This window comes from Triticum urartu, chromosome 2, assembly GCF_003073215.2.
Source record: "Triticum urartu cultivar G1812 chromosome 2, Tu2.1, whole genome shotgun sequence".
Taxonomy (NCBI): Eukaryota; Viridiplantae; Streptophyta; class Magnoliopsida; order Poales; family Poaceae; genus Triticum; species Triticum urartu.
The window spans coordinates 34,402,352-34,474,440 of NC_053023.1; the positions used below are offsets into that span (position 1 = coordinate 34,402,352).

General features: G+C 46.5%; 3 protein-coding genes across 3 annotated transcripts; 2 read left to right on the forward strand and 1 right to left on the reverse strand.

Moving 5' to 3' along the window:
• Positions 1–19,272: 19,272 nt before the first annotated feature.
• On the reverse strand, positions 19,273–21,624 carry LOC125540875 (repetitive proline-rich cell wall protein 2-like). Its single transcript, XM_048704410.1, has 2 exons — positions 21,358–21,624; positions 19,273–21,246 (listed from the first exon to the last, which is right to left on the reverse strand). Exons 1-2 carry the CDS (start codon positions 21,467–21,469, stop codon positions 19,472–19,474), a joined length of 1,887 nt encoding a protein of 628 aa, XP_048560367.1. The 5' UTR covers positions 21,470–21,624; the 3' UTR covers positions 19,273–19,471.
• A 10,596-nt stretch (positions 21,625–32,220) lies between these two features.
• On the forward strand, positions 32,221–35,050 carry LOC125540876 (putative F-box/FBD/LRR-repeat protein At3g49030). The gene is made up of 2 exons (XM_048704412.1): positions 32,221–33,817; positions 34,591–35,050. Exon 1 carries the CDS (start codon positions 32,394–32,396, stop codon positions 33,222–33,224), a length of 831 nt encoding a protein of 276 aa, XP_048560369.1. The 5' UTR covers positions 32,221–32,393; the 3' UTR covers positions 33,225–33,817; positions 34,591–35,050.
• A 7,383-nt stretch (positions 35,051–42,433) lies between these two features.
• On the forward strand, positions 42,434–43,848 carry LOC125540877 (dof zinc finger protein DOF5.7-like). The gene has a single exon (XM_048704413.1). The coding sequence runs from the start codon at positions 42,682–42,684 to the stop codon at positions 43,660–43,662; it is 981 nt and encodes a 326-aa protein (XP_048560370.1). The 5' UTR covers positions 42,434–42,681; the 3' UTR covers positions 43,663–43,848.
• Positions 43,849–72,089: the final 28,241 nt, after the last annotated feature.

Below are 72,089 nucleotides of genomic sequence, written 5' to 3' on the forward strand. Positions count from 1 at the left end.
TGGGGGGCTTGCCCCCCAAGCAAGGGGGCGCCCCCTTTAGGGTTTCCCCTCAACCCTAGCCGCATGGGCCCTAGGGAAGTGGCGCCCCAGCCCACTTTGGGCTGGGTTCCCTCCCACTTCAGCCCATGGGGCCCCCCGGGATAGGTGCCCCACCCGGTGGACCCCCGGGACCCTTTCGGTGGTCCTGGTACAATACCGGTGACCCCGAAACTTGTCCCGATGGCCGAAACAACACTTCCTATATATAATTCTTTACCTCCGGACCATTCCGGAACTCCTCGTGACGTCCGGGATCTCATCCGGGACTCCGAACAACATTCGGGTTACTGCATATACATATCTTCACAACCCTAGCGTCACCGAACCTTAAGTGTGTAGACCCTACGGGTTCGGGAGACAAGCAGACATGACCGAGATGACTCTCCGGTCAATAACCAACAGGGGGATCTGGATACCCATGTTGGATCCCACATGCTCCACGATGATCTCATCGGATGAACCACGATGTCGAGAATTCAATCAACCCCGTATGCAATTCCCTTTGTCAATCGATATGTTACTTGCCCGAGATTCGATCGTCGGTATCCCAATACCTCGTTCAATCTCGTTACCGGCAAGTCACTTTACTCGTACCGTAATGCATGATCCCGTGACCAGACACTTGGTTACTTTGAGCTCATTATGATGATGCATTACTGAGTGGGCCCAGTGATACCTCTCCGTCATACGGAGTGACAAATCCCAGTCTTGATCCATGTCAACCCAACAGATACTTTCGGAGATACCCGTAGTCTACCTTTATAGCCACCCAGTTACACGATCTCATGGTCTAAGGAAAAGATACTTGACATTGGAAAAACTCTAGCAAATGAACTATACGATCTTGTGCTATGTTTAGGATTGGGTCTTGTCCATCACATCATTATCCTAATGATGTGATCTCGTTATCAATGACATCCAATGTCCATAGTCAGGAAACCATGACTATCTGTTGATCAACGAGCTAGTCAACTAGAGGCTTACTAGGGACATGTTGGTGTCTGTTATTCACACATGTATTATGATTTCCGGATAACACAATTATAGCATGAATAAAGACAATTATCATGAATAAGGAAATATAATAATAATACTTTTATTATTGCCTCTAGGGCATATTTCCAACAGTCTCCCACTTGCACTAGAGCCAATAATCTAGTTACATTGTGATGAATCGAACACCGATGGAATTCTGGTGTTGATCATGTTTTGCTCTAGGGAGAGGTTTAGTCAACGGATCTGCTACATTCAGGTCGGTATGTACTTTACAAATATCTATGTCTCCATCTTGAACATTTTCACGAATGGAGTTGAAGCGACGCTTGATGTGCCTTGTCTTCTTGTGAAACCTGGGCTCCTTGGCAAGTGCAATAGCTCCAGTGTTGTCACAGAAAAGTTTGATTGGCCCCGACGCATTGGGTATGACTCCTAGGTCGGTGATGAACTCCTTCACCCATATTGCTTCATGTGCTGCCTCCGAGGCTGCCATGTACTCCGCTTCACATGTAGATCCCGCCACGACGCTTTGCTTGCAACTGCACCAGCTTACTGCCCCACCATTCAAAATATACACATATCCGGTTTGTGACTTAGAGTCATCCAGATCTATGTCGAAGCTAGTGTCGACGTAACCCTTTATGACGAGCTCTTCGTCACCTCCATAAACGAGAAACATTTCCTTAGTCCTTTTCAGGTACTTCAGGATATTCTTGACCGTTGTCCAGTGTTTCTTGCCGGGATTACTTTGGTACCTTCCTACCAAACTTACGGCAAGGTTTACATCAGGTCTGGTACACAGCATGGCATACATAATAGAACCTATGGCTGATGCATAGGGGATGACGCTCATCTCTTCTATATCTTCTGCCATGGTCGGACATTGAGCTGAGCTCAATTTCATACCTTGTAACACAGGCAAGAACCCCTTCTTAGATTGATCCATATTGAACTTCTTCAATATCTTATCAAGGTATGTGCTTTGTGAAAGACCTATGAGGCGTCTCGATCTATCTCTATAGATTTTGATGCCTAATATATAAGCAGCTTCTCCAAGGTCCTTCATTGAAAAACTCTTATTCAAGTAGGCCTTGATGCTGTCCAAGAGTTCTATATCATTTCCCATCAATAATATGTCATCTACATATAATATGAGAAATGCTATAGAGCTCCCACTCACTTTCTTGTAAACGCAGGCTTCTCCATAAGTCTGCGTAAACCCAAACGCTTTGATCATCTCATCAAAGCGAATGTTCCAACTCCGAAATGCTTGCACCAGCCCATAAATCGAGCGTTGGAGCTTGCACACCTTGTCAGCATTCTTAGGATCGACAAAACCTTCCGGCTGCATCATATACAATTCTTCCTTAAGGAAACCATTAAGGAATGCCGTTTTGACGTCCATTTGCCATATCTCATAATCGTAGAATGCAGCAATTGCTAACATGATTCGGACGGACTTTAGCTTCGCTACCGGTGAGAAAGTCTCATCGTAGTCAACCCCTTGAACTTGTCGATAACCCTTAGCGACAAGTCGAGCTTTATAGATGGTCACATTACCATCCGCGTCTGTCTTCTTCTTAAAGATCCATTTATTTTCTATGGCTCGCCGTTCAACGGGCAAGTCAGTCAAAGTCCATACTTCATTTTCATACATGGATCCTATCTCGGATTTCATGGCTTCTAGCCATTTGTCGGAATCCGGGCCCGCCATCGCTTCTTCATAGTTCGAAGGTTCACCGTTGTCTAACAACATGATTTCCAAGACAGGGTTGCCGTACCACTCTGGTGCGGAACGTGTCCTTGTGGACCTTCGAATTTCAGTAGGAGCTTGATCAGAAGTATCTTGATCATTATCATTAACTTCCTCTCTAGTCGGTGCAGGCACCTTAGGAACATTTTCTTGAGTTGCGCCTTTTTCCGGTTCAAGAGGTAATACTTCATCAAGTTCTACTTTCCTCCCACTTACTTCTTTCGAGAGAAACTCTTTCTCTAGAAAGGACCCATTCTTGGCAACAAATATCTTGCCTTCGGATCTGAGGTAGAAGGTGTACCCAATAGTTTCTTTTGGGTATCCTATGAAGACGCATTTTTCCGACTTGGGTTCGAGCTTTTCAGGTTGAGGTTTCTTGACATAAGCATCGCATCCCCAAACTTTTAGAAACGACAGCTTAGGTTTCTTCCCAAACCATAATTCATACGGTGTCGTCTCAACGGATTTCGACGGAGCCCTATTTAAAGTGAATGCGGCAGTCTCTAAAGCATAGCCCCAAAAAGGTAGCGGTAAATCGGTAAGAGACATCATAGATCGCACCATATCTAATAGAGTGCGATTACGACGTTCGGACACACCGTTACGCTGAGGTGTTCCAGGCGGCGTGAGTTGCGAAACTATTCCACATTTTCTTAAGTGTGTGCCAAATTCGTGACTCAAGTATTCTCCTCCACGATCTGATCGTAGAAACTTGATTTTCCTGTCACGTTGATTCTCAACCTCACTCTGAAATTCCTTGAAATTTTCAAAGGTTTCAGACTTGTGTTTCATTAAGTAGATATACCCATATCTACTTAAATCATCAGTGAGCGTGAGAACATAACGATAGCCACCGCGAGCCTCAACACTCATTGGACCGCACACATCAGTATGTATGATTTCCAATAAGTTGGTTGCTCGCTCCATTGTTCCTGAGAACGGAGTCTTGGTCATCTTACCCATGAGGCATGGTTCGCACGTGTCAAATGATTCATAATCAAGAGACTCTAAAAGTCCATCTGCATGGAGCTTCTTCATGCGTTTGACACCTATGTGACCAAGGCGGCAGTGCCACAAGTATGTGGGACTATCATTATCAACCTTACATCTTTTGGTACTCACATTATGAACATGTGTAGTATTACGTTCGAGATTCATAAAGAATAAACCATTCACCATAGGAGCATGACCATAAAACATATCTCTCATATAAATAGAACAACCATTATTCTCGAATTTAAATGAGTAGCCATCTCGAATTAAACGAGATCCCGATACAATGTTCATGCTCAAAGCTGGCACTAAATAACAATTATTAAGGTTTAAAACTAATCCCGAAGGTAGATATAGAGGTAGCGTGCCGACAGCGATCACATTGACCTTGGAACCATTCCCGACGTGCATCGTCACCTCGTCCTTTGCCAGTTTCCGCTTATTCCGCAGCCCCTGCTTTGAGTTACAAATGTGAGCAACTGCACCGGTATCAAATACCCAGGAGCTACTACGGACACTAGTAAGGTACACATCAATTACATGTATATCACATATACCTTTTGTTTTGCCGGCCTTCTTGTCTGCTAAGTATTTAGGGCAGTTCCGCTTCCAGTGACCGCTTCCCTTGCAATAAAAGCACTCAGTCTCGGGCTTGGGTCCATTCTTTGGCTTCTTCCCGGCAGCTTGCTTGCCGGGCGTGGCAACCTCCTTGCCGTCCTTCTTGAAGTTCTTTTTACCCTTGCCTTTCTTGAACTTAGTGGCTTTATTGACCATCAACACTTGATGTTCCTTCTTGACTTCTACCTCCGCTGATTTCAGCATTGAGAACAACTCAGGAATGGTCTTTTGCATCCCCTGCATGTTGAAGTTCATCACAAAGCTCTTGTAGCTTGGTGGAAGCGACTGGAGGATTCTGTCAATGACCGCATCATCCGGGAGATTAACTCCCAGCTGAGACAAGCGGTTATGTAACCCAGACATAGTGAGTATGTGCTCACTGACAGAACTATTTTCCTCCATCTTACAGCTGAAGAACTTATCGGAGACTTCATATCTCTCGATCCGGGCATGAGCTTGAAAAACCATTTTCAGCTCTTCGAACATCTCATATGCTCCATGTCTCTCAAAATGTTTTTGGAGCCCCGGCTCTAAGCTGTAAAGCATGCCGCACTAAACGAGGGAGTAGTCGTCAACACGTGTCTGCCAAGCGTTCATAACGTCTTGGTTCTGTGGGACGGGAGCTTCACCTAGCGGTGCTTGTAGGACATAATATTTCTTGGCAGCTATGAGGATGATCCTCAGGTTCCGGACCCAGTCCGTATAGTTGCTGCCATCGTCTTTCAGCTTGGTTTTCTCTAGGAACGCGTTGAAGTTGAGGACTACGTGGGCCATTTGATCTACAAGACATATTGTAAAATATTTTACACTAAGTTCATGATAATCAAGTTCATCTAATCAAATTATTAATGAACTCCCACTTAGATTGGACATCCCTCTAGTCATCTAAGTATTACATGATCCGAGTTAACTAGGCCGTGTCCGATCATCACGTGAGACGGACTAGTCAACATCGGTGAACATCTTCATATTGATCGTATCTTCTATACGACTCATGGTCGACCTTTCGGTCTTCTGTGTTTCGAGGCCATGTCTATACATGCTAGGCTCGTCAAGTCAACCTAAGTGTTTGCATGTGTAAATCTGTCTTACACCCGTTGTATGTGAACGTCTGAATAAAACACCCGATCATCACGTGGTGTTTTGAAACAGCGAACTGTCGCAACGGTGCACAGTTAGGGGGAACACTTCTTGAAATTATTATGAGGGATCATCTTATTTACTACCGTCATTCTAAGTAAACAATATGCAAAACATGATAAACATCACATGCAATCAAACAATAAACGTGACATGATATGGCCAATATCACATAGCTCCTTTGATCTCCATCTTGGGGCTCCATGATCATCTTGTCACCGGCTTGACACCATGATCTCCATCATCATGATCTCCATCATCGTGTCTCCATGAAGTTGCTCGCCAACTATTACTTCTACTACTATGGCTAACGCGTTTAGCAATAAAGTAAAGTAATTTACATGGCGTTTCTCAATGACACACAGGTCATATAAAAGAATAAAGACAACTCCTATGGCTCCTGCCGGTTGTCATACTCATCGACATGCAAGTCGTGATTTCTATTACAATAGCATGAACATCTCATACATCACATATAGATCATTCATCATTCATCACAACTTTGGCCATATCATATCACAAACCACTTGCTGCAAAAAACAAGTTAGACGTCCTCTAATTGATGTTGCAAGTTTTACGTGGCTGAATTTAGGGTTCTAGCAAGAACGACTTCTTACCTACGTTAAAGCCACAACGTGATTTGTCAACTTCTATTTACCCTTCATAAGGACCATGTTCATCGAATCCGCTCCAACTAAAGTGGGAGAGACAGACACCCGCCAGCCACCTTATGCAACTAGTGCATGTTAGTCGGTGGAACCGGTCTCACGTAAGCGTACGTGTAAGGTTGGTCCGGGCCGCTCCATCCCACAATGCCGCTGAAGCAAGAAAAGACTAGTAGCGGCAAGAAAGTTGACAAATCTACGCCCACAACAAATTGTGTTCTACTCGCGCAAGAAGAACTACGCATAGACCTAGCTCATGATGCCACTTTGGGGAACGTAGCAGAAAACAAAAATTTTCCTACTCGTTTCACCAAGATCCATCTAGGAGTTCATCTAGCAATGAGTCATCGGATGCATCTACATACCTTTATAGATCGCGTGCGGAAGCGTTCAAAGAACGGTGATGAAGTAGTCGAACACGACGTGATCCAAATCACCGATGACCAAGCGCCGAACGGACGGCACCTCCGCGTTCAACACACGTACGGGACGGGAGACGTCTCCTCCTTCTTGATCCAGCAAGGGGGAAGGAGAGGTTGATGAAGATCCAGTAGCACGACGGCGTGGTGGTGGATGCAGGGCGTCACAGTAGCAGGGCTTCGCCTATACTACGAGAGAGAGACGTAACGGGGAGAGAGGGAGGCGCCAGGGGCTGGTGTATGAAGTCCCTCATCTCCCCCACTATATATAGGGGTGCTAGGGGGGGGCGCCGGCCCTAGGAGATGGGCGGCGGCCAAGGGTGGGGGGCTTGCCCCCCAAGCAAGGGGGCGCCCCCTTTAGGGTTTCCCCTCAACCCTAGCCGCATGGGCCCTAGGGAAGTGGCGCCCCAGCCCACTTTGGGCTGGGTTCCCTCCCACTTCAGCCCATGGGGCCCCCCGGGATAGGTGGCCCCACCCGGTGGACCCCCGGGACCCTTCCGGTGGTCCCGGTACAATACCGGTGACCCCGAAACTTGTTCCGATGGCCGAAACAGCACTTCCTATATATAATTCTTTACCTCCGGACCATTTCGGAACTCCTCGTGACGTCCGGGATCTCATCCGGGACTCCGAACAACATTCGGGTTACTGCATATACATATCTTCACAACCCTAGCGTCACCGAACCTTAAGTGTGTAGACCCTACGGGTTCGGGAGACAAGCAGACATGACCGAGACGACTCTCCGGTCAATAACCAACAGCGGGATCTGGATACCCATGTTGGCTCCCACATGCTCCACGATGATCTCATCGGATGAACCACGATGTCGAGGATTCAATCAACCCCGTATGCAATTCCCTTTGTCAATCGATATGTTACTTGCCCGAGATTCGATCGTCGGTATCCCAATACCTCGTTCAATCTCGTTACCGGCAAGTCACTTTACTCGTACCGTAATGCATGATCCCGTGACCAGACACTTGGTTACTTTGAGCTCATTATGATGATGCATTACTGAGTGGGCCCAGTGATACCTCTCCGTCATACGGAGTGACAAATCCCAGTCTTGATCCGTGTCAACCCAACAGATACTTTCGGAGATACCCGTAGTCTACCTTTATAGCCACCCAGTTACGTTGTGACGTTTGGTATACCCAAAGCACTCCTACAGTATCCGGGAGTTACACGATCTCATGGTCTAAGGAAAAGATACTTGACATTGGAAAAACTCTAGCAAACGAACTATACGATCTTGTGCTATGTTTAGGATTGGGTCTTGTCCATCACATCATTCTCCTAATGATGTGATCTCGTTATCAATGACATCCAATGTCCATAGTCAGGAAACCATGACTATCTGTTGATCAACGAGCTAGTCAACTAGAGGCTTACTAGGGACATGTTGGTGTCTGTTATTCACACATGTATTACGATTTCCGGATAACACAATTATAGCATGAATAAAGACAATTATCATGAATAAGGAAATATAATAATAATGCTTTTATTATTGCCTCTAGGGCATATTCCAACACCATGGCGCCGAGGCCACCGCCACCCATGATGCCGATGCCACCGCCACCCATGGCGCCGAGGCCACCGCCACCCATTGCACGAACCATGGCTCTTTTTTGGATCAAGACTTCTTGTTGGGCAAGATTGACATACTCCTTTTGCACCGCATTGAGGTTAGTTGTGTCCAAGAAGAACAAGTGCTTCTCCCATTCCAACAACCTAGTTCGCTCCTCATTGCTCACCTTCCTCTCCTCCAAAGCCACCTTCGTCTCCTCAGCCGCCACCCTCCTCTCCTCGGCCGCCAACCTCCTCTCCTCGGCCGCGGCATCTTGGGTCCTTGCCATTTTCCTCACCTCATTGGCTTCTTTTCTTGCCTTCACAATAGCTTCCATAGCATGTTTGAGCTCATCATCTCCTTTCCTCTTCTTCTTTTGGGTTTGGTCTTTCTTGCACCCATCCGGTCGCTTTGGCTTCGAGTAAGAAACCGAGTTGGGTGTAGGGCTTCTCTTGCCGTCATCACTTGATGCATCATCCTCCTCCTCATCATCATCATCCAACTTAATTGTTCGCTTCCGTTTGTCGCTCAAATGCAAATCATCCAAATCTTCACGCTTCTTCCATTTCTCATCATCCTTCAACACATCATAGCAATGAGGCAAAGTAAAGACCCTTCCTTTCTTGATCTTCCCCTTCTTGGTTTTCCTCTCCTCTTCTTTGAACAAGTTTTGCGCAATGTTGAACTACATGAAAAGAAAGCAAGTTAGCACCAACAACAAGCAAAACAAAGCAAGTTTAGCACCAACATGTAAGATGAAATGGCACTTACTCTATCGTCCTCATTTGTGCCACTTGGGTTCAACTTGTCAACCGCCTTTTGACAAGCCGCCCACTTTTGACAATCCGAGTTGATTGTCGACCACCGGGACCTAAGTGGTCGGTTGGAGCGGTCAATTCCACTCACGTTGCGAGCATCAAAGTGTTCCTTTATCCGGTTCCAATAAGCATTCTACTTTGATCGCCTCCAACGGATGGATCCCTCGACACTTGCAACCAAGTATTGCATAGTAAGATGTCATCGGTGTTGGTGTAATTGCCCGCTCTTCCTTTCGGTGCGCCGACAATGCCCTCACTCTCCTCGTCCACCTCGAACTCATGGTCTTCAAAATGCATGTCATTGGTTTGAGACCAATGCGAATTGTTGGAGCCAACCCCCATCGTTGACATGTATGCATCATCATTGAGACTACAATTTTTTTTGCACAATGCAAATAAGCTATCTATATGTGACAAATGCATTCAAAAAAGAACAAAAAAATTGAAAAGTTAGAATTTTTTTACCTTGGAGGCATTTCGTCGAACATGTTGTGCGCGCCGGCCGCCGGCTCAACGAGTGAGCTTGCCGGCGCTTCGGCAGCCGCCGCGCCCGTCGCACGCCCCGCAAGCTTCTTCCTCTTCGCCTTGGAGGTGCCGGAGTCGTCCGCCGCCTTGTTTTTCTTCGCCGATGTCTTGCCCTTCTTTAGCCGCGCCGCATTGGGGAGCTTTGAGGAGGAGGGGGCGGCGGCTCGGGCCGGCGCCGGCGCGGCGCCACCCGTCGCCGAGGTCATCCGCGGCGGCATGAAGAGGCCGCGCGCGAGGCCGCTCGTCGGAGGAGCTCCGGCAGCGGCGAGGCCAATGCCACCCGGGCTAGGGTTTGTGACGGCGGCGGCGGTGGTGGGGGGGTCGCAGCTATAGGACGGGGTGAGCGGGGTGCCGGCGCGTGCGTCCATGGGTGCGGGTCGCCGGCGCCGGCGCGCGCGGGGCTTTGAAGGGGGGAAGAAGAGCGCGCAGCGCGAGCGTTGAGTGTGCCGCGCGCGGAAGCGGGCGCCGCAAATACACCGCGCGAGGTACCGCTTCCACGCGCGCGCCCAACTGCTTATACCGCGCGCGCGGCTATTGCGCGCCCGCTGGAGCCATCCGCCAGGTTGCACGCGCGCTAAAACGGGCGATTTTGCGGCGCGGCGCCTGTTTAGCGCGCCTGTTGGAGATGCTCTAAGGCTGAGATTGAGGAGATACACATGAACTCGTGAAGCATGCATTATTAAGTAGGAAAAAATAATCCCTCACTATGAGCTAGGAATAGCTAATTGAACGAAGCCGCTCAGCCTAACGGCTTCACTGGAAATACTTCTCTCACACCCTCTCCTCTTGCACAATCTATCATCTCTGAGTTGCGTACGTATCGGCGTAGACGTTTAGTCTCTCCCGCCGGCGCCGCGGTCAATGCTTGCCGTGTTTTCATCGCCGAAGTACCAGCAGACACCACGGCAAACTCCTTCGGGGGCGACGCACGGCTCGGAGGTACTACCGGCGGCCACATCGCACACCATCGGGATGCCCAGGCCGCTGATCCAGTACACGCAGCCGGGACGTACCCGTGGCATGGCGCCGACGCCGGCGGCTCGCACCACCACCGGGCTGCTGTTCTGGCCGACGAACACGGAGCGGCCTCCTAGATCCTTGACGGCCTCCCAGGCCGGCCATCGCTTCGGGTCGTATCTGAGGACGAAGATCTCGTCCGCGGGCATGGTTGTCAATCCAGAGCCTAACTTGACGACGCCGGCAGCTTTCTGCCATATCTGGTACAGGCTGCCATGGCAGAAGAAGAGATGCTTGATTACCGTCAGCCTGGACGCGGCGTCGTAGGGCGCGGGGAAGTCGGCGGACAGGCGTGTCAACGGGGGCACACTCGCTGCTACGGCCGGCGCCTCCTGGCCGTTCCGTGGGATGCGGAGCACGCGCACGGCCCCGCCTGAGTCGAGGCAATACAGCCTCTCGCCTCCGGCGTCCAAGGCCAGGTCGGCGAGAGCATCGCCGTCGATGTTGTCGACGGCCGTCCACGCGACGCCCCTTCCATACCCGCTGCCGATGCGGACGTAGAGCACCTTCCTGTGATCGCACGCGGCCACGACGGTGCTGCGACCAGCACCAGCGTCGGTCGTGAACACGACCTTGCGTACCCACTGGTAGGGATGGGGGAGGTCGGCGACCACGCTGCCTCCGCGGGGGTCGAGGAGAAGGATCCTAACCGGCTGCCAGCCGACGCAGGTGACGACGCCGCCCGGGCCGCGCCTGAGGTCGCCGTCGTGGACGGCGACGGCGAGGCGGCCGTTGGCTGAGCCGACGACGCTGACACGGCAGCGGGTGCAGCCGAGGCGGCTGAGGCTATGGTCGAGCGCTTGGCAGGACGTGTAGAGGCGGAGGGAGCGTCGCAACGGGAGGGAGAAGACGGAGGCGCTGCGGCCACCGCCGTCGGTGGGGGAGAGCAGGCAAGGGTACGGCGGCGCGAGGGCGGAACGCCACGCGGCGCAGACGCATCGGAGGCCCTCGTAGTCTCTAAGAGTGAGAGGCGAGCCGTCGGAGGCCACCACGGCGGCGATGGACACGACGAGCTCGCTGTGGAGATCGGCCCAGGACCTGGCGGGCGCCGCCATCGTCAATGGCGTCCCAGCGGTTTGCGTGCACAAGGAGGGAGGATCTTGGCGGTTGGCAACGTGTCTGCACGTTATATACTCAGCCCCTGCTAGAGAAAAATCGTACGTACCAGACGGGGTCTCAAACCATCAATCGTGGACACGTTGACGCTTGAGAAAAACGCCTTATTTGAAAGTCTTTTGTTTTTGGAATAATAATAGTCTTGGTGCTCGCATTATTCTTTATCTCAGGATTTTTCAACGATGCGGTTTTAATGAGATAAGACGTTTTCATCGACGACGAGACGCCTACAGTGATTTTGTAAATTTCAAGATGATATGTGGCTCAATCTCTCAAATGCGTTCATGGGGCTAAGTTTATGCGTTTATGTATGAGCTTTTGCGTCTGTACTATGTTCAAAACAAAATATTCAGCGACGAAATTTGGATAAGAAATAGGCCACGTACAGTCTACCTTATACACATTCCAAAATCAGACCAAGGTATGAGAATTGTTCGTCGGTGAACAGGCCTGTGAGAAACAGGCCATGCTGAGGATACAGTCAAGGCTTGACATAATCCTCTCCTTCAAGTTTGTGAGATCCTAGTATATTTATATTTTCCTTTCTTAAGAGAGAAAAAATGTTTGACATGATCCCAATTATCATCTGGTTTGATGATGTTTGGAGAGTACCTAGTCTGGTTTTCTTCATAGCTTTCATATATCAGGTTTGCTATTTCATAAATCTAGAACCCTTAGATCTTGTTTGTCTTTAAGATTCGCGCAGACTGTTCTTCTCGCTCGTGCGCTCGCTGGCATCGTGTTTGTCGCGCGTGGCAGCCTGTGTCCAGGTCCATGCGAGGCGGGCAGCTCGTGTCCAGCCCATGTCTTGTGTCGCTTGTTTTTTTTTTTTGAGCTGATGTCCTGTGTCGCTCTGTGGCCTCTTGTCGCTAGGTTGGTTTCGTTTACCGTCAAAAAAATACGTGCGCACACCCGCCTGCCCGTTGTGGGCTTTTTCGTTTTTTGTGGGTCCCCCGTTTTTGTGCTTTGTGGGCTTTCAGCCAGGAAAACGCGAATTGTTGGAGGAAAATGTGTCTAGTCGTTGTATGTGAGTGTGTCCTTGTGAGATTTTTTTGCTTTCTACCAGTTGTTTGGTTTTTTGTCTCCCCGGAGCGTATGTGTGTGAATGAGCTTGACCCATGAAGGACTCTTTCTACCGGTTTTGAGAGAAGCTTCCAACCGTTTTTTCTGTTGTTTTTTTTTTGTCTTTTTTGTTTGGTTTTTCTCTTTTTATTTTTTGTTCTATTTGTCTTTAAAAATTTCATGATTTTTGTTCGTGTCAGATGCATGTCCATTATCAAACATGCAATTACAGTGTCGTCTTCGTCCCGAAACTGCATACCTCCAATGCAGCTGCAATTCGAGGCAAAAATGTTTGTTGGGAGGGCAGCTGCATGTATTCTACTATACACACAATTGCAAGTATCATCCGTAACGGCAACTAATGTCTTTAACATGACTATAACTTTGTGATAGAAAATGAAAGTGTTTGTCGGGTGTCCATTGCATGTCCATCAATAAACACGCAACTACATGTCTCGCCCTCGTCACGCAACTGCATGTGTTCACTTTTTCATTTTTATTTTTATTTTTATTTTTCATTTTTCTTTACTTTTAATCCACAACACTTTTTGTGCGTGAAAACTTTATAAAGTGTCCGAAAACTATTTAGAATTTACTTTTTTTTGAATGGGTTTACTATTTTACATCTAGATATAAAATAGCTACCTCATATCTAAGTTGGAGTCGTTAGATCATCTGTCTTTAATATTTGTGTAAAACGCGATGGTCTGGATGGTGCGCTGGCTCGCGGCGCGTTGTCTCGTGCGCTGCCTGTCAGGTCGTTGCTAGTGCGAGGTTTCGTTGTTGGTTTTCACAAGCCTATGCGTTGCTAGTGCCACGTCGATTGCTTTTTTCTATTTCTTTTCACAAGTTTGTGCTACACCGTTCTAGTTCCTCTCGTTTTTCTACACTTCCATTTGACACCAAGTATTTGTTTTCTCCGTTTCCGTTTTGTTTTCCTTATTTTGTTTTTTCTATTTCATTATTTGTTTTAAATTATAAACTATTTAAAGTTCTTGCTTTTTTGTTTTTATTTTTTTCTATTTTCACCATTTTCTTTATTCTTTTTCCTTTTATTCTTTATTTCTTCATTTAAAAATCATGAACTTGTTTTCACTCTGTCATATGTTCGCTTTGAATGTGTGCAAATCTTGATTGCGGGTTATTTTGTCACACGCGCTCTGTGTCGTGTCATGTGTTTGGTGTCTATTTGTCGACTTGTTCACGCGTGTGTCTTTTGTTAGGCCATTTTTGCGGCGCGGTATGAGGTCTTGTTTCGGATTGGTTTGCTAATTATTATCTAAATGAGAGTTGACAATTTTTTTCATATAACTCATATACCGTTACATACACGTGCTTCTGATTCATGCTCGGTGTCCTTGCGTCATGTTTTCTGTTTGTCCTTCGCGGAGCGTGAGACCCGATATGACATTTTTAATGGGCCTTTATTATGTTTTGCATATTGATTTTTGTGTGAGCTTAGCCTTTTTGTGGAGGGGCACGTGTCTTTTTGTTCCCTGTTTTTCTTTTATTTTTGGTTTGACCGCGTAGCTAGGAGGGAGTGTAACTAGATGTTTTGATTTCAGATTTGCTAAATCTAATCTAGATAAGTTTTAGTTCATCTAAATCTACAATTGTTTGATTTGTTTGGTTTAATGTTCACACAAACTCGATCATGCACGTCTGTATCAGCTTGTTTTTTTGTCACCCGTCCTCTTGTTCCGTTTTGTTTTGTGTGTCATGTTCTTGCATTTTTTTTCACATGAGCCTATATATGTTGGTGTTTGGGGGGCATGACTATGAAGCTTATTCCCCATCTTCTCACTGACCAATCTTTAACCCCGGTTATTTTGCCTATGTTTTATTTTTCATCCCAGTTATAGGTCCACCCTTGACATATAACCCGCATGTAGTTTGTTTCATCCTAGTTACAAGTCGACCATTGACTTGCAACTGGGCATGTAGTTCGTAGTTGTCCCAGGTGCAAGTCTACCATCGACTTGCAACTGGAGCATGTGTTTTTGTTTTTCATCCCAGTTGTAGGTCTACCACTGACACGCAACTTGACATGTAGTTTGTGTCATCCTAGTTGCAAGTTGGCCCTTGACTCGCAACTGGACTCGTAATTGTCAGACTTGCAAGCCCACGACCCACAATTTGAGCATGTGTTTTTGTTTTTCATCCAAGTTGCTAGTCCACCCTTGACTCTCAACTGGGCCCATAGCTAGTTTCATCCTAGTTGCAAGTCAACCCTTGGCTCGCAACTGGCTCGTAGTTTTGTAGTTGTCCTAGGTGCAAGTCCCCCTAGACTCACAACTGGATTTGTAGCTGTCCAAGTTTCAAGACCACCCTCTACTCACAACTAGAACATGTGTTTTGTTTTTCATCCCAGTTGCAAGTCTACCTTTTGATTTTAACTGGCTCATAGCTTGTTTCGTCTGAGTTGCCAGTCATCCCTTAACTCGCAACTAGGCTCGTAGTTTCATAGTTGTCTCAGTTTGCATGTCCACCCTAGACTCGCAATTGGGCTCATAGTCGTCTAACGTGCAAGCCCACCCTCTGAGTTGCAAGCCCACCTTTTGACCTGCAACTGGGCCTATGTCTTGTCTTTCATCTCATTTGCAAGTCCACCATTGACTCGCAAGTTGGACTGTAGTTTGTTTCATCCTAGTTGCAAGTCGGCCCTTGACTCGCAACTGGACTTGTAGTTTCGTAGTTGTCCCAATTACAAGTCCACCTTTGACTCGCAATTGGTCTCATAGTTCTCCGAATTGCAAGCTCACCCGCGATTTGCAACTAGGCACCTGCTTTGTTTTTCCTCCCAGTTACAAGTCCAACCTTGACTCACAACTGGGATTGTAGTTTGTTTCATTCTATTTGCAAGTTGACTCTTGACCCACAACCGGGTGATTTGTTTCATAGTTGTCTTAATTGCAAGTCCATCCTCGACTCGCAATTGGGATCATAGTTTATTGTTGTCCTAGTTGCAAGTCCACCGTCGACTCGCAACTAGTCCCATAGTCCGTCGATGTCCCAATTGCAAGTCTACGCTCGACTCGCAACTGGGATGCGCTTGCTTTTCATCTCAGTTGCAAGTCCAACCTCAACTCGCAACTCGTATCATAATTTTATATACTAGTCTCAGTTATAAGTGCACCCTCGACTCGTAACTAGGCCCGTATTTTTTTATCCCAGTTGCAAGCCCACCCTTGACTCGCAACTGGGCCTGTGTTTTTGTCTTTCATCCTAGTTGCAAGTCCATCCTTGACTCGCAAGTACGATCGTAGTTTGTTTTATCCCAGTTGTAAGTCGACCCTTGACTCGCAACTGGTCTCATAGTTTGTAGTTGTCCTAGTTGTAAGTCCATTCTCAACTCATAACTGGCATTTTTTGTCTCCAGTTGTAAGTCCACCCTCGACTTGCCACTGGCCTCGATGTTTCTTTTGAATCGTAACTAGGCCTTACTTTTTTTGCATTAGTTGCAAGCTCATCCTCAAGTTGCTATCGACTCTCACTTTTTCCGTGTCAATTGTAAGTCCACCATGTCTCACAACTAAGGGTTGACTTTTTTTGGCCCGGTTGCAGATCCACTATTGATTCGTAACTCGTCTTGTAGTTTGTTTTATCCTAGTTGCAAGTCGAACCTTGACTCGCAACTAGGTTCGTAATCTTGTAGTTGTTCTAGTTGCAAGTCCATCCTCGACGCGCAACTAGGCTCGTAGTTTTCCACCCTCGACTCGCAACTAAGTTATGTGATTTGTTTTTCGTCCCATATGCAAGTCCATCCTTGACACACAACTGGACCCATAACTTGTTTCATCCTAGGTGCAAGTCGACCATTGAGTCACAACTGGGTTCGTAGTTTCTTAGCTGTCCTAGTTAAAACTGCAAATTTGACTCACAACTAAACTTATAGTTGTCTGAGTTGCAAGCCACCCCTCGACTCGCAACTAGAGCCTGTATTTTTGTCCAAGTTGCAAGATCACCCTCGACTCACATCTGGGTCCGTAGTATGTTTTTATCGCGGTTGCAAGTCCACACTCGACTCACAATTATGCCCATAATTTTTATGGTGTCCCAGTTGCAAGTCCACCCTTGACTCACAACTGGGCTCGTAGTTTCGTAGTTTTCCCAGTTGCAAGTCCATCATCGACTAGCAACCGGCTCGTAGTTGTCCGAGTTGCATGCCCACCCTCGACTCGCAACTAGTGCACGTGTTTTGTTTTTATCCCAGTTGCAAGTCAAGGGTGGACTTGCAAGTCAAGGGTGGACTTGCAACTGGACCCATATAACTTGTTTCTTCCCAGTTGCCAGTTGACCCTTGAGTCGCAACTAGGCTCATAGTTTCGTAGTTGTCCCAGTTGCAAGTGCACACTTGACACAAAACGGAACTCGTAGTTGTCTGAGTTGCAAGCCACCTCTCGAGTCGCAACTGGAGCTTGTGTTTTGTCCTAGTTGCAAGCTCTCCCTCGACTCACAACTTGGCCGCTAGTATGTTTTTCATCTCAATTGCAAGTCCACACTCAACTCGGAACTGTGCCTGTAGTTTTTATGTTGTCCCAGTTACAAGTCCATCCTCAATTCGCACCTAGGTTTGTTGTTGTTTTTCCCTAGTTGTAAGTCCACGCTCGACTTACAACAAGGCCCATAGTTTTTTCTTTGTTTTGTGTCAACTACAAGCCCATCATAGTCATACTACTGCCCTGTAGTTGTGTTTTTTGTCCCAGTTGCAAGTCCACACCCCAACTTTGCAACCTGCTCTATTGGTGTTGTGTCCCACTTGCAAGCCCATCATCGACCAATAACCGGCCCCATACTTATTTTCATCCTAGTTGCAAGACTAGCCTTGACCCGCAGCTGGACCACGTAGTTGTTTTTGTCTTAGTTGCAAGCCCACCGACGACTCGCAACTGGGCATGTAGTTGTGTTTCATTAGTTGCAATCTCACCCTCGACTCGCAACTGGGCTCATAGTTGTTTACATCCCAGTTGCAAGTCCACCCTCGACACGCAACTGAGCACATAGTTGTTTGCTGTATTTTCTTGTGCGAGTTGAAAGCCCATGCTAGTCTATCGCAATTGGTCCTCTGTGGTTATTTTCTTCCCAGTTTCAAGCCCACCCTCAACGGATCCAAATTATCATTGACTCACAACGGGTCCCCGTAGTTGTTTTTGTCCCCGTTGCAAGCTTACCCTCGACTCGCAACTGCGCCCATTTTTTTTGTTGTTGTTAGCACAGTTGCATGTCCGTCCTCGACTCGCAACTGGGGCCCATTTTTTCTTGTTGTTATCACAGTTGCATGTCCCCACTCGACTCGCAACTTCCTCTTTTTTTATTTTCCCTTTCTTTTCAACTTTTTTCAGATGCATGACCTTTTTCAAAATTTGTTTTTTTAATTCATGAACTTTTTCCAAATTTCTTTAACCATTTTTCAAATTGTGAACTCTTTTTTCAAAAACAATATGAACATTTTTAATTTTCACTTTTTTCCTCAAATTACATCATTTGCCAAGTCGTGAACTTTTTCCAAATTCGTTAATTTTTTAAGAATTTTTTCAAATTACGAACCTTTTCAAGTCGTGAACTTTTAAAACAATTATGAACCTTTTTAAATTCCTTATATTTTTATTTTAATGAACACTATTCAAATTTTTGTTTTTTAAGTCAACGTTTGTTGGTCAATAGTCAATGCTTTTTAAATTCGCAAACTTTTCCAGATGTTCGTGAGGAAAAAGGAGCTAGCAACGCCCGCAAAAAAAGGAGCTAGCAACGAACCTGTAGCTACCTACACTACAATGCATGTGTCACAGTCTGTAGCGACTTCCCTCCAAAAAAACCTGTGCGACCTAGTGACCTAGCGACGTGTAGCAATCTAAAACGCGGCCTAGCAAAAAAAAAATCTGTAGCAAAAAACCTTTAACAACCTAGCAGTCAACGAGGAGTGAAAACCAGTCAGCGGTGGTGCGAGCTGCCAATGGGCCATAGCCCGCGGGAAGGGCGTGAGCATCAAACAAGTCTCCGGCGCTTCGTTTGGTCCTGAGTTCGGTTCACAGGATGTGCTGAGCGTCTTGTTGCGGTCAAGCTGGCTGTGCAGCGCGACGGTTCACAAAAGAAACAAACAAACAATAGAACGAAGCGTCAAAACAAACAAACAAACAATAGAACGATATTTGGTGGGCATGCCCTGATTCCTGCTGATGTCACAATTTAGATGTAGATATTATCTCACATCTAGATGAGATATAGATAGACCCTTCATATATATAGTCAATAAACTATTTCACTAACTGGACGTACAACTTTTTAATTTGCTTCTACTAATTCCGAGTTGCCTATATTCCACCATAAATCTAAGTAAGTTATCGCACATTAGTCCTACAGTTGACTCTTTAAAGTTCACAATTTGAAGTAAATGTTACTCCCTACGTTCACAAATTTTTATCTAACTTTTTTCTGAATCAGATGTAGACATGTTTATTGTTTGTTTATTCATTTTAGTCTGTATGTAGCTTATATTAAAATATTTAAAACATATTATATTTATGAATGAAGAGAGTAGAGTACTTTGCCAAATCGTGGCTCCGCCCCTTGGTCAAGTCTCAAGTGGATGCCCCCCGCTACAAATACTCTCCCAAATTTTCTTGTTTCATGGCGAAAAGAAAAAGAATTCGGTGCCAAGACGAATCCTACAAAAAATCAGTTCTATACAAGTATACAACATGGGTTACACAATGGCCCGAGCCGAACCACCTCCATAATCAACCGCCGCCCTGTTGTCGCCGTCTCTTGGCCGCGAGCACTGCGAGAGCGAGCAAGATCACAGCAGGAGCAACCACCATGCCCAACGGGAACCTGCCACGCCGCCTGCGCCTCCGTCGTCCTTTCCCGCCACTGCGTCGCTTACCCTTGCGGCCACCCCCCTCGCCGTTGTCCTCATCACCGGTGCTACCATCTGATTCATCACTGCCATCAGATGGTTTTGCCTCTGCTGGTGCACTAGGTGGCTCCTGGACTGGTGTTGGGGCCATAGGTTGTGGCTCATGCGCTGGTGGTGGCTCCTCAACCGGTGGTGGCTCCACGGATGGCTCCTCCATGGGCGGCGGTTCCACGGGCGGGTCGATCGCTGTCGGAGGATCCTCGGCGGGTGGTGGCTCCTCAACTGGTGGTGGGTCCATCGGCGGCTCCTGCATGGGTGGCGGTTCCACGGGTGGGTCGACCGGCATCGGAGGATCCTCGGCAGGCGGTGGCTCCTCAACCAATGGTGGGTCCACCGGCGGCTCCTCTATGGGTGGCGGTTCCACAAGCGGGTTGACCTGCGCCGGAGGATCCTCGGCAGGTGGTGGCTCCACCGGCGGTTCCTCCATGGGAGGCGGTTCCACGGGCGGGTCGACCGGCGCTGGAGGATCCTCGACGGGTGGTGGCTCCTCAACCGGTGGTGGGTCCACCGACGGCTCTTTGGCGGGTGGTGGCTCCTCAACTGGTGGTGGCTCCACCGGCGGTTCCTCCATGGGAGGCGGTTCCACGGGCGGGTCAACCGGTGCCGGAGGATCCTCAACCGGTGGTGGGTCCACCGACGGCTCTTCGGCGGGTGGCTCCTCCATGGGCGGGTCGACCGGCGCTGGAGGCTCCTCCATGGGCGGGTCGACCGGTGCTGGAGGCTCCTCGGTGAGCGGTGGCTCCTCAACCGATGGTGGGTCCATCGGTGGCTCTTCAACCGGTGGGTCTACGACAGGTGGTGGCTTGGGCTCCTCGATGACGTCGGGTGGCGTCTCGACCGGCGGGTGCCGGGGCTCCGGCTCGAACTCGACATCGCACGGGATGTCGACCGCCGGCTCTCCCACGTCGTCAGCCGATGGGTCAGACCCGAGCACTTCGATCGGCGTCTCCACCGGCAGCTCAGTGTACACCGGGACGTCGAACACGACGTCACACTCGATGTCGAGCACCGGAGGCTCCTCCTCCTCCTCGACCTCCACCGGCGTCTCGACCGCCACGTCCGTGATTATGGGATCCGGCCCATGAATCTCCACGAGCACGTCCTCCTGTATCTCCACGGGCGTCTCCACCGGCACGTCTCTAGGCGGCGGCTCAGGCTCGGACCCCGACGAATCGCCGTCGACGTCTACCCACTCCTCCTGCTCCAGCTCGAGGCTAGCCGACGACCACCCGTCGTCGAGCTCCACCTCCGTCCCGTCCGACGACGCGCACTCGTAGTCGTCCGTGCTCTCGACGTCGACGCGCGCCTCGTCGTCCGGCGGGGAGGCCTGCGGCTGCCGCAGCTTGGGCAGGATGATGACGAGCAGCTCGTCGTCCTCCTCGAACCCGACGGAGACCCGGCCCACGTCGACCCCGGCCGGCACGTCGAACACACGGCGGAAACCCTCCACCGCCCGCCGGTGCGCCACCCGCAGCCGCGTCCCGGCGCGCGCCGCCTCCACCGCGAGCCCGGCGCCGTCCTTCCGCGCGGCCACGTCGACGCGGATCTCCCTGCCGCCGTCGCCGACGCGGACCTCGATCGCATCCTTGTCATACCCTGCAAGCACGCAAGAACGTCACCACCAACTCATCCGTGCTCGCATCAATGGCACACCAAACACGGTCGGTGCAGCGGCAGCGCAACTTCGAGGATGCATGCTTGGCTTACCTGGGAGGTGGGCGAGGACGAGGAAGGCGTCGTCGGTCTCGGTGGTGGTGAAGGCGAAGTCCTCGCCGGCGACGGCCGGGCGGGTCTCTTGCAGGGCGAGGTCGAGGTCCATGGCCTAGCTCGTAGCGCGTGTGCATCATCTGCAGTGGGAAGCTGGTTTCGTGTCGACCCAATAAACGTCGCGGCGCTCTGTACGTCAAATCCTAAGCGCGCGCGTGTGCACGGACGCCGGACATGACAGGTAATTTAGGATTGTGCGTAGGGTCCGATGCTTGGGATGCACGTATGCGTTCCTTGGCGACATGGGTTTGCGGGAGATGCTTGCGCTTTGGCGCACTGACAAGGCCAACGAAGGACAACGCACTTGAGAAAGAGAAGTTTGTTCCCTTCTTTCTCTTCTGATTCTATTCTTCTAGAACTACTTGGAGAACACGGCTCTGGCCTTTTCTCTTTTTGAGATCGGCTCAATATGCACTAATCAAAATGTTCGAAGGGATACAAAGGCCATCCGGGGTTCAACAAACCAAACCAGACGATTACACGCAAATTCTCATAGATGAAACACCAGCTAGAAGGAAATGCGCGCTTTGTTGTGCTGATGGATTCTTATTAGTTAACTTATACGAATATCCACATAACCTTTTCATTGATGTTGGATGGCAAGCGACTCGATTTAGAAAGAAGCAAAGTATCCGAAAATAGGAATATAGAAAATTAGAAACTCACAAACAGCCATTAAGAAAACTGCACACCATACACTGCTCAGGAAACCACAATTCTACACACTAGGACCGAATTATTCATACATGAAGTTGTAAAAGGGGAACGGGTTATATAATGGGAAACTCTTACGATCACCCGATGGATCGCAGCGGCGCGTCCGCCACCTCCCCTATGTTACACGTGTTCAAATGAGACCCCGCACTCGAACGCGCTTTTGCAACAGGAGCTATGTTTCTGAAACATGTATAGTGTTGCAATGGTCTACGACGGATCTACGTTTTATAACAAAACTTCTCTTACAAATTTTTTCTGCAACAAGACCTTAATTGCAGAAAACATTAAACTCAGTTGCAAAAAATGCAATAAAACAACTGTTGCAAAGAAATTCTGTAACAAGACCTATGTTGCAGAAATAATTCCGCAACAAGACATACGTTGCAGAAATAATTCTGCAAGAAGACCTGTGTTGCAATGGTGGGGCGCACCCGGCCGCTTGATGCGGCATCTGACGGCTCGCGACCCGGCTGGTCTATTAAAAAGATCGGCCGGCGGTTGCGTAGCACGTCCCTTATATAATTATTGGTACAATATACGACTATTTTACATGTCACGCTTGACAGCTTAATTACATTACCCAAGTTATTGCTTACTTGCTTTAGAAGAAAGAAGATACAACTTTTTAGATGAAAAGGCACCCCAAGTGCCTAAGTTTAACATTACTAAAGACCATTTAAGTTAAAATCAAAGTTTTTAAATAGCTGCTATCTGTTTGAGCACGGTGCATCTAAAGCATATTCATGTGTAATTGTCCGATAAGTTACAAAATAGTGGCCTATAGCGTCCTTTAGCTGATTCCACTACATGAGAAACGTTTTTTGTCTTCTGCTTCTCCATAAGCCGAGTGTAAATTATTGGCCACTCAGCTTATATTAGTGTCCCTTCCATGTACAACAAATATAAGCCCGCTCTTATATTTGAATTCAAGTCGAGTCCAGCTAGCCCTTATATTCGAATTCAAGCCGAGCCAAGACATTACTAAAGGAACTCTTGGTACACTCCTGTCCCTTCTTATTAATGAGCTAAATGAGTAACTCGTTAGCTCGGCTCGTTAAACTCGTTTCGTTAACAAGTTCAGATTAAAACTCGAATCGACATGTTAGTCACCGAGTTGGAGTTGAGTCGAGTCACGAGCTACTCGTTTAGCTTGCGAGTTTCGAGTTAAAATTCCAGCCCTAGTGTAAGCTGAGCCCAAACACCAAAGCACACGACGGAGGAAGGACGCTCGGCTTATAGCACTCTACGCCGAGCAGCGACCAAAAATCACTTGGCTTATGCTAGGTTGTCGTATACAGTTATCACTTAAAGCAAAACATGTAAAAATGCATTCAACACCTCTTAGGGCATCCCAAAGCGGACCCTCAAACATCCTCAATCAGAAAGTTATTATGAAGCTCTTATCTCGGGATTTTGGGCTACCTGGAACCATAGAAACATGATCATATTTGAAGGTGATGCCATTGCTTTGCTCCATTGCTTGATGATGTTTAGAGGCTACTAGTCGAGTATTCTCCATAGCTTTCATGCAGCCAATAAACTAATTCAGTAACTGGAGTATACCTTTTAAATTTACTTCTACTAATTCTGAGTTGCCTAAACACTACCTGAGCTGCTTGAGCCTCGTACCCCTTCGCATGGGCGACCTGGGTGAACAGGAATACGGTTATCGCTGCCTCCCGTTGGCGCCGCCGCCGATCCTCCTTGTCTCCTATGGCCTTCGGGCTATGGAGCTGTGGTGGATCCAGGCCCTTGTAGATGGGAGGGCTCCGTTATTAGGTGTTTTTCCTGTTTGGTTAGAGTTTGTGTCATGCTCAGGAAGGCGAGGCGGTGGCGGCTTTCTAAAGATGGAATAAGATTCCTCGTCTAGTGCCGTCCCGGCGATATGTGTAGCATCGTCGGAGGGCGTATGGAAGTGTGTCTCTTACGGATCTCGCGTGATTCAGTCGGTGTTTGCCTTTGGTAAATCCGGTTGGATTCGGTCTTCGTTCGTCTACGTTCATGTGTTACAGGTTGGATCCTTCCGATCTCCACTTTGCTCATATGCGACAGTTGTCTCGGATGTGTTGGTCTTGTGAGACCTTAGCACAATGACTTCCCAACTGTCTACTGCAACAAGTTTTGCCCGGTTCCGGGGAGGGAAAGGCGATGACAATGGCGCACCTTCGGCTCACTCCAGTCCATCTAGTCATTTCTAGGTGATCTACGGACATGGATGTAATTTGTACTTTGTTTTTATACTACCTTGCTAGTTGTTGAATAGATCAAAAGAATTCCCTCAAAAAAAATCTTACTTGCATATTTCTTTGAAAAATCTAAGTAAGTTATCACACATTAGTCATACAATTGATTGTTGAAAGTTCACAACTTGAATTAAATGTTAGAACACTTTGCAAATAGAATTTTATGTTGGGACAACTTGAGATGAGGATCGTTGGATCAAATCCCAGGGTAGAGAAGATAGCCAAGATAAAGTATGCAACTTCAAGATAAATTATGCAACTTATAAATGGACACACTCAAATATTGTTATCACACGAGAACGAGGGGGAAAGCATCTATACCTACAAATAAAGGGAGGAGCGTTTCTGACCGTCCGTCATGCATTTTGCAAAAAAAAAACCTTGTCTTTTCTGAGAGTCAACCCCTTGTCCAATTTTAAGTTAGATTTTCGCTTTTGCAAAAAAAACTGATGTTTCTGTTAATCAGCTGACAATCCAGTTTTTAGTCAGATTTACGTTTTTGCAGGAAACTCTCTGATATTTGGGTTAATCAAACCATAGTCCATATCAAATGCTTTTTTAAAATACCCATATCTTATAAATCGTAACTCTAAATTGTTTATCAGCTTACAGTCCAGTTTTTAGTCAGATTTACGTTTTTGTAGGAAACTCTCTGATATTTGGGTTAATCAAACCACAGTCCATATCAAATGCTTTTTAAAAATATCCATATCTTATAAACCATAACTCTAAATTTAACAATCATATATGAAATTTGATTAGAGAAATATGTAGAATCTCAAATGATGTTATTTTAGCTGTTAACCATTTGAAAAATGTTATTCACGGTGCAACCTTAATCAATGGTGCATGATCCGTCTTTTTTTCATACTGAGGCCGATCTAGATTGAAAATGAACACCTCATTGAAACCAGATTGGAGATGAAAGAAATTATCTATAACCATCCATGCACATTGTCAAAACCTCACAGGAAAAAAATTATCAGATTTCTCATCTTATGCCGAGAGAGACGCCTTGATTAGCATTGGCCACATTCAAGTGACTTGGGATTGTGTGAGCATTGAGGCCACTGTCGGCGAGGGTGAGAAGGAGGATAAGAGAAAACAGAGGTTGTGATCCTGCACTCCGATCCACCTCTGGGGTGGTATAGGATCTCGAATGAAAGATTTACCAAACATTGAGGTTTAGTTAGAGTCACTCCTCCACCAAGATGGGGGAGACCTAAGGGGGCTGGCCAGCAAGCCGGGTTATTAGGTTACAGAGACCAGGTTATTTCTCCGGCTTGGATGCCAAGTGTTGAAATAAAGGACGTGGATCTATTGGGGTCCTTAGTCATGATTATTGGGTTAAGGCCATGTGGTACTTTTTTCCACCCCTTGCAACGCACAGTCTCTTTTACTAGTAAACAATAAGTGAGATATGATATATTGATGCTTTATTTTTTGTGCGATCAATATTCTTTTTCACCCCTCATGCCTAAATCCTAACTCCGCCCTTGGTCAAGTGGATGCCACCTGCTACAAATCATCTTTCAAATTTCCTTGATTTGTGGCAAAATGAAACCAAATTCCGTGCCAAAAATTCAGATGATAAACCAGTTCTATACTATACAATGCGGGTTACACGTTCAAGTGAGCCGAGCCATGTCAATGCCCAACCACCGCGCAGCAGCTACCGTCTCTTGGCCACGGCCACTAAAACAACGAGTTTTGACATAAGAGCGGCTGAATATTGACGTTGGCTTATCAAGCATATCACAGCCATCCTTTTTTACCCTGGTCTGTGATCGGCTATATGAGACAACATAGACGAAGTTCAAAAAGAAAAAGAATTCCATGAAAATAATAAACAACAATAAATCAGTCCGATACAAGGTCACGTGAGCCGAGCCATGTCAATTCTCAACCACCGCGCTGCTGCTGCCGTCTCTTGGCCACGGCCACTGCGACAGCGAGCAGGATCACGGCAGGAGCAACCAACATGCCCCACGGGAACCTCGCACGCCGCGTGCGCCTCCGTCGTCCTCTCCTGCCACGACGTCGCTTGCCCTTGCGGCGGCCCCCCTCGGCGTTGTCCTCGCCAGCGCTACTGCTCGATTCGTCGCTGCCCTCGGATGGCTTCGCCTCTGCTGGTGGTGCACTAGGTGGCTCCTGGACAGGTGTTGGGTCCACGGGATGTGGCTCCAGCACTGGAGGCGGTTCCACGTGAAGTGGCTCCTCAACCGGCGCCGGCGGATCCTTGGCAGGTGGTTCAGCAGCAGGCCTTGGCTCCTCAATCAATGGTGGGTCCTTCATGGGTGGCGGTTCCACAGGCGGGTCGACCGGCGCCGGAGGCTCCTCGGTGGGTGGTGGCTCCTTAGCCAGTGGCTCTTCGGCAGGTGGGTGTACGGCAGGCGGTGGCTTGGGCTCCTCGATGACGTCAGGCGGCGGGTGTTGGGGTTCCGGCTTGGACTCGACGTCGCACGGGATGTCGACCGACGGGTCTGTCACGTCGTCAGCCGACAGGCCTCTCGCAGGGCGAGGTCGAGGTCCATGACCTTGCTCGTAGCTTGTGTGCATCATCTGTGGCAGGGCTAAGTGCAAAGCTGGTTTCGTGTCGATCGAATAAACGTCGCGGCAGTAGTGTAAGATCCTAAGCGCGCGCGTGTGGACGGACGCTGGATAGGACAGGTAATCTTATTGGGACCGATGCTTGGGATGCACGTATGCGTTCCCTGGCGACATGGGTTCGAGGGAGATGCTTGTGCTTTGGCGCACTGACAAGGGCAACGAAGGACAATGCACTTGAGAAACAGAGTTTTTTTTTTAGCATACACTTGAGAAACAGAGTTTGTTCCTGGCCCTCTTTCTCTTTGATTCTTTTTTTTTAGCATCAATACAGACACAAGCGCTCATATACACGCGCATATACTCATCCTTATGAACGCACACACGCACACCCTACCCCTATGAGCACCTCCGAGAGACTGAGCCGGCATATTATCTTGAGATTTACGAAGTCACCGTAGGCGCCTCGTCGTCGAGGGGAACGTCTCCTCCCACTGAAAGCGCATCGCCGGAAATCCTGAAATAAATCCAGGAATAATGCGAGCACCAGGATTTGAACCCTGCTGGGTTGGGGATACCACTATCCACCTGACCAACTCAACCACAGGTTGATTCGCCTGATTCTCTTCTTCTAGAACTACTTGGAGAACACGACTCCAGCTTTTTCTTTTTCTTTTTGAGATCAGCTCGCTATGTTAACTAATCAAAATGTTCAAAGGGATACAAACACCCATCCGATTTGGAATTCTTATAGGTAGTTGCTGCGCCAATGGATTTTCTTATTAGTAAACTTATGAATACACATATAACCTTTTTCATCAATGTTGGATGGCCACCAACTGATTTTAAAAGAAGCAAAGCATCCGAAAACAGGAAAACAGAAAACTCTCAAACAACCACTAAGCAAACCGCACACAAAACACTGCTTAGGAAACAATAATTCTAGAGTTTTGGACATGATGTGTGAGGAGCCATCCAACGCTATTTACAAATTAATTCGGTTGAGAAAGAGAGTAGGGGGGTCATGCATGCGGTGAGATATTTTAGTGTGATGGCCGGTTAGGAGAAGAGAGTGGAGAGATGGACCATGCATGTGAAGAGAGAAAAAAGAGAAAGACCACATGAGTTTTTTTTGTTGGTCACTTGCATGTCCGAACACTACCAAAGCTCCTCCAAGTAGGTTCCGGTTTGCGGGAAAAAGGATGTTTGAACCACTCCACGAACGGATAGTGGTCCCAATTGGATTACAGAAAATGACAAAAATGGTTCGGACAGTACAATCCGAATATATACCAGAGGTTTGAGGGTCCCTAATCTAATTAAATGCAATAGTTATCATTAGTAATAACCACGTTCAGTTGGTCCTGCATGCGACCATCAATAGCTAATACCAGCCCAATACGACACCCCTCCTAGCGCACTCTATATAAGCCAGGATTAGGGCCTGGGCAGATGGTTAAACTCTCTCATTCTGTAGCATACGCCAAGAGCAATAACACCACACAGGAGAAGGGTATACCTTCACCGCCGAGGGCATGAACCTGTATAATTCTTGAGTCTATTTCCATCCACACTGATTGGTAGATATGATTGCTTCTACATTCACACCGTCGTAGTATTGTGAGGATCATATCCACGACAGAAGCAATTAACTTTTTTTCAAAATTTGGAACATTTATTTAAAATTCATGAATATTTTTGAACCCATAGACATTTCTTAAAATGCACAACTTTTTGAATATGCAAAATAGAATCGATATAATGGAAATTTTATGACCTAGTAAAAATTTGTTTTCAAAATCATGAACATTTTTTGAATATGTGAACATCATTTCAAAATCGCGGACAGTTGAAACCGCGCACATTTTTTATTTCATGGACATAATTTTGAATTCACTAATATTTTATATGTCCTCGATATTTTTTTCAAAATTCGCATTTTGAAAATTGGGACCTTTTATGCAATCATGGATTAGAAAATGAAAAAAAGGGGGCGTCCCGGCCGTACATATGGACTGGCCCAAAATGGCACAGGGTGGTGTACTGTCTTGTCCGTATCGATTTCTATCGGCCCGACACAACATTGTAGCTAGAATGACTTTTTCTCAGTAGTATTTTTGCTGGTTTTTCCACTGGCTGTAATATGATTTTCCTCGGGTTTTCTTCAGTTTTTCTCTGTTTTTTCATAGGTTCTGTTTCCCTTTTTTATTTTCATTTTTATTTCTTAGGTTTTGTACGGGTTTTTTTCTTCTTCTTTTTGGAACATGTCTTCATTTTTTCATACCGTTGTACATTTTTTGTATATAACAGCACCATTTTTGTTGTGCTCATTTAACATTTATCAAACACATGATAAACATCCCTTGCGAAAAAATACTCCCTCCGTCCCAAAATAAGTGACTCAAATTTGTACTAGCTTTGTACTAAATTGAGTACAAAGTTGCGTCACTTATTTTGCGACGGAGAGAGTACATGATAAATATTTTTGCAAATTATAAGTTTTCTTGACCATTTTTTATACACGTCGCAAAAATATAATACAAGTAAATTATTATTATTATTCTTATTATTATTATTATATATATATATGCTTAACATTTTTAAATGTATGATTTCACATTTTCTTCAGATACTTGTTTTGTATATTTTTACAAATATGTGTTAAATACCTTTTCAAATACATGTTGTAAGATATTTTTTTGCATCATATAAAATATATTTTTTAAATATGACAATATTTTTTTTACATTGGATAATTGTTTTTTCAAAAATGTCACAAACATTTTGTTTGAAAAGAGTGAGCATTTTTTCCTAAATGTAACATACATTTTTTGTGTGGTGCAAAACATTTTTTGTATTACACGAACATCTATTTTACATTGCATAAACAAAAAACATTTAAATGTTACATAATCCCTCCGTAAAGAAATATAAGAGTGTTTAGAACACTAAAGTAGTGATCTAAATGCTCTTATATTTCTTCACAGAGGGAGTACTTTTTTTGAAACATGCAAACATTTTTTAAATGCCCATACTTTTTTAGAATGCTAGAAACATTTTTTAAAAGTGGGGCCAAACATTTTATTGTACGCTGCATTTACTAATGTTTTCTTAATATATGTTGGTTTTCTAAAAATATCTATATCTATATACCTATAGATACTAGTAAAAAGTGGTGATATTCTTGATTTGGTTCATCATCATATTTTAGAAAAGTGTCCATAGAATCAATCCAAGTAGGTTGTGTTTCTTCCTTCATCCCCTGCCCGTACCGTGGGCGCCCCTATGTATCGCTTTAAGCAAGAGCTAGGGAAACACTCGCGTATGGGCCGCTCAAGATGGGTCGGCCCAGGTGCGCTGGAGGACACATCCTCATTTTTTTCTGTTATTCTTTCATGTTTTTTGTTTATACGAGTTTCAAAAATGTTGAACAAGTATTTCACAAACGTTGAACAAGAATTTGAAAAATATTAATCAAGCATTTGGAAATGTTAAATGTGTACAGAAAAAATGGTGTTCATGTATTAAAAAATGACGAAGCTTTTTAATCATGTATATAAAATTCTTAATCAAGAATATAAAAATATGTTGAACAAGTGTTTGAAAAATGTTAATCAAGCATTTGAAAAGTACCAAATGTGTATAGAACAAATGTTGACCATGTATTCAAAAAATGTTTATATTTTTACTTGAAGACTGTTAATCATGCATTTAAAGAAATGTTAAAATGTGCATAGAAAAAATGTTAAACGTACATATACAAAAAGTAGAATGAAAAAATATGAAAACCAAAAAATAAACAAAATAAACCAAAGGAAAAAGGAAATGAAAAATAAAATTGGGAAACAAATGAAAAAGGAATAAAAACAACAAAAAATGGAGAAGATAGAAGAAAGGAAACAAAAATGTTGACCATGGTGAAGAAAGAATTCTAAATATACTAATTCTTTTGCTTGGTTTTTCTGACTTTTTTCTATCAGCGCAAAACCGACCAATCAAGATGCGAGTAATTAATTACTGGGGATCTGGATCTGGAAGACTCTCCTTCCTCTCAATTCTCTACGCGTGTCGCTCCGCTCTGGATCTGGAAGACTCGCATGGAGTCCTGGCCTCCAGTGTCCATCGCTCAACGGCAGGCGGACGCCGCTTCAGTGTCGTCCAGGCCTATAAAAATCCCTCGTCCCTATGGCATCTCGTTGCTCACTTCGTCGTCCGCCACCGCCTACGCCTTGTGCACATCCTGCTTCTTCTCATCGCCCTGGCCAGCCGCTCAATGTTGCCTAGCCCGCCGATGGAATGTTGCCTCGCCACCGTTCACTACCTCGCCGAGCAAGCCCCTCCCCAGCGCCCCTGGCATACGTCGTTTGTGGCCTCCACCCGACTCCTCTGTGTGCCATGGTCGATTGGGTGGGAGGGGACGGCGTTGCCCCATATCCCATGCATCCGTCGTCTACTGGATCGTGCCACCGTCTTCTGCCGACGTCTCCCAGAACACTGTGGCATGATCGCCGTTTAACAAGATACCTTGGCCCCACCCCATCTTTCAGGCGGTCGCTGAAGAGGCACCGGAGGGGCATCCCACTATACGAGCACGTGTTGCATCTACCGGACTTGATCTTCATCTACCGACTTCTTCTTGGAAGGTATACGACTGCTGCACAATTATCTTCTTTTAGTTGTTTGCATCTGCTTGTTGATAGAGATGATTATCTCTTTTTTTCGGGAGAAGGGAGGGACTCCGCCATGCTGTGGTATGATGTCGGTTTTGTGCAGCACTCCCCTCTCCATCAAGGTCGGCGGCGCCCTAGCCGGTTGATTTGATTGCCCAGAGTGAAGCCATGAAGGTGGGCAAGGCTGTCAGTTTTGCTTTGGGCGCCTGCTTGTGCCATGGGCAGGATGAACGTGAGCAGTGGCGTACACGGCAGCAAGCCAACACAGGTCCACAACGGAGCAGTTCATCGGATGGTTGCCACTTATAGCAGGCGGTAGCAGCTACATCACCAAGGTATGCAGCTCCTTTTATTCTTTTTTCAGACCCATTCTTTTGCATATGGGCTTCTAAAAATTGTGGTTCAGCACATTCATCGGTGTGAAGTACTGAGCATACGTACAATTTCTTATGCTTCAAGGTAAAAGTCATGGTTTTTTTATTGTCAATTCTTGCAAGACAGGTTTCTTTGATGGTCTAGGTTAGAAACTATCTCACGGCAACGCATGGGCATTCACCTAGCCAATATAAAAAAGAAAAAGTCATCGGGAGGTCCAACAGAACCTGTCCAGCTAAAAAGAACGAAAATCCCAAACTTCCGATCCCCAATCCCGGAAAACCCTAGCCCCCAAATCGACTGAGCTGAGTGCAGCCTCCTCCTGAGCCCCGACCATGACTCCGACCCATCCCCAGCCACCGGCGGCCCGCAACAATGGTGTGATCCGAGGCGCGCCACATCGCTCTTGGTTCCTGCTGCTTGCATGGAGCGGGCACCGGAGCATCGGCCGCAAAAGCTCTCCGTCGCCGCCGGCGTCGGCGGTGGAGGCGGCGAGGACCGCCTCAGCGCACTGCCGGACGACGTCCTCGTCCACATCCTCCTCAAGCTCTGCGACACTGCCCTCGCCGCTCGGACCAGCGTCCTCGCCCGCCGCTGGCGCCGCGTCTGGGCTCTCCTCCCGGAGCTCCATTTTCCCGTCGGCACTGGCCCCGACCGGATACGCGCCGCTCTCACCGCCCACGATGCGCCGGCCTTCCGGCACCTCTTCGTCGCCGCCATCGAGGTCACCCCGGAATCCGCTGCGTCATGGCTCCCCATCGCCGCGCGCCGCCTCTCTGGTGTCCTGCATTTCAAGAACAGGGGGGACATGAACGAGGCCTCCGCCGGGGAGAGAGGTGCCTTGCAGTTGCCTTGCTTCGAGAAAGCAACCAAGGTCGTGCTCGATCTACGTTCTATTGGCCTCACCCTGCCGCCTTCCGGCGAATTTACCCGGCTCACCGATCTGGAGCTGGTTCACATACAGCTGCACGGTCCGTGTAGCCTCAGCGACGTTGTCTCTTCACCGCGGTGTCCATCTCTGCTTCGCCTTTCCGTTCGCAGTGTCAGGTCCGGACAAGCTCACAATCCAGTCGCAATCTCTCCTACAGTTGAAACTGAGCGGTCTGCGTACCTTGCAGCAGCTCAATATTGTTGCCTTGTCTCTGCAAAAACTAAAAGTAAAACTTTGCTTCACCGATGCTCCGAATCAAAGTCAACCAGTTGCTCACATCTCAGCCCCTCAGCTGGTGGCACTAGATTGGACGAGTGCTTATGATCCTAGCTCCGTTCTGTTTGGCGAGATGCCACATCTCCAACAACTCATCACCCGTCCTCTTATTGTATATGGAGGAGATATGTTTTCTGCACGCAATCGTCACAGCTTGATGCTTCCACACCATTTTCACCACATCAGCAAACTTATTCTCATCCTTCTCTATCTACCGGTATGTGATTGTGAGTCAATCGGGCCAAACTCTGACTGAGAGTTAAACGTCAGGAATACTATGTCATTTGGAATACGTACTTGTGAAACCATACAAAAATTGAAAATTCACAACTATGCATGCACACAGGTGAATTGTTTAAGTATTGTGTGTTGCTAGTCACTTTGTAGAAATATGAGATTTTTGTGTCCTTAATTGTCCAACTATTGACCTGCTGTATGACTTCCTATATATGAACCTACAGGTCTGTGGGGACAAACGATTCTTGATGGAGGAGATGACAAAGTTACCTAACATCACCACCTTGGGACTGGTCGTATTGGCCTGTGGACATTCGTTTGGAGCCGGCTCATTCCATGTTCTCAGGATGTCTAGTGGTATAAGAGAGCTGACGCCTCAACTTGTCACTCGGAGCGACTGTAAGGTAACACTATACTTAGTTTGTGGCGAATCCTATTGCTTAGCAGCATGTTGACCTACTCTTGTTGTTGGTTCGGGTTAGATACTCATGTGTTGCTTATTAAACTTGACGACGTAATATACTACTCCCTCCGATCCATATGAGTTGTCGCTGAAACAGATGTATCTAGACATATTTCAGCGCTAGATACATCCATTTAAGCGACAACTAATTTGGATCGGAGGGAGTACTTGGGTTCATGACTTTGTAGTAGGTTTTATTTCAAAAGATCACATGTCTTTTTGAAAATGTCAAAGCAAATTGATGGGGTCATATTTCCACTTTTCCAGCATAAAATTGGAACCCTCATTTGTTCTTCTTGAGAAAATATAAATTCTTCTTTTATTTTTTTCATGGGTTGATGATAGCATGATGCATCAGCATTGGTATAAGGTTGATAATCTGTTGGCTGTACTTTTTTCTGTATGCATACAACAATTATACTTTCAACGATATTCTGGTTACAGATTAATTTGTCTGTCTTATTCTTCTGTAAATTTTGTTGTTGGCAACTTGACATATCTAAGATTATCCATGCAGTCTAATAATTTCTAGTTTCATGTCTCTTGTCTCAAACCATATCATTTGATCTTAGTACCCCCTCCGTTCCGAATTACTTGTCGCAGGTATGGATGTATCTAGATGTAGTTTAGTTCTAGATACATCCATTTCTGCTACGAGTAATTTAAAACGGAGGGAGTACTTATTAGAGCTGATATATATGCATCTTGTTTCAGGCATTTGCTGTGTGCCAATCAGGTTGCATTTGTGCTGAGCCATCAAACTGGGAAACCGAGGACCTCGTGCTACCTTGCCTCAAAGAATTAGCAATCAATGACCTGAGAGGAACTGAACATGAACTCGCTCTTGTGAAAAGGTTATTCAAGTGGGCAGCAATGCTAGAAAGGGTGGCAGTAATTTTCGAGGACTCGATCGCTGAAAGCAACTGTGAAGAGTTGCGCCGGTTGCTACTAAGCTTCTCTAGGCCAGCAATATGTATGAAATTCTCGCATGGAGGATGTTTGCCATTTGACTAGGGCACCAGCTTTGCCGATTTGCTATGGTTGTCAGTTCAGTGGGCCTACTTTTGTGAGACTGAACTTTGGTACAGCTTGTTTAGGTCCCGCAACTTGTTTCCAGTTTTTCTGAGACTGAACTCCTGTAACATGTTTAATTGGAACCTTGTTTCCAGTCTCATCCAGCTCAGTCGTTTTAGTTTTTCATTCAGTTCTTCCCTCTGTGCGTGGGCGGGTGTTCGTGTGAGAAAGACAAAAATGGGAAGCAAGTCTTCTGTTTTCTTTGTTTTTGCAGGAAACAAGTCGCTACTGTTTTGTCACACAAAGACCGGAATCAAGTTGTTGAGTCCCGTGATGTAAAAAAACCCAAAAAAAACTAGTTAGAGTCTCGTGTAAACTAAAAGAAAGTACAAACTAAAATCGATTTCAGCCTCACAAGTATTTTAGAAACAAGTTATGATCTGCTGTTTTTCTCTCCTCTCTTGCGGGGCGACTAGGGAAAGGCTTCCTCCCCTCGATCTCCACCGGTGAGTCTGTGGATTCGCCTCTCCTCCGCTCGCCGCCTCGGTGGCCGGTGGCGGGGAGGTGATTTCTCATGCCTCGGCTTTGGTTAGTAGATAGATAGGATTTTAGGGGCCGTTTGCTTTGCGTCCGTGATGGCCGCGCCCAATCAGGATGAGCCAATATTTTGGCGCAGGAATTGGCCACCCTGGTTTCGCCCGCGTGTGGCCGTGAAATCTGAACCGCCCAACCAAAATATTGGCGTGGTCATGGGACTTGGGCTTTGATCCAAACGCTACTCCCTGCAATCAGTCAACGCCAAAATTTTGAGGTGGCACCTGTCGGCCATCATCCAAACAGCCCCTTAGTCATCACAGAGACGACGCTCGGACGGATGATGACGTTTTGGGCTCCATTCCTACTCAAGTTCTTAAAAGGGGCAGCAAAATGCTTAAGAGCATCTCCAACACTTCACCGAAAACACTCCCCCAATAACCACTTATTGGATGGTAAAAGAAAATTAACCACTTACTGGGGCTCGTGAATAACACTTTTCTGATCATTAGGGACGGATGCTCCAGTAGTTCCCCAATAATCAATCTCGACATACAGATGACCCACTTGTCAATTGGTAAGCGATGGCATGGCGGTGCTCCGGCGGCTATTCAGGCGGTCTAACGAAACTTCGATGGCAACGCGTGTCTGGTGGTGGCGGCGATGCTCCGATGGGTCCGATGGGGGTCCAGCAATGGCGGCGATCTGAAGTGGTCTTGCTGCGGCCCGGTGTCCATTTATGGCGGAGCAATGACGTGGCAGCATTTGGGATCATATTGAGAGAGGGCCGACTCCCCCTCATTTAAGGAAAGATGGGCGGTTTTATTGGTGGTCACCAATAATTTATTAGGGAAAGAGGAGCTGTTGGAACTATTTTATTTCGCTCAACTCTCCAATACCAAGAAATTATTGGGGAAAAGCGATCTGTCGGAGATGCTCTATGCAATTAATTAATTGACTCAATCACTACATTTTAGGCTACTCGGGAAGTATCATATACTAGTATCATGCATCGATACTAGTATATGATACCATCTTCATAGTGCATAGTATCATAAAGTAATAGTATTATGAATTATCTTATTGGGCCATTTTCATTTATGTCCCTAACTCGAACCACCTACTCAGATTTTACCCCTAATTTTGAAGCATGCTCAAATTTGCCCCTCTGTTGTTAAGTGACCTTACAGAAATGCCCTCCCGTTCCATTTTCGTCTAGTCAAAGGGGTTTGACCGTCTACCTGACGTTTTTGTGGACAATTTGCCTCCATGGGTCACTTACAAGTGGGACCCAGTCAGAAAAAATAAAAATGAAAAACTCTTTCTCTCACCCCTCACTCTCTCACTTACATGTGGAACCCATAGAAAAAATAAGAACAAAACTCTATCCATCCTCTCTCTCACTTACACGTGGGATCCCACATGTAAGTGTCTAGTTATTTTTCTTAATTAGTTTAGCAATTGTGTTAGTTGGTAGGGCCCACTTATTAGTCCCAATAATTAGCCCAATATTTAACACTAGCTAGCATTAGTGTTAATCTAACTAATGGGCCCCACATGTCATAGGCAACCCATTAGTACTAGTAAAAAAATCATTTGAAAATGTTAAATGTATATAGGAAAAAATGTTGACCAAGTATTTAAAAAATGTAAATACTTCATTAGAAAAAAATGTTAATCAAACATTTGAAAAAATGTTAAATGTGCATAGAAAAAATGTTGCCATGTATTAAAAAATTGCAAATATTGTATTTGAAAAATGTTAATCAAGCATTTGAAAAATGTAAATGTTTTTATAGAAAAAAAATTATTGACCATGTGCTAGAAAATGGTTAATCTTGTATTTAAAAAATATTAATCCAGCATTTGAAAAATGTTGAAAATGTGCATAGGAAAAATGTTGTGCAGGTACTAAAAAAATGCTGAATGTATATTGAAGAAATGTTGACCATCTATTAAAAAAATGTAATATTGCATTTGAAAAGATGTAAATCAAGCATTTGAAAAATGTTAAATATGTATAGAAAAAATGTTGACCATGTGTTAAAAATGTTAATCTTGTATTTGAAAAAGAATTAATCAAGCATTTGAAAAATATTTAAAAAAATGTGTATAGCTAAAATGTTGACCATGTATTAAAAAATGTTAATTTTGTATTTGAAAAATGTTGAAGTATGTAATAAAAAATTGTTGACCATGTATTAAGAAAATGTGAAACTCATATTTGAAAATTGTTAAATGTATATTTTGAAAATTTTCTTGATACAAAAAATGTAGAATGAAAACCAAAAGAAAGAAAGAAAAATGAAAAAACAATGAAATCCAAAAAATAAACAAAACGAAAAAAAGAAAACGAAAAATAAAAGGGAAGAAACAAACGCAAAAAGAATAGAAAAAATATGAATACCGACAAAGAATAACAAAAACTCCCTGAAAACTAAGAAGGAAACAAAAAAACCGAAGGAAAAAGAAGGAAAATTTTAAAAAAAGGAAAATGCATAAAAACCATGAAAGGAACAAAGAGAAACCAAAAGAAAAACGAAAAAACAAGGTAAAAAAAAAGAAAATCGAAGAAGAAAGAAGAAAACCAAACAAATCACAAAAAAAAGAAATAAAAACAAGTACGATATTTTCACCCTAAAGTAGCATGTGCCTTATTTAGTTCCACGACCTGGGATCATATCCTCGCGTGCCCTATTTTTCTCTTCCCTTTTCTCATGTTTTACTACCGCTACTGGCCCGGCCCATTACTGTATCGTCTTCATGCGAGAGATCCTTCCATCTTGCGTAAAGCGAGATATAGCCGCCACGCCGTACTGCACGCACAGCCTCACTCTTGTACGTGGTCCAAGTAGTTGCATTGTTGGGCCTTTTTTATGGGCCACGGGTGACATTTCGCGATTGGCCTACACGAAAAATAAGAACCGTTCCCACCAGTATAAATAAGTTCACAAATTTCCTTAAATATCAGCCAAAGTGCCAGGAATAAATAAACAGATTATGAGGAAAACACCGAGGCCTTGAAGGCTTCGGGTGAACAGGTTTAAAACATGCATATAAGCAATGGTGCGTAATGGCACGCCGAACAGGTTTTGCGTTTTTTTCCGCCTTTTGCAACGCACGGGCATTCGTCCTAGTACAAACAAAAAGCAAAAAACAAAACTAACACGCATGACGTCCAACGCGGCAGGACCATGTGGTAACGGGGCCGGCCCACCACGAGCCAGCTGCTGGCGTTGGCGTATGGCTCGCTTCGGGCGACACATAGCCGCGCCCGAAGGTCCGCTAAAACAAAAGGCAGCTCGAAGTGCCATGGGTAGTGAAAAGTCTGCGAGACTGAATATTACTCCGTCTGAACCTACTGTAAGCACGCATATCCATCCATCCACAGTGATTTTGCTGGCACTGGCAGAATTAATCACGCCGGCCCCCATGGCCAAATTCCCCTACCCGTCCATCCATCACGCGTCATCGTCAACGGTGGAGCAGCAGCGGCGGCAGAGCACGTACTCTGCCCCGCCTGTCTCCCCTGGACACGCTTTGCTCCGCTGCTGTGCTGCAATGGAGCAGTGGAGCTGCAATGCATCCTCTCTGTGATCTCTTCGCATGCACGTACTGAGAATAGCGGCAGCTTCTTATTGGCTCCTTTCTGCAGTGCAGACAATAGTTACTACTACTGGCCAGCGAGGAGAATGGAGCCCAAGCGCAGCTCCACACTGTTGGATCGTAGGCCGGAAAATACGTACTACACGCGTAGACTCCGAGGAAAATTGATGAGACGCACACAATGACCGGCCCATGTTTGAAGGTTGTGGCCACGGGGGTCGTCGACGAAGAAATAGAGGAAGAAGACGGGGCGCCCCAAATCCACATCTTCTCTTCATCTCGGCGGCGGGCGAACTCGGGTGCCTATCGGGTTCACCCCGCCCAAAGATTTGCCGACGAGGTAAAAAAGGACATTCTGTCTCGTCTTTTCTTTGGATTGCTTCGGTTGAATGCAATGTGGCTATAGAAACAATGGTTGCAATTGTGCAATGTTTGTGTTTTGTAATGTTTTCGCGTATTTTGGAGGTGGACTGGTTGTCGCAAGCCAGGATAGCCGAGGGGAAGCGGTTCATGATGCTGGATCCAAATGCCATGGACCAATTGCAAGATCGTTTTGGGATCAATGGGTACGTACCATGATGGTGAGCGGGGAGGCGTACATTGCCAAGCCGAATATGACGCAGAGGATGCCGCGCTATAAGGCCATACCTCAAAAGGCTCGCTGCCTTCTCTAGATACTTGATTGGAAGAAAGGGTAGATGTAAGGTAGTTGACGTGAGCGGAGATCACGCGTTATAGGATGACATGGAGCTCCAAACACGCGTGAGGAGATGACGATGCACACACCGGAGGAGGGAGCAATGCAAATAGTGAAGCATGCGACATGTGATATATGCATATGGTTGAGTGCTTTATTTTTTTGCTCATGTAACTTGTTTAAAAAAAATATGTGCATGATTACTTTTGAGATTAATTATATGAAACGCTCCGGCAAGAAGGAGATTATTATACATGTAACGTTCCGGCAAAAAGGAGATTGCAAGAAACGTTAATTCGAGTGATAGAATGAATATGAGGGGGGAAATTGAGGGCTGAAATATGGAAACTCTGGGTTTGCACCTTTCCTCGGCAGCTTCTAAAATTTTAAGGAATACGCTCCATATATGCTTTGACGACAGCACATACACAACTATGCTAGAGTTGCTCTCGATTTCCAAAAGCTCCAAAGAGGGGGTATACATGGTTGAAGCTGTACGGAAGGGCATGAGAGCATCTATAGCCGGGTCACCAAATTCAGCCCCTAAAACGCCCGCAGACGCGCATCTACAGTCGAGGTCACCAAATTCGGCCCTTAACCGCGGACACTGGCTGGGCACTCGTCAATTTGTGTCCTCCACACCCACACTCCTCATATCTAATACCCTATATCCATACTGCCATGCAATATGAACATAAAATTACGTAAAAAAACATAAATCACGTAGATCACCACACGGACTAGGAAACGGACATAGGTATGCACATCCGATCACCAAAAGATCACAGACGGATCTTCAAAAGCTACTCACGATGGAGACGGCGAAGATTCACCACTTCCTCGTTGGGCCTTTGCCCTTCTGGTCGCCGGCGCAGCTATAGGCGTCGGCGGCAGGTGGTGGATCATCGCAATCGTTGGAGGTGGAGTTGTGGTCGTCATCGGAGAGAACGATGAGCCCCTTCATCAGACGGACGGCCCGTCCTACTGCCGCTTGAGCTTGGCCACCCAAGCAGCCCGTTCATCGGGCGCGACGGCAGTTCCACCGCACGCCCCGACTCGCAAACCGCTGTCGTCCGAGGAAGAAACGGCGTGCGGGCGAACCAACTACACACCACACACATGCTTTGTCCTGCATGGCACACGAAATTTGCCATCCCGTGTCAAGATTCATGCACAAACGAATCGACGGCGATCAACACGTGCGGGTGAGTTGGAGAAGTGCCACACGTGTGGGCGTTAGTGTTTCCGAAAAACTAAAGGTACGTACAAGGCAAGTTACAAAGTCCATAATTAAGAAATTAGCAAGCTAGTACTTTTGGAAGCGCAATTTTTTAACCATCATATTTGTTTTGTCATATACCGTTTTTTAAGCATCCTATATATTAATTATGAAAAAAAACATAATGCACTCTCTTACAATAACAATGCTAGATCTTAGTTCTTGGAATCTTCTTATACGGAATTATCTGGAATATAACATCTGTCATTCTACATTTATCGATGTTGTCCATTGAAACATATCATCGAGAGGGAAAGTCAACCAACGGTTATCACTATACACCGTCGGGTATTTTCTCAAATAATCGAGAGGCACACATGTACCGTCGGCCATTTTCACTCATAGGTGAGAGTTTTGTTTTCACCTTCGGCTATTAAATTTCACCGCCGGGCATTACATGTAATCCCCGTGGGTGTGGTAAAAACCGCCGGGCATTGCATGTAATCCCCGAGCTCTGCCGTGTCTCCCTCCCTTGCTCGCTGCCTCTCGCGACGGGCGGCGCGCGCCACTGATTCTGGCGTGCGCGTGCGGACGAGCGAAGCGGGCACTAGCACCCACCGCTGCCCGTGTGGACCAGCGGTTGGCACGAGAGCAGGCTACGCAACCCTCAGGGAGCTGCGCATGGGCCGGGAGGGGCCAGCTCCGGCGTCCGCGCTACATCGACGGGAGATCGGCGACAATGCAGATCCGGCGCTGCCCCTCTGTCCACCTTGGACCGCTCCAGCGCAATGTGGAGGGCCAGCTCCTTCTCGACGTCTAGGTCAAAGCCGGAGTGGCTGCCGGAGCTCGACATCTCGTCGGATTTGATCGAAATCGAAGAGGGAGAGGAGGGGACGGAGCGAGATGGAAGAGTGGAGTAAGATCTAGGGTTCATACAGGGGACGGACTATGGTTTTTGTGGGGATGGTGTGGGTCGATGGTGAACCGGGCTGACGTGGCGGGAGCACCCGGGTCGCCTCATATCCATCCTACATTTGGCCAGATATAAGCGGCGCAGGACAGCCCGGACGTTTGAGACGTCCATATGAGTTGATTTTTTCAATCGGTGACTGATCGATTCGTCCATCCGAATATTTGAGACGGATCTGAGGCGCCCGGCTGGCCAGCCAGGAGGTGGATGGATCATGGATGCAGCAGCTAGCGGCAGTACGTACGTACGCACTGGATAGTGGGTCCAGCCGAAGCATCGGGCGTCGACCATCAAGGCTAGTTATTTGTCCTGCAGCTAGCTAGCTAAGCCTGGGCTGGGCTGGGCTGGGCTGGGGCCGGGCACTTGATGGCAATCACAGGCGCCACTCTGCAGTGACGATCGCCGTCGCTTTCCCCTCTCCCGTTAAACCCATGCACACAGTCGCAGCCAGCCTAGCTTCGCATCGCACGGGACGCCATTCAATAACCCGCTCACGGCTAACCTAATTCCCTCCCCGCCAGGAAACCCTCCGTCCACATCGATCCCATGATTCCCATCTCCACCTCCACCACCTCCGTGCTCCGTCTCCCTCTCCCTCCGTATATACGCGCCCGTGTCCCCTCCCACCTTCCTCCCCGCGTCCGTGGCCAGCACCCAATCCACAGCCGTACCATTGCTCGCTGTCGCTGGCCGGCTAGCTAGCTGCCTCTCGCTTCCTACGTGCCTCGTTGGGAGAAGAGGCCACGTACGCGCGTACGTCGTCGGATGGCGTCCACGACGGCCGACGACGCGGGGGCGGGGCGGCGCAAGGCGGGCACGCCGCCGGCCCTGCCGCCGCCCCCGGCGGAGCAGGCCGTGAGGTGCCCGCGCTGCGACTCGCCCAACACCAAGTTCTGCTACTACAACAACTACAGCCTGTCGCAGCCGCGCCACTTCTGCAAGGCCTGCCGCCGGTACTGGACCAAGGGCGGCGCGCTCCGCAGCGTCCCCGTCGGCGGCGGCTGCCGCAAGAACAAGCGCTCCCGCTCCGCCTCCTCCGCCTCCCGCGGCCTCTCCCTCACCACCCCGGCCGAGGGCGCCGCCGACCAGGACCAGCACGCCGCGAGGATGGGCGTGGGCGGGTTTCCTGGTGGCGGCGGCGACTTCCGCGGCGTGGTCGGCATGCTGCCGGTGCTCCACTCCCCGGCCGTCGTCGGCCAGTACGTGCCGTTCGGGGACTGGTCCTCGGGGGAAACCAACGGCGGTGGCGCCGCACGCCACGCAACCAACGGATCAGGAGGAGCCGGGAACGGAGCGGCGAGCAGCGCCATCGCGTCGTCCATCGAGTCGCTCAGCTTCATCAACCAGGACCTCCACTGGAAGCTGCAGCAGCAGCGGGTCGCCACCATGTTCCTCGGCCCGCCTAGCGCCTCCTCCTCGTCCCACCCCCACGCCGTCGGTGGTGGCAGCAATGTCATGCCAGCCGCCGCGCAGTTCGGGGGAGGCGGCACCTTCCTGCAGATGGCGGGGCTATCCGGCTGCATGGAGACGCTGCCGGCGGCCACGACGTGGTTCATGGATAACTCCTACGCGCTGCCTTCCCCGCCCCGACCCGCTGCCGGCGTGGGCGCCGCCAGTAGCAACATCAACAGCAGCCGGAGTAGCGGCGGCGGCGGGGACGATAACGCCACGTCGAACGACAACAACAACTGCGGCGGCTCGATCCCGTCCTGGGGCGACATTTCGACGTTCGCAATGCTGCCGTAGAAACTTCAACGACTTCCGAGTGCGGATTCCGAAGGAATCGAGCTTGTTGCTAGGGCGGAGGCTAATTTATCCCTGTTATTAATTCATTAGCGAATGGTTGGTCTCTAACTGGGTTGAGATATACTAAGTGTATTAATTTTACTTCTTATGAAGTGATATAGTCTGTCAGTTGTCACAGAATCCTAATCAGCAATCCATGTATCATGTAATCTTCTTTACCGTTTCTTTATTTTGTTTCATTTTCATTCGCTTTTGCCTTTGTCTATGCATTTTTACATGCATTCGTGTTGTTAAATGACATGTGAGCGACTATTTGTAAGTCGTCTAAATTTTAAATTTGATGTAAGTCGAACTTTTTCATATATTGTTGTTCTTCCTATTTGGGTTCTCCTTCCCCACACTCCCTGTTGTCACCGGCCGAACCGCCTGCCACCATGGCAAGCGGCACTTCCACGCACCTCCCAGCTCCACCATTCCGTCGCCTCCGGCCTAGCCGGCAATGGCGGAGCCAGAAAAAATCGATCGAGGGGGCCAAGTGATGGTGAATCAGATTGGGGAGGGCCAAACCATTGAAAGAGAGGCATTTAGCAGCAAGTAATGACTAATTTTACACTGTTCACAAGCAAATTATCAACAAATCTTGGATGTTAGGGGGGCCAGGGCCCCTACTGGAACCCTCCTGTCTCCGCCACTGCTAGTCGGCCATCCCTCTAACCCCGCTCCCCCTCCCGGCCCACACCCCCACACCCCACACACCTTCTGTTGTTCTCCAACACCGGTAGCCCTATCCCGCACCTGACCGTCAAGTCTTCGACTCACCTCCACCTAAGAGATGCGGCGAGCCATATCACTAGGGCTCTAGTTTGTTCCCGAACCGGACTCGCCTACAGCCCCGCGTATAGCATCCACCCGCCGCGGCGCCCCAGGCCTGACCTTGGAGCTGCACCTCGCATCCTAGCTTCTTCTCTTCTCACAAAAAATTGAATTACACGCAAATTCAGATAACTTAGATCTCATGTCTAGGCTGGATTTAAACGTGTTCGATTTGAGCTGGATGACGTTGTGTTTGTGTCTAGCCTCTTTTTTCACCTACCGAGTTTCATGAAAGCTAGACAGACAGATCAATGAGAGATGGGCTCAAGTGTTTGATGTTTATGACCATCTTTATCACACAAGGTTCATCACTTCGGTTGCCTGCACGCTACCTCTCTCACAAAAAGTGCAAGCAGAGGCGAGCTCTATTGGGCTCTTTATTTTTTTCCAGGGAAAATGCTTTTTCCACACGTCCAAAAAATCTGGAAAAAAGTATACATGTAGACATATAGTTGTAGTATGTATGTATAAAATTTTATGAACATATATATTCATATGTGATGTACACAAAAAAGACAAATACACAGATTAAAATTCGCCTTTTCTTTGTTGTATTTGGGTCAAATATTTGTCTTTTTTGGTAGCATGCAAATAATCAAAATAGTTGATGCAATTTTATGCGCACTTGAAGAATATGCATATCTTTGTAGAAAAAAATAACAATTTTTGAAACTTTAAAATATTTTTGAAACGAGCTCCATGGAGCTCTGACCTCGGTCTTTGCAACGCCGCACTCACCTCTCTCTGTCTCTCTCTAAAAGAACGATGCAGGGTTGCAGGAAGTAGCAAGACATTCATGGCCGCCAATGTGAAGCCCTAAATCAGTAATGGCGAGGCAGGTTGTCAGAGCCTAGTAACTCCATCCCCTGTGGTAAGTACGAGAGAGCAAGATATGTTGGATGCATCATGGATGGTTCCGAAATGAAGGCTCCTTTTTCATCTTCCCAGTAAGATTCTTCCATTCCTAGGAGCATCGATCACACCCAAGGCCGACAGGAAAGCAGTAATTCTTACTCTCCAACAGGACCGAAGACTGTTGTGAGATCTTGAATACGTACTCACTTCAGATCGATCTAGGAGCCTAGCTAGGCTGTAGGGGACCACTTTGCCTCGAGCTCGATTAATTTCACCACTATCAGAGCATATGGCTAAGGACGTGTTCGGTTCTCCTCCAGCTTCACAAAACTCTCCAAATTCAGCTTCTCAAAATAGCTTCCCGCTCCACCTGGCGAATTCCATCCGTTCGGCGCCGAGCGCAACTTCTCCCATCGCCACCTTTCAGCTGGCAACCCAGCTGTGGAGACAACTGGCCTGTTCAGTGCCACTTTTGGCCCGCTGAAACCAGCCTAGTTCGGGATGCTGCTCCTCGCTCGTGCAAGGTGACTCGGGCATCAATAGCACCGCCGCGTCGGGCTGGGCTTCTCCTTCCGGTGAGCTCCCTCACTAGTAGAAAAAGGGTCAAACATGAAGCACATTAGTGCCGGTTTGTATTTGAGCCGGCACTAATGTATACATTAGTGCCGGTTCCAACGGCTAGCCGGGCCGCTTTCATCAGTACCGGTTCATGGCGAATCATTAGCACCGGTTCGTGCCACGAACCGGTACTAATGGTACTAATGAGAGTGGTGGCAAGATGTTGTCAGACTGGAGCCCCTCCAGCCCCTTTAGTACCGGTTCTTGGCACGAACCGGTACTAAAGGTCGTCCTACATAAACCCTTCGTCCACCCGAGCTCGCTCTATTCTTCCCCTTTTCCCTCTCCTCTCTCTGTTCTTCCCCTCTTCCTTTCGAGCTCATCACACATTTTGCTCAAAATTTGTCAAGATTTGAAGGCCCCCATCCATTCAAATGATCACAAAGGTTAGCAACTTTGTCCTTTCATCTCTCGTTGCTAGATTAGCTCTTGCAATGCTTTATATAGTGATTAATTTGTGAGTTTAGTAATTTGGGAGGATATATATGTGCTAGTATTTGATTTATATGCAGTTTGAGGTCAAAAATAACACTTAGTTTGCATATGTAGGTGTGGTTTACTTAGTGCCTTCTAAATCTCCGTCGTAACCACCGTCGATCGCCCGCACCGTCCCGTCGCCGGCACCACCTTGTGGTGAGCCTCTTGTTCATGAAATTTTATATAAAAATTGATGTTTGTGTGATTTGGATATATAGTTACTCGTATAATTATCTTACCCGTACGTTGTTTGTTATACATATAGTGCCATGGTTTTGATATCCGTCCCCGTCGGCCCTCGTCCTTGTTATGATTCGGATGTGGTATATATATTCTCTTTTAAAACTAGTTGCATTTCGTGTTTATGACAAATTATGCCCATCAAGTTGACATAGAAATTTTTTCTAGGAGGTATGTGAACCAGAAATTCCAACCGACCCTATTGTCGAGAGGTTAAATTTAGTTGAAAGAGAAAACGAGTACTTGAAAGAAAAATTGAAAAGAATTGAGGGGGAGAAGATGGAATTGGAGTTGCATGTTGCCGATGTCGTCGATGATCACAAGATCAAGATGGAGAAAATGCGCTTGAAGATTAGAAAGATTAGAAAATATGCCATCGATAGTGAGGCTTGGTATCATTATGCTGTTGGATCCATTGTTACCTTAGTTACGATCTTGATCGCATTTGTTGTTGCATTTAAATGCTTTAGCTAGAGAGTTATTTGTTTGTTGCATTTAAGTGTTGTATGAACTTTATGTATGAACTTGTATTAATTTGGTCTATTCGGTGTTGTGTAATGAAGATGAGCCGGCAATGGATGTACGATGACCGATGCTCTCCCCAGTTCGTTGAGGGCGTGCATACTTTTCTGCTTGCGGCTGAGGCAAACAAGCGGGCGGATGGTTTTATGCCTTGTCCATGTGCTGGCTGTAAGAATGGTCACAATTACTCTACGTCAAGAACCATTCACGTCCACCTGTTTAAGTCCGGTTTCATGCCCCACTATAATGTTTGGACCAAGTACGGAGAAAAAGGGGTTATGATGGAAGACAATGAAGAAGAAGAGGACGACGACAGCTATCCTGGCCATGGGTTCCCTGAATACGATGATACAACAATGGGGGAAGAAGCTGAGCCGGTAATGCGGGAAGAAGCTGAGCCGTCAATGCGGGAAGAAGCTGAAGAAGAGGCATCAGATGAGCCCGTTGATGATCTAGGTCGGGCCATTGCCGATGCAAAGAGAAACTGCGCAAGTGATTTGGAGAAGAAGAAGTTGCAGCGCATGTTAGAGGATCACAAAAAATTGTTGTACCCGAATTGCGTAGGTGACAAGAAAAAGCTGGGCACCACACTGGAATTGCTGCAATGGAAGGCAGAGAATGGTGTATCTGACAAGGGATTTGGAAAGTTGCTGGTAATGATAAAGGATATGCTTCCAAAGGACAACGAATTGCCTGAGAGTACGTACGAAGCAAAGAAGGCTGTCTGCCCTCTAGGGTTAGAGGTGCAGAAGATACATGCATGCCCTAATGATTGCATCCTCTACCGCGGTGAGTACGAGGATTTGAACGCTTGCCCGGTATGTGGTGCATTGCGCTATAAGATCAGCCGCGATGACCTTGGTGATGTCGAGGGCGAGCGCCCCAGGAAGAAGATTCCTGCCAAGGTGATGTGGTATGCTCCTATAATACCACGGTTGAAACGTTTGTTCCAAAACAAAGAGCATGCCAAGGTGATGCGATGGCACAGAGAAGACCGTAAGAAAGACGAAAAGTTGAGAGTACCCGCTGACGGGTCGCAGTGGAGAAAAATCGAAAGAAAGTACGAGAAGGAGTTTGCAGATGACGCAAGGAGCGTATGGCTTGGTCTAAGCGTAGATGGCATTAATCCTTTTGGGGAGCAGAGCAGCAACCAGAGCACCTGGCCTGTGACTCTATATTTGTATAACCTTCCTCCTTAGTTGTGCATGAAGCGGAAGTTCATTATGATGCCAGTGCTCATCCAAGGCCCTAAGCAACCCGGCAACGACATTGATGTGTACCTAAGGCCATTAGTTGAAGAACTCTTACAACTGTGGAATGGAACAGGTGTACGTGCGTGGGATGAGCACATGGGGGAAGAATTTGACCTAAAGGCATTGCTGTTCGTGACCATCAATGATTGGCCTGCTCTCAGTAACCTTTCAGGACAGACAAACAATGGATACCGCGCATGCACGCACTGTTTGGACGATACTGACAGTATATATTTGGCTAATTGTAAGAAGAATGTGTACCTGGGATATCGTCGATTTCTTCCGAGCAGGCATCCCGTAAGAAAGAAAGGCAAGCATTTCAAAGGTGAGGCGGATCACCAGACGAAGCCTCGCCACCGTACTGGTGCTGATGTACATGATATGGTCAAGGATTTGAAGGTGGTCTTTGGAAAGGGTCCTAGTGGACAACCTGTTCCGAATGACGCTGACGGACGCGCACCCATGTGGAAGAAGAAATCTATATTTTGGGACCTGCCCTATTGGAAAGACCTAGAGGTCCTCTCCGCAATCGACGTGATGCACGTGACGAAGAATCTTTGTGTGACCCTGCTTGGCTTCTTGGGCGTGTATGGGAAGACAAAAGATACACCTGAGGCACGAGAGGACCAGCAACGTATGCACGGAAAAAATGGCATACATCAGGGTCATGCAAGCTACGCTCTTACCAAAGAAGAGAAGGAAATCTTCTTTGAATGCCTGCTCAGTATTAAGGTACCGTCTGGCTTCTCGTCGAATATAAAGGGAATAATAAACATGGCAGAGAAAAAGTTCCAAAACCTAAAGTCTCATGACTGCCACGTGATTATGACGCAACTGCTTCCGGTTGCATTTAGGGGGCTTCTACCGGAAAACGTTCGATTAGCCATTGTGAAGCTATGTGCATTTCTCAATGCAATCTCTCAGAAGGTAATCGGTCCAGAAATCATACCAAGGTTAGAGAATGATTTGGTGCAATGTCTTGTCAGTTTTGAGTTGGTGTTCCCACCATCCCTCTTAAACATCATGACGCATGTCCTAGTTCACCTATGCGAAGAGATTAACGTTTTGGGTCCTGTATTTCTACACAATATGTTCCCCTTTGAGAGGTTCATGGGAGTCTTAAAGAAATATGTTCATAACCGTGCTAGGCCAGAAGGAAGCATCTCCAAGGGCCGTCAAAATGAGGAGGTCATTGAGTTTTGTATTGACTTTATTCCTAACCTTAAGCCGATTGGTGTTCCTGAATCGCGGCATAAGGGCAGACTGGATGGAAAAGGCACGCTAGGAGGGGAACAAATAATATGTATGGACGGGCATTCTCTCACTGAAGCACACTACATAGTTCTATAGAATTCCGCCTTGGTGGCTCCGTATATGGATGAACACAAGAATTTGCTACGCTCCAAACACCCGGAGCGGTCTGATGACTGGATTACACATGAACAAACCAGGAGTTTCGCCAGCTGGTTGCAGACACGTACCATGCATGACACCTCTATTGAAGATGACCTGTACTTGCTGTCCCAGTTACCATCTTCGAATATAATGACTCTCAAAGGGTACGAGATAAATGGTAATACATTTTACACGATCGCCCAAGATAAGAAGAGCACCAACCAAAACAGTGGTGAACGCTTTGATGCAGAAACCAAGGCGGGAAAGGAAACATATTATGGTTATATACAGGACATATGGGAACTTGACTATCGACGTGGTTTGAAGGTCCGTTTGTTTCGGTGCAAATGGGTCAATATGACACGAGGCGGGGTAACGGAAGACCCGCAGTACGGAATGACAACAGTGGATCTCAACAATCTTGCGTATGCAGACGAACCATTCGTCCTAGCCTATGATGTGGCACAGGTTTTCTATGTGAAGGACATGTCTACCAAGCCAAGAAAAAGAAAAGATAAGGAAGCGAATGCATCGTACTGTTGGAAATATGCCCTAGAGGCAATAATAAAAGCATTATTATTATATTTCCTTGTTCATGATAATTGTCTTTATTCATTCTATAATTGTGTTATCCGGAAATCGTAATACATGTGTGAATAATAGACACCAACATGTCCCTAGTAAGCCTCTAGTTGACTAGCTCGTTGATCAACGGATAGTCATGGTTTCCTGACTATGGACATTGGATGTCATTGATAACGAGATCACATCATTAGGAGAATGATGTGATGGACAAGACCCAATCCTAAACATAGCACAAGATCGTATAGTTCGTTTGCTAGAGTTTTCCAATGTCAAGTATCTTTTCCTTAGACCATGAGATCGTGTAACTCCCGGATACTGTAGGAGTGCTTTGGGTGTACCAAACGTCACAACGTAACTGGGTGACATAAAGGTATACTACGGGTATCTCCGAAAGTGTCTGTTGGGTTGACACGGATCAAGACTGGGATTTGTCACTCCGTATGACGGAGAGGTATCACTGGGCCCACTCGGTAATGCATCATCATAATGAGCTCAAAGTGACCAAGTGTCTGGTCACGGGATCATGCATTACGGTACGAGTAAAGTGACTTGCCGGTAACGAGATTGAACGAGGTATTGGGATACCGACGATCGAATCTCGGGCAAGTAACATATCGATTGACAAAGCGAATTGCATACGGGGTTGATTGAATCCTCGACATCGTGGTTCATCCGATGAGATCATCGAGGAGCATGTGGGAGCCAACATGGGTATCCAGATCCCGCTGTTGGTTATTGACCGGAGAGCGATCTCGGTCATGTCTACATGTCTCCCGAACCCGTAGGGTCTACACACTTAAGGTTCGGTGACGCTAGGGTTGTAGGGATATGTATATGCAGTAACCCGAATGTTGTTCGGAGTCCCGGATGAGATCCCGGACGTCACGAGGAGTTCCGGAATGGTCCGGAGGTAAAGAATTATATATAGGAAGTGCTATTTCGGGCCATCGGGACAAGTTTCGGGGTCACCGGTATTGTACCGGGACCACCGGAAGGGTCCCGGGGGTCCACCGGGTGGGTCCACCTGCCCCGGGGGGCCACATGGGCTGTAAGGGGGTGCGCCTTGGCCTACATGGGCCAAGGGCACCAGCCCCAAGGGCCCATGCGCCTAGGGTTTCCAAAGGGGAAGAGTCCCACAAGTGGAAGGCACCCCTAGGTGCCTTGGGGGGGGGGAGGGAAACCTCCCTTGGCCGCCGCCCCCTAGGAGATTGGATCTCCTAGGGCCGGCGCCCCCCCTAGGCCCTCCTATATATAGTGGGGGAAGGAGGGCATTTTCATCCATGCATTTGGTTGCCTCCTTCTCCCTCTCCAACACCTCCTCCTCCATAGCGCTTGGCGAAGCCCTGACGGAGTACTGCTGCTCCGTCACCACCACACCGTCGTGCTGCTGCTGGAGCCATCTTCCTCAACCTCTCCTTCCCTCTTGCTGGATCAAGAAGAAGGAGACGTTACGCTGACCGTACGTGTGCTGAACGCGGAGGTGCCGTCCGTTCGGTGCTAGGATCTCCGGTGATTTGGATCACGTCGTGTTCGACTACCTCATCCCCGTTCTTTGAACGCTTCCGCTCGCGATCTACAAAGGTATGTAGATGCATATGATCACTCGTTGCTAGATGAACTCATAGATGGATCTTGGTGAAACCGTAGGAAATTTTTTGTTTTCTGCAACGTTCCGCAACAGTGGTATCAGAGCTAGGTCTATGCGTAGTTCTTCTTGCGCGAGTAGAACACAATTTGTTGTGGGCGTAGATGCTGTCAACTTTCTTGCCACTACTAGTCTTATCTTGCTTCAAAGGTATTGTGGGATGAAGCGGCCCGGACCAACCTTACACGTACGCTTACGTGAGACCGGTTCCATCGACTAACATGCACAAGTTGCATAAGGTGGCTGGCGGGTGTCTGTCTCTCCTACTTTAGTTGGAGCGGATTCGATGAAAAGGGTCCTTATGAAGGGTAAATAGAAGTTGACAAATCACGTTGTGGCTTTTACGTAGGTAAGAAAACGTTCTTGCTAGAACCCTACTTCAGCCACGTAAAACTTGCAACAACAATTAGATGACGTCTAACTTGTTTTTGCAGCAAGTGCTTTGTGATATGATATGGCCAAAGTTGTGATGAATGATGAATGATCTATATGTGATGTATGAGATGTTCATGCTATTGTAATAGGAATCACGACTTGCATGTCGATGAGTGTGACAACCGACAGGAGCCATAGGAGTTGTCTATTTTTTGTATGACCTGCGTGTCATTGAGAAACGCCATGTATTACTTTACTTTATTGCTAAACGCGTTAGCCATAGTAGTAGAAGTAATAGTTGGCGAGCAACTTCATGGAGGCACGATGATGGAGATCATGATGATGGAGATCATGGTGTCATGCCGGTGACAAGATGATTATGGAGCCCCAAGATGGAGATCAAAGGAGCTATGTGATATTGGCCATATCATGTCACTATTATTATTTGATTGCATGTGATGTTTATCATGTTTTTGCATCTTGTTTACTTAGAACGACGATAGTAAATAAGATGATCCCTCATAATAATTTCAAGAAAGTGTTCCCCCCTAACCGTGCACCGTTGCGACAGTTCGTTCGTTTCTAAGCATCACGTGATGATCGGGTGTGATAGATTCCAACGTTCACATACAACGGGTGTAAGACAGATTTACACATGCAAACACTTAGGTTGACTTGACGAGCCTAGCATGTACAGACATGGCCTCGGAACATAGAAGACTGAAAGGTCGAGCATGAGTCGTATAGAAGATACGATCAACATGAAGATGTTCACCGATGTTGACTAGTCCGTCTCACGTGATGATCGGACACGGCCTAGTTGACTCGGATCATGTTATACTTAGATGACTAGAAGAGGGATGTCTATCTAAGTGGGAGTTCATTGAATAATTTGATTAGATGAACTTAATTGTCATGAACTTAGTCTAAAATATTTACAATATGTCTTGTAGATCAAATGGCCAACGTAGTCCTCAACTTCAACGCGTTCCTAGAGAAAACCAAGCTGAAAGACGATGGCAGCAACTACACGGACTGGGTCCGGAACCTGAGGATCATCCTCATAGCTGCCAAGAAAGATTATGTCCTACAAGCACCGCTAGGTGACGCACCTGTTCTCCCTGCAGAACAAGACGTTACGAACGCTTGGCAGGCACGTACCAATGACTACTCCCTCGTTTAGTGCGACATGCTTTACAGCTTAGAGCCGGGGCTCCAAAAGCTTTTTGAGAGACACGGAGCATATGAGATGTTCGAAGAGCTGAAAATGGTTTTCCAAGTTCATGCCCGGGTCGAGAGATATGAAGTCTCCGACAAATTCTTCAGCTGTAAGATGGAGGAAAATAGTTCTGTCAGTGAGCACATACTCACAATGTCTGGGTTACATAACCGCTTGACTCAGCTGGGAGTTAATCTCCCGGATGACGCGGTCATTGACAGAATCCTTCAGTCGCTTCCACCGAGCTACAAGAGCTTTGTGATGAACTTCAATATGCAGGGGATGGAAAAGACCATTCCTGAAGTATTTGCAATGCTGAAATCAGCAGAGGTAGAAGTCAAAAAGGAACATCAAGTGTTGATGGTGAATAAAACCACTAAGTTCAAGAAAGGCAAGGGTAAGAAAACCTTCAAGAAGGACGGCAAGGGAGTTGCCGTGCCCGGCAAGCAAGCTGCCAGGAAGAAGCCAAAGAATGGACCCAAGCCCGAGACTGAGTGCTTTTATTGCAAGGAGAGTGGTCACTGGAAGCGGAACTGCCCCAAATACTTAGCGGACAAGAAGGCCGGCAAAACAAAAGGTATATGTGATATACATGTAATTGATGTGTACCTTACCAGTACTCGTAGTAGCTCCTGGGTATTTGATACCGGTGCAGTTGCTCACATTTGTAACTCAAAGCAGGAGCTGCGGAATAAGCGGAGACTGGCGAAGGACGAGGTGACGATGCGCGTCGGGAATGGTTCCAAGGTCGATGTGATCGCCGTCGGCACGCTACCTCTACATTTACCTATGGGATTAGTTTTGAACCTCAATAATTGTTATTTAGTGCCAAGTTTGAGCATGAACATTGTATCAGGATCTCGTTTAATACGAGATGGCTACTCATTTAAATCCGAGAATAATGGTTGTTCTATTTATATGAGAGATATGTTTTATGGTCATGCTCCGATGGTGAATGGTTTATTCTTAATGAATCTCGAGCGTAATGCTACACATGTTCATAGTGTGAGTACCAAAAGATGTAAGATTGATAATGATAGTCCCACATACTTGTGGCACTGCCGCCTTGGTCACATAGGTGTCAAACGCATGAAGAAGCTCCATGCTGATGGACTTTTAGAGTCTCTTGTTTACGAATCATTTGACACGTGCGAACCATGCCTCATGGGTAAAATGACCAAGACTCCGTTCTCAGGAACAATGGAGCGAGCAACCAACTTATTGGAAATCATACATACTGATGTGTGCGGTCCAATGAGTGTTGAGGCTCGCGGTGGCTATCGTTATGTTCTCACCCTCACTGATGACTTGAGTAGATATGGGCATATCTACTTAATGAAACACAAGTCTGAAACCTTTGAAAAGTTCAAGGAATTTCAGAGTGAGGTTGAGAATCAACGTGACAGGAAAATCAAGTTCCTGCGATCAGATCGTGGAGGAGAATACTTGAGTCATGAGTTTGGCACACACTTAAGAAAATGTGGAATAGTTTCACAACTCACGCCGCCTGGAACACCTCAGCGTAATGGTGTGCCCGAACGTCGTAATCGCACTCTATTAGGTATGGTGCGATCTATGATGTCTCTTACAGATTTACCGCTATCTTTTTGGGGCTATGCTTTAGAGACTGCCGCATTCACTTTAAATAGGGCTCCGTCGAAATCCGTTGAGACGACACCGTTTGAATTATGGTTTGGGAAGAAACCTAAGCTGTCGTTTCTGAAAGTTTGGGGATGCGATGCTTATGTCAAGAAACTTCAACCTGAAAAGCTCGAACCCAAGTCGGAAAAATGCGTCTTCATAGGATACCCTAAAGAAACTATTGGGTATACCTTCTACCTCAGATCCGAAGGCAAGATCCTTGTTGCCAAGAATGGATCCTTTCTAGAGAAGGAGTTTCTCTCGAAAGAAGTAAGTGGGAGGAAAGTAGACCTTGATGAAGTATTACCTCTTGAACCGGAAAATGGCGCAACTCAAGAAAATGTTTCTGAGGTGCCTGCACCGACAAGAGAGGAAGTTAATGATGATGATCAAGATACTTCTGATCAAGCTCCTACTGAAATTCGAAGGTCCACAAGGACACGTTCCGCACCAGAGTGGTACGGCAACCCTGTCTTGGAAATCATGTTGTTAGACAACGGTGAACCTTCGAACTATGAAGAAGCGATGGCGGGCCCGGATTCCGACAAATGGCTAGAAGCCATGAAATCCGAGATAGGATCCATGTATGAAAACGAAGTATGGACTTTGACTGACTTGCCCGTTGAGCGGCGAGCCATAGAAAATAAATGGATCTTTAAGAAGAAGATAGACGCGGATGGTAATGTGACCATCTATAAAGCTCGGCTTGTCGCTAAGGGTTATCGACAAGTTCAAGGGGTTGACTACGATGAGACTTTCTCACCGGTAGCGAAGCTAAAGTCCGTCCGAATCATGTTAGCAATTGCCGCTTTCTACGATTATGAGATATGGCAAATGGACGTCAAAACGGCATTCCTTAATGGTTTCCTTAAGGAAGAATTGTATATGATGCAGCCGGAAGGTTTTGTCGATCCTAAGAATGCTGACAAGGTGTGCAAGCTCCAACGCTCGATTTATGGGCTGGTGCAAGCATCTCGGAGTTGGAACATTCGCTTTGATGAGATGATCAAAGCGTTTGGGTTTACGCAGACTTATGGAGAAGCCTGCGTTTACAAGAAAGTGAGTGGGAGCTCTGTAGCATTTCTCATATTATATGTAGATGACATACTTTTGATGGGAAATGATATAGAACTCTTGGACAACATTAAGGCCTACTTGAATAAGAGTTTTTCAATGAAGGACCTTGGAGAAGCTGCATATATATTAGGCATCAAGATCTATAGAGATAGATCAAGACGCCTCATAGGTCTTTCACAAAGCACCTACCTTGATAAGATATTGAAGAAGTTCAATATGGATCAGTCTAAGAAGGGGTTCTTGCCTGTGTTGCAAGGTGTGAAATTGAGCTCAGCTCAATGTCCGACCACGGCAGAAGATATAGAAGAGATGAGTGTCATCCCCTATGCCTCAGCCATAGGTTCTATTATGTATGCCATGCTGTGTACCAGACCTGATGTAAACCTTGCCGTAAGTTTGGTAGGAAGGTACCAAAGTAATCCTGGCAAGGAACACTGGACAGCGGTCAAGAATATCCTGAAGTACCTGAAAAAGGACTAAGGAAATGTTTCTCGTTTATGGAGGTGACGAAGAGCTCGTCGTAAAAGGTTACGTCGACGCTAGCTTCGACACAGATCTGGATGACTCTAAGTCACAAACCGGATACGTGTATATTTTGAATGGTGGGGCAGTAAGTTGGTGCAGTTGCAAGCAGAGCGTCGTGGCGGGATCTACATGTGAAGCGGAGTACATGGCAGCCTCGGAGGCAGCACATGAAGCAATTTGGGTGAAGGAGTTCATCACCGACCTAGGAGTCATACCCAATGCGTCGGGGCCGATCAAGCTCTTCTGTGACAACACTGGAGCTATTGCTCTTGCCAAGGAGCCCAGGTTTCACAAGAAGACAAGGCACATCAAGCGTCGTTTCAACTCCATTCGTGAAAATGTTCAAGATGGAGACATAGATATTTGTAAAGTACACACGGACCTGAATGTAGCAGATCCGTTGACTAAACCTCTCCCTAGAGCAAAACATGATCAACACCAGAATTCCATGGGTGTTCGATTCATCACAATGCAACTAGATTATTGACTCTAGTGCAAGTGGGAGACTGTTGGAAATATGCCCTAGAGGCAATAATAAAAGCATTATTATTATATTTCCTTGTTCATGATAATTGTCTTTATTCATTCTATAATTGTGTTATCCGGAAATCGTAATACATGTGTGAATAATAGACACCAACATGTCCCTAGTAAGCCTCTAGTTGACTAGCTCGTTGATCAACGAATAGTCATGGTTTCCTGACTATGGACACTGGATGTCATTGATAACGAGATCACATCATTAGGGGAATGATGTGATGGACAAGACCCAATCCTAAACATAGCACAAGATCGTATAGTTCGTTTGCTAGAGTTTTCCAATGTCAAGTATCTTTTCCTTAGACCATGAGATCGTGTAACTCCCGGATACCGTAGGAGTGCTTTGGGTGTACCAAACGTCACAACGTAACTGGGTGACTATAAAGGTATACTACGGGTATCTCCGAAAGTGTCTGTTGGGTTGACACGGATCAAGACTGGGATTTGTCACTCCATATGACGGAGAGGTATCACTGGGTCCACTCGGTAATGCATCATCATAATGAGCTCAAAGTGACCAAGTGTCTGGTCACGGGATCATGCATTACGGTACGAGTAAAGTGACTTGCCGGTAACGAGATTGAATGAGGTATTGGGATACCGACGATCGAATCTCGGGCAAGTAACATACCGATTGACGAAGGGAATCGTATACGGGGTTGCTTGAATCCTCGACATAGTGGTTCATCCGATGAGATCATCGAGGAGCATGTGGGAGCCAACATGGGTATCCAGATCCCGCTGTTGGTTATTGACCAGAGAGCGATCTCGGTCATGTCTACATGTCTCCCGAACCCGTAGGGTCTACACACTTAAGGTTCGGTGATGCTAGGGTTGTAGGGATATGTATATGCAGTAACCCGAATGTTGTTCGGAGTCCCGGATGAGATCCCGGACATCACGAGGAGTTCCGGAATGGTCCGGAGGTAAAGAATTATATATAGGAAGTGCTCTTTCGGCCATCGGGACAAGTTTTGGGGTCACCGGTATTGTACCGGGACCACCGGAAGGGTCCCCGGGGTCCACCGGGTGGGTCCACCTGCCCCGGGGGCCACATGGGCTGTAAGGGGGTGCGCCTTGGCCTACATGGGCCAAGGGCACCAGCCCCAAGGGGCCCATGCGCCTAGGGTTTCCAAAGGGGAAGAGTCCCACAAGTGGAAGGCACCCCTAGGTGCCTTGGGGGGGGAGGGAAACCTCCCTTGGCCGCCGCCCCCTAGGAGATTGGATCTCCTAGGGCCGGCGCCCCCCCTAGGCCCTCCTATATATAGTGGGGGAAGGAGGGCTTTTTCATCCATGCCTTTGGTTGCCTCCTTCTCCCTCTCCAACACCTCCTCCTCCTCCATAGCGCTTGGCGAAGCCCTGACAGAGTACTGCTGCTCCATCACCACCACGCCGTCGTGCTGCTGCTGGAGCCATCTTCCTCAACCTCTCCTTCCCTCTTGCTGGATCAAGAAGAAGGAGACGTTACGCTGACCGTACGTGTGCTGAACGCGGAGGTGCCGTCCGTTCGGTGCTAGGATCTCCGGTGATTTGGATCACGTCGTGTTCGACTACCTCATCCCCGTTCTTTGAACGCTTCCGCTCGCGATCTACAAAGGTATGTAGATGCATCTGATCACTCGTTGCTAGATGAACTCATAGATGGATCTTGGTGAAACCGTAGGAAATTTTTTGTTTTCTGCAACGTTCCCCAACACGTACGATGAGCCAAAGCGGCACATAGTTCTTTCTGGGAAGAGAAACATCGTGGGAGTGGATGACAAGATAGACAAGTCAGAAGATTATGAAAAGTTTGATGAAATTGCTCCATTCACAATGAATGTTGACCCGAGCATCCCGTTAAATGATGAAGATTTTCCATGGTTACGGCGCAAAGGGACACACGCGAAGAAAAAGTTTCACACCCAAAGATCTGGGATGTGATCGGCTTCACTATCATCACTTTCTTTTGTGTTTCACACCCAGAAGGGAATCTCTGTAATAGTTAGAGTAGTTAATTATGTGTTTTGGCATTTGAAACGCGAAGAAATTTTATGTGCAAACAAATTCTTTCATGCCTTTACTGATTTTTAAAGTTAAGTTATTCACAAACTAGTGATTCACACTAATTTCAAATAATTCAAAATTTAAACTATTCAAATTTGAAAACTACGGGCACTAACAGAAATTTTGTAATTTTTTGTACCTAAAGCAAAAATATTCACAAAGAAACTCTAAATACACAAAAAAACAACTCAAAAATAAATAAAGCAAAAAAATTAAAAAAAAAGCCCGCCTACTAGGCCAGAGCGGCCTGCATACGACTAGAAACCCAACCTGTTGTTGGGCCAGGATGCAGGCCCGCAAAGGCCTAGTAGGCCAACAGGGCAGCACAAAACATGTAGGCCCAGTAGGCCTGCTTTGGAGAGGAGCTCGAGAGAGATACCGCACGGGGGTTTATAAACCAGTGCGGTCGCCCCTCGGCTAGCGAGGTGGGACTAAACTTGCGCACCGCACCTGCGCCAGCGCACCCCCTTTAGTACCGGTTCGTGGCACCAACCGGTACTAAAGGGGGGCCTTTAGTACCGGTTGGAGCCACCAACCGGTACTAAAGGGGGGCCTTTAGTACCGGTTGGAGCCACCAACCGGTACTAAAGGGGGGCCTTTAGTACCGGTTGGAGCCACCAACCGGTACTAAAGGGGGTGCGGTTCCCGCCGCTTGGCCTGGCCAAAACAGGCCTTTAATACTGGTTGGTGGCTCCAACCGGTACTAAAGGTGCCTTCTATATATACAACACTTATGAAAATTTCGTTCTCCCTCTGTTTCTTCCTCTATTTCCCCATTGAAGCACCGCCCGCGCGCCCCGATCGATCGACGCCGTCTCCGTCGCCGCCCCCGTCCCCGTTGCCGCCCCCGTCCCCGTCGCCGCCCTCGTCTCCATCGCCGCCCCAGGCCCGTCCCCGTCGCGCCGTCCCCGCGTCGCCGCCCCCGCGTCACGCCCCGGCCCGTCGCCGCCCCCGGCCGTCGCCTCGCCGTCGCCGTCGCCCCGCTGTGAGCTCTCCCCCTCTAACCCCTCTCCCTCGCCCCTGGCGGCCACCATGGGCGCCGCCCCTCCCCGAGCCCATACACACACACACAAGCATGATGAACACACACACACACACATACATATGTATGAATTAATGCATGTATATATTAGTATATACGTATTTTGTATGTTTAATTAGTTTAGATTTTTTAGATTATTATTTTTTTCACTAATATATATGTATGAATGCATGTTAGATGGATATAATTAGTGTTTAATGAGTATGGAAATTTTTTATATAATGTTGTTTTTCAGTTTTTAATGGATGTATAAAAGTTGTGTTTTCTGTTTTTAGTCTTAGATGCTTAATTAGTATGAAATAGCATATAGAATTTTGACATATGCAATGATAGCATAATTAGTGTTATATAGAAATGTTAAGAAATTTTAGTTATCAAAATCTAATCATTAAAAAAATGTTACTTTTTGCGGGCATATAGCTAGTATTTGTTCTCGGCGATGCCCGGCCCGCATCCTTGCCGTCGACCCGTCCGCGACGACGTCCGACTGACCCATGTCCGGGACTGGGCTCCGCCGGGCTGGCACTGGGAGGTGCTGCCTGGAGGGGCGCGCCGCTTGATGAGGAACCCGGCTCCGGGTCCCGTCGTCGACCCTGATCTCGTTTGGTGGCGTTCGCGTGGGCCAGTTTCGGTGCGGAGGGAGCCGGCCCCGCCGGAGGTGGTACGTCGCCGTGTCAGGGAGGAGGACGAGCACGTCCATCGCTACATGGTTGCGTTAGAGGGCGGCAGGTTCTCCAATACCTGGCAGTTTCTTCAGGGATCTCACTTCAGTTATGATCCTGTGAGGGTTCCTTCTCTTTGGGTGTCCACCGCCCGCGCCACAGGAACCGCGAGTGTCCTACATTCTTCTGCAGTATTCGATCTTTAATTAGCTACCTAGCCAGTGATGTACTATTCAATATTATATATTATTCGAGACGATGTATTCGAGATTATATCTATTATTCGAGATGATGTATTCGAGATTATATCTATTATTCGAGACGATGTATTCGAGATTATATCTATTATTCGAGACGATGTAATTTGAATACTAAATTGTTTTATATTTCTTTTGGCATAGTTAAATAAAAGCTATGGCAGACAATACCGACAAAGAGGGAGAACAGACCATGTTCGATATAATACGCGGGCCAGATGATGATCAGAATGAAGAAGATTATGACGGCTCCGAATTTCTAAACAACACCAGAGAGGGTGATATGATATTCGATCGCGACGACGAATTGATGAAGTCATGAACTACGATTATTACAATGACAAAGAACATGTTGATCCTGAAACAACAAAGACTGGCGAGGTATATATATTTATATAAGCATGCATCTGGTGATCATCACATGTTTTAAATGAGTTGAAGATATATTAATGAATCGATCTTTCTTCTTTCAGCCATCCGGATCGAGCAAATCTTCAGGCAACAGGACGAAATGAGGCCCGAACAAAAAGTTGAAGGAGGGCGTAAAGTATAATATCGAGGCAATCAGACCTAATGGCGAACCATTAGCGCCTAAGAAGATTGCGGACAAGTTCGTTCGTCAGTGCGAAGTTCTTGTGAAGGACCAACTCCTGATCTCCCTTCAAGAATGGAGAGAGCCAGCAAAGCCACCTCCAGATCTTACTTTTGTCGATGACAGACAAAAAAGTCTGGTTTGGGATACTCTCATGGAACATTTCACCCTACCATATCATTTCACAAAAGCAGATGTGCAGAAAGTCAAGGACACTGCTCTTAGGAAGATGGCGGTTGCATTCAAGAACCACAAGAATCGTGAATGGGACAAGTACGTCAAGGGAGGAAGGAAGACTCTAGTATTCGAGGGAACACTAGAGAATCAAAGTGCTCATTGGGACGATTTCGTGAAATTCAAGGATTCAGAATTAGCTAAGGAACGGTCGAGAATAAACAAGAAGAATGCCGAAAAAAGGATAAGTTCCATAAGCTGGGGCCAGGTGGCTACGCGGTGGCAATGCCTAAGTGGGATAAGTCTGAGAAAGAGATGGAGGATGCAGGTGTCACTCCGGTTACTAAGAGCTGGCCCCCCAGGTGCAGGACTTGGTTCTATGCGCATGGGGGGGAGTTGGACCCGAAGACAGGCAAAGTTTCGACGAAGGCATGTCTGAACGGAGCCGACGATAATATACTTGTTGCAATAGAAGAGGCTCGAACGGGGGTGTTCCAGCCCAACAGAGAGAACGACAAGCTTACGCGTGCCCTGGGAAATCCTGAACACCCGGGAAGAACATGAGGCAAGGGCGCTATTCCGTGGTATGAGGGGTTTTCGGACTGGAACGCCGACTACAGAACCCATGCGAGAAGGAAGATTGCGGAGGAGAAGCAGAGGAAGATGGAGGAGGAGAAGAGGAAGCTGGACTATGAACACCTTCAAGGCCTAGAATCAGCGCACGCGGACTTGGTAGTCAAATTCCAGTGGCAGCAGCAGCAGATCGACTCACTTAGCCAGCAAAGGGGGTCTCAGCAGCTGCAGCAGCTAGCGGATGATCCAGCATTGGATACCACCGCCCCATCCATGCCGAGAAGCAGCGTGGGTTCCACCCCGTTTGACGCAATGCTGGATAGATACCCCGTGGATGACATCGTGGAGAACACTAACTACGAGCTACACTTCAAAATTAAGAACATATCCTTGAAGGTGGCAGACGGCGTTGCTTATACAAATTCCCCCGATGCAACCTTCCATTGCAACCCGATTCCAGCAGGCTATGCTCGTGTCGTGGTTGATGAGGTGGTGGACCATTCGGGGCTAGAGCTTGACATTCCTGGAGGTGACGAGGAGCACACACTCGGAGATGCCAAACATCGTATCATCCTATGGAGAAAGGATTGCATCATCTTTCGAAGGCCACCGACACCGCGTCACCCGAATCCTCGTCGAAGTCCGCCACCAAGTCAGCAGACTCCCGCTCCTCCAAGTCCACCAACGCGTGAGGCCACTCCTCCTCCTCCAAGTCCGGCAAAGTGTCAGGCCACTCCTCCTCCAAGTCAGACACAGCGTCAGACGTCCACTCCTCCATGTCCGGCACAACCTCAGGCCACTCCTCCTCCAAGTCCGGCACAGCTTCAGGCCACTCCTCCTCGTCCAACTCAGCCCCGTCAGCCGTCTCCGCCGCCTCAGCAATCGCAGAAGAGACACCCCGCAGCTATGGTGCGTAGCGGTACAAGTCGAGGTCATAGTACAGGAAGTACAGGCGGAGGCAAGCGATATAAATATGGTCCAAACCTCACTACTCCTTTTCCTGAGAGGGCTTACGATAGGACCGAGGAGCAAACCAATGCCATAGTGCGGGCAGAAGTCGACGCCCATTTTGGACCGAAATCGCCACCGCCGCCAAGGGAGAAAGTGCCTGTGGAAGTAGTTGACCACTTCATTCGTATGGCTCAACCACCAGCTCCTAAGCCTGTTGACACAGACTATGAGCGCCACATCAGGAAGTTACATCGACAACTCTACAGAAGGAGGCGAGCTCGAGCTCGAGCAAACAACAAGCAGCTGTCAAAAAATGCGGGAAAACCGTTGCCCAGCTGGGAGAACAGGTGGCGCAATCGATCCCCCCGCTTGTTGTGCCGCCAACAACACGTGACAGTACGCGCGCCCAATATTATTGTGGGCAAACAGTTTACGTTCCCGAGGTGGGCGATGTGGTAATAACCCAGGAGCATATAATGCAGGCTGAAACTCTCAACATCACTGTTGGACAACTCCTCGAGATCAAGGACATGCCTGTGCTTACAGAGGAGGAAATAAAACGGAAATATGCCCGGGGCCGACCTTTGGTCAAGGCAGAAGAGGTCAAGAAGCTCCCAACGAGAATGTATGAATTGCATCAATGGTACATGGACATTACCAAGAGATCCGATCGAGAGTCCCTCATGGTGCAAGTCAAGAAGGATCATTACTACCATCAGAAACCTGTGACTGTTGAGTATTCTGAACTGTTTCAGTTATACAATTAAGACGCACTCGAAAAATCTATCGTCAGTTGCTATTGTCTGTAAGTGATTTCTTTCTGTAATTTAAGTCTCAAGCTAGCCGTAGTGATCCTTTTGATCAATCATTATCTATAATTATCCTCACTATATTCTTTTCTGTGGTATTATGCAGGATGAAGATGTATGAAATGAGAAAAGGTGGACGCTATGGCATTGGGTTCATTGACCCAAACACCGTTAATGAATACACATGGAAAATAAACAAGCATCATGAAAAGCAGGTAGAGGACAGCATGCTAGAGTTCTTGAAGTGCCTCAAATACAATGAAGATATACTACTTCCTTACAACTTTTAGTGAGTCACACTTTCTTGTACTACAAATTCTCTGTTTTTACCTACTAGCTAGCTACATGTTTTTGCTTATATATGCCCGCTTAATTAAGACATGCAAACGTGTGTGCATGCAGATTTCACTGGATCTTGTGTATCATTAAAGTTGACGCCGAAACAGTTGAAATACTGGACTCACTACTCAAAGAAAATAGTGACTATAACATCTTATTTGGGATAGTCAACAGGTAATTTCAATCATTATTAACTATATATCTCGGCCTATTTAGTTCGTCATTTCATGATATGAACTATTTAATAACCCCTTTATTCATTTTCTTTGTCGGCGGGCAGGGCTTGGGCAAGGTTCATCAGCGTCACGGAAGGCGAATGAAAACGACAACTGAAATGGTTTCGACCCAAGGTAAGTAATTAAGTAGTACTAGCTAGCTAGCTAGCTGCCATCTCTTTAATTATCATGCTTGATTAATTATTATATGATTAAATTAAATTCCATTCTCGTAATAAAGGCCCTGAAGCAGGCGCATGGGACTGATCTGTGTGCATTCTGCGTTTGCGAGAACATTCGCATGATGGCGTCCGAAAGGAGCAGATCTCAAAGACAGGAATGGGTACGCTTGTCAGAGCACTATTCACAATTTTTACACCATCATCGATATCTAGTCACACAAGTAATACACATGCATATTGATCTCATTCTTAACAGTTCACAGAGGTGCGGGACAAGCTCCTAGAAACGGAGCGCGTAGAAGCACTTCAAGAGGAAATAGCGGGATTTTTGCTCGACCAGGTCATAAATCCGAAGGGAGAATACTATTACCCGCTACCGCCCCCATCAACCAGGTCATGAACCACTTTCAATTGTCATCGTGCTCCGAAGGCACCAATTAGGCTAATGCCACTGGCTCCGAAGGCAACATGCATATGTAGGAGAAATTGTATATAGCTATACATGTGTGTATGTGTGAATTAATATGGTGGTTTGTGAGACATTGATGATATATATATGATTGGTTCTACTAGAAATTCTATTATATATATATATATGCACATAACGTGTACAATGTGTAGTATCATAAAATACCAGCAAACGAAAAAGAATTAAAATGGAAAACACAAAATTAAATGAAAAAGAAATCATAAAACCAAAAACCCCCCAAACATTTTAGTACCGGTTGGTGTTACCAACCGGTACTAAAGGGCTCCCGGCCCCCAGAGCTGGCTCGTGCCACGTGGTTGCCCTTTAGCACCGGTTCGTGCTGAACCGGTACTAAAGGGGGGGGGCTTTAGTGCCCACACTTTAGTGCCGGTTATGGAACCGACACTAAAGGGCCTTACGAACCGGTGCTATTGCCCGGTTCTGCACTAGTGCCTGCTCCTGGTTGGCGGCGAGGGAACCACATCGAAGGGACAGGATCTGGCGGGGATAGGCCTGTAATGGCTTGATCTACCACCGGATAGGAGCGGAGGCCGGCGACGGACTGGCGGCGGTGGTCACGGTGGCGGCTAGGGTTGGCGCTAGGAAGAGGGACTGAGAAACTGTCAAGAGAGAGAGAGAGCGTCGGGGGTGAGCCTTGGAAATCGTTTCTCGATTTGGTGGTGGCATCCCCTTGTAATTATGCCGAACTCCTCGCTTCTCCATTTTGTGAAGCTGGCTCGCATTTTGCACCAGAGGATCGCAACACTTCATGAAGCCCACTCCACAGAGCTCAGACGTTCGGTCCGGCTCCGCATGTAGAGTTGGAGAAGCGCTATCCCGTTTTGCATGAAAATTGCCAAGCACGCTTGCCTGACTAACATGAACATCCTCAAAAAAAATTATGATTTTTATACTTTATTTACTATTCATCCAAAAGCATATGCTTTCCAGAGGCAAGACGGCCCTCCCATCCTTTTTGTGTGTAATAAAAGGAGGGAGGAGGCCGCCGAAGCGTCAGGCGTGGCTAAGGAAGCTTCAACGTCAATGCCGTCCGTGCAGTACAGACGGTTCAACCATGAGAACTTCTGCATTTGGGCAACGGCTATGGAGTGCCTGTACATGTGCATGGGCTCTAGAACGAAATATGGACCACCTTTCAATTTTTCTGAAGTGAAATTGAAATATGAATGAAATAATCAAAATTCGTGTGAAATGTCTGTTCAAAGTTTATGAAATTAATTAAAATAGGTATGGATCGATTAGAAAATGAGGATTACCCCCGCCTCTGCATCAAGTAATGCAAACACCCATTTTATTAAGCGAATAAAACATTGTGGATGCCTTTGAAATTTATGTGAACAATATGTGAAACTATGTTGAACAGAATGAAATGCCATTGAAATAATAAATGAAAATGGGAATTAATTGCAAGGTTGGTAACATGACATTTGACAACTATTGATAAAAAATTGTGAAACTTGCACAAAATGATTTTTAAACTTTTTGCCTTTGACTATTTTAAAGTTTCCGGAATGGTTTTCTACGGTGCACAAAATGTTTCAAATTTATTGGGATATATTTCCTGTATTTACCTGTCTGCTATATGAAACCAAAAAATAATCTGAAATTCAGGAAATTATGGGAATACAAATAAATATGTGGTTTCGTAGAACGATTTATTTTGAGTTGGCAAAAAAAGGTACCCCGCTACCTAGCGGCTTCATAAAAACATTTTCTTCATCCAATGCCAAAAAAAGGACAATCATCCCTAGATACATACACGCCCATTTAATTTCTCCGACGTTGATGCTCGTCAGGTTGTCATCACCAAAGTACCAACAGTCACCTTCACACGCTCTATTTGGGAAGGACGCTAAGGCCACGTTGCACACCACTGAAACAGACAACCAGTTGATCTAACACACATAGTTGGATCGCACCCCCGGGCATGGCTCCGGCTCCACCGCGCGGCTCGCACCACCGCTTGGCTGGTGTTCTTGCCAACGAACAAGGAGCAGCCTGCTAGATCCTCCACTCCACCGCGTGACCGAAGAGCCGCTAAATTGGACCGCCGCAAAGAGATGAAGAATCAGACAGATTGAGAGGAAAACACGTAGGCCATAGTTTTTTTTTTCATGATAATATGTGTCTTATTTTTTCTGCTCAAAAATATGAGTCTTATTTATATCATAATGATCATAGTACAAGCCTTTGCACAAAGAAACATCAGCCAAAAAAGAGAAATACAATCAAGACCGAAGGATCCCCTAAGCTTGACACCAACGTTAGTCACCAAAGAAAAAAAAATACGGATCACCTCCTCAGCCGAGCTCGACGTGGCGCCATTGCTAATATGTAGCATTACGGATCTCCAAGATGGCTCAACAAAGGCGGAGTCATTGCCGTTGAATGAACCAGACCGGGCCAACACCCTGTACACGCCATCGAACTCTAGATCCCCGCATGACTAAGACGTCGGAGGAGGTTACCATACCTGCCTTCCATGAACCATGAACCCGGCCAACACACGATCCATCATCTTTCAGATGTCTCCGATGCAGGCTATAATTTACACCCGCCCGAGGACACAAGTCATGCCATCCTTACTTGAACAAACATGTTTCCGAATTGTTACAAGCAGGAGTTTTTTTAGCATCAGTACAGACATAAGCGCTCATATACACACACATACACTCATTCCTATGAACGCACACACGCATACCGCATCGCCGGAAATCCTGAAATAAATGCAAGAATAATGCGAGCATCAGGATTTGAACCCTGGTGAGCTGGGGATACCACTGTCTACCTAACCATCTCAACCACAGGTTGGTTCGCGTTACAAGCAGGAGTCGTCGTTGTCTATACATGTAATTGATTTGTATTTTTCCCTGCAAAAAAAATTTGATTTGCATTTTCAGTTTTCCTCCTACCAATCAATGAAAAGTCACGATGACGACCTATTCGTCAAAAAGGAAAGATCCTTCACTCCTTTCAAGAACGGTCGGTGTCCCGGGTCATACCTCTCGATGAAGATCTCTTCCGCGGACATTCTATAAGAGCATCTCTAACAGACTTTTTAAAATCGCAAATTGTACAATTGGAATATAAATCGAAAAAAATACATTTTAAGGGTTCGTTTTAGTTACGACCGAACAGTTATTGTAAAACAAACTGTAAAACTGGGATAAAGAGCTCCTTCCTCTGGTCCGGCCGCCGCCGCCCCTTCCCCAGCCGGCCGCGCCGGCTGCGCCCAACCCCGTCGGCCGCGCCCCGTCCCTGCCGGTCGCGCCCCATCACCACGCCGGCCACGCCCAGCCTTGGCGGCCGCGCCCCGTCGCCTCCGCCGTCCACGCCTTGCTCTACTGCCAGCCGCGTCGGCCGAGCCGTGCCCCTTTACCTGCCACGCAGGGAGGATTCCCGCGGCCGGGCTGAGGTCATGGGAGGCCACGACGATGTCGAGCTCGTCCAATTTGAACCGGCGGCGACCGATTGCGACGTCTAGCAGCCTTTTTCGGTGTGCGGTGATAAATTCCGGCGAGTTTAGAGCGGATTCCGGCAAACTCCGCGGCGGCGTGTTTGCTCCAACAAGGTTTGACCGGTATACAGGGGCCCCTTGGTTCGGCCTTCCAACCTCCAAACATAAGGGTTTCGGGTGTGCATTTTCGGTGGTCCTTAAAAAATTTATGGATTGGACACTTTTACGGTTTATGTTCTAGACATTTTTTTTGACCAAAACTGTAAAACGCAAAAATTATAAAGGTTTGACCACTTATACGGGATCTGCTAGAAATGCTTTAAAGTACCCACTAGCTGCTCGATCTAACGGTGGCATTGGTTTTCTAAGTTCTGACCACGTGGTAGCCCGGCTCCATGGTGTCTCGTTTGCACGTACCACACTTTCTTTTTCGGGAGATTTGGGAAAGATTAATGGACATGCCCATAGTCTACTTTTGTGCGGTACAATCTGTGAAAACAATTAGAAACAATTTGGAGAAAAATTCATTAGAATACTATTTCAGTTTGGAAACACTTATTCAGAAATGTGAAAACAATTATTTTTAAGTTGCTTTAAAATGTATGCCGAATGGTTGTCAAGTAAGCTGAAACAAAGGAAATAATCAGAGTTTGTGTTAAGTGTATGTTGAATTTTTCTAAAATTAATTAAAATATATCTGAATTCATTAAAATATTCTTTTTTGCGGGGTTCATTAAAATATTCTAATTCATATGAAATTTGTTTGACCAATTAGTGAAACTTTACCGGCAAAAAACTTAAATTTCACTGGAAAATCCTGGAAAACTTAAATTAATTGAAAGATCTTTTTTGTGAATAAATTAATTGAAATATTCGAGAGCGGATTTTCGTATTTGACATCTACCAATAGAAAACAAGTGTGAAATATACATTTTTGATTTCTTAATTTCATGAACATGAATACTTTATTTGTTTCAAAGTTTTTGAACTTTTTAATGTCTTTGATTTTTATTTTTGAATTTCTTGTATTGTTTGTTAAAAAGCTGTTTTGAATTTGATTGAAATATTATTTGGAATTAACATTCCTTGTAATATAAAACATCGAAATTTGTATTTTCCAAACGTTCTGTTTTTAAGAATAGATCCGAACGATTGCAACAGCGTCCGATCTGCATCCAGCGGCCACCGATCCTTCTATGCATGCGAACGTGCGGGAGAAGTGGAGGAGAAAAATATTTAGTGATGGGTTGGGACTCGAACCCAAGCTACTGCCATTGCAACGAAGCTCTACCATCTCGGCTAGCAAGTGTTAACAGTCTACTTAATGCTTCCATTTCTATTTCATTCATACGCACGCCTTTATTTCTTTACAAAACGGGAAATTGGACCAGCTACTTGTCTGTTTATTCACCGGTCTGATTTTTCTCTTCTTCCTGTCATTTTTCTTTCATGATTAGTTTGGTTTTCTTGTGTAAATTGCATGCAGGGTTGTCACGTTTTCTTGCATGCTCTATCTCACGTGCATCACTGAATGCTTCAGTATAGTCTATCCATTAGCCACGCCAGCTCCCCTTTTTGTTGGGCATGTGCGGTCATGCATGCCCAAAAACACCTTATTTGTTTAGAGGTAAAACAAATCGTGATTTTAGAGGAGATACATGAACTTTGATTTGAGAAAGAGTTGTTTGAAAATCTCCCATATCTTTCATATAAATAACATGGTAATTTACGCACCGCGGGCATGATAGTATATGTACAAACACCCGTGATAACTTTTGGCCCGAGGAAGAAGTGTTGAAACATATCCATGATAACTTATATGTAAATCTCATGGTACTTACGCATCGCATACCTGATAACTCACGTACAAGCACTATAGTAATGCTTTTACCCAAGAAAAAATTATTGAATTATATAGCCCAATAACTTGTGTGTAAATAACATGGTGATGTACACACAATAAATATGATAACTCAAGTACAGACACTATGGTAACCTTTTGACCCGTGAAATTTTTTATTGACAAACAAACTCCGATAACTTCTGTGTAAATATGATGGTAATATATGCATAACATAGCTGATAACTCACGTACAAACACCGCGGTAACTCTTTTGAGCCCGGGATAAAAGTTCTTGAAAACATACCCTGATAACTTATGCAAATAGCATGGTAATATACGCACAACAGAGGTTGATAACTCACCTACAAGCACCATGATAACATTTTACCAAGAGATTTTTTTTAAAATAATATAGCCCGATAACTTGTATATAAATAGTATGATAATATACACAAAACAAAGGTGATAACTCACATACAAACACTACGGGAAAAAGTTATTGAAAAGCAAACCCTTGTAATTTCTGTGTAAATAGGATGGTAATATACACACAACACAGCTGATAACTCACACCGTGGTAACTCTTTCAACCCCAGGATAGAAGTTGTTGAAAACCATAACCCTGATAACTTCTGTGCAAATAGCATGGTAATATACACACAACAGAGCTGATAACTCAGGTACAAATACCGCGATAACTTTGACTAGGATTTTTTTTTTCCTTTGAGAAACATAGTTCCGATAACTGTTGTAAATGATCTGGTAACATCCAACCGCTTACTTGATAACTTGCGTGCAAACACCAACGGTAACATTACCCCTGGGGAAAGAAGTTTTTGAAAAATATACCCCCGATAACTTCTACGTAAATGGCATTATATTTTTACGCGCCACGGACTTGATCATGGATGGCCAACGGGGCGGCTTGGTATTGAGCCAACCCGGCACACCTAAA

Bases quoted from the DNA above. Each gene is read 5' to 3' on its own strand.
- LOC125540877 (XM_048704413.1), top strand. From the start codon at position 42,682: ATGGCGTCCACGACGGCCGACGACGCGGGGGCGGGGCGGCGCAAGGCG.
- LOC125540875 (XM_048704410.1), bottom strand. From the start codon at position 21,469: ATGGACCTCGACCTCGCCCTGCAAGAGACCCGCCCGGCCGTCGCCGGC. The intron at 21,247-21,357 runs GTAAGCCAAGCA...GCGTGCTTGCAG, and splicing joins CGTCCTCGCCCACCTCCCAG to GGTATGACAAGGATGCGATC.
- LOC125540876 (XM_048704412.1), top strand. From the start codon at position 32,394: ATGGAGCGGGCACCGGAGCATCGGCCGCAAAAGCTCTCCGTCGCCGCC.